This window comes from Lytechinus pictus, chromosome 15 (genome assembly GCF_037042905.1).
Source record: "Lytechinus pictus isolate F3 Inbred chromosome 15, Lp3.0, whole genome shotgun sequence".
NCBI classification, from domain to species: Eukaryota; Metazoa; Echinodermata; class Echinoidea; order Temnopleuroida; family Toxopneustidae; genus Lytechinus; species Lytechinus pictus.
In genome coordinates, this window is record NC_087259.1 from 20,595,819 (window position 1) to 20,667,907 (window position 72,089).

The window sequence follows — 72,089 nt, forward strand, 5'->3', positions numbered from 1 at the left end:
AGCTTTGAAATACAGAAGCAATCAGGATTTGACTTTATAGGACCATTTTTCAGTATCTCTTAATGAACTGGTTTCCCTTAAAGACCCTGACCGGTGTAAAAACAATCATATATCAAAATAAAGGTAATGATTCATACAATACGAATATACCAAAAATATTACATATATCTCCTTCCAATAGTTAAAAATATTAAATAAAAATCAAAGAAACTGCTCCTCCAAAGTACGCTTCGATTGAGCACCCCCACGTCGCCTGGAAATGATGACGTCACGTTGTGTCAGGAGGGTTGTGATTCCATAGGTTTGTGTACAAAAGCATTGGGTATTTTCTTCCATTTCCATGTTATGAATCCATTTTTTTTTTCGTTTTCAGATGAAAAGGGCACTCAAAATTATTCACTGTTCAAATTGTTGTAAACCTACAACTATTCACTACCTTTTTTGTGATTTCTTTGTTTGGCTCTTATTGGGCCTAAATTGCTATGTCAGGAAAAGTTGTTATACATAATCTAAATGCAGATAGAATTGAAATCTGCGCCAAATAAGCAGGAAATAAAATATGGCAAAAACTAGTTCAAAACTGCAGATTTCATAAATTCAAGCTTGTGGGTAAAAATATATGTGATATCCCTCTGTGATAGAAGTGAAGAGAATGAAATGCGTTATCTGGAAAGCAAAAAAATCACCCAGTTTTTGTCTCACCTGCATAGCAGAGTGAGACTATAGGCGCCGCTTTTCCGACGGCGGCGGCGGCGTCAACACCAAATCTTAACCTGAGGTTAAGTTTTTGAAATGACAGCATAACTTAGAAAGTATATGGACCTAGTTCATGAAACTTGGCCATAAGGTTAATCAAGTATTACTGAACATCCTGCCTGAGTTTCATGTCACATGACCAAGGTCAAAGGTCATTTAGGGTCAATGAACTTAGACCATGTTGGGGGTATCAACATCAAAATCTTAACCTAAGGTTAAGTTTTTGAAATGTCATCATATATAGTAGTTTTCAAAATCAGCACTGCTGCTATATTGAATCGCGTGATGCAGGTGAGACGGCCAGAGGCATTCCACTTGTTCTGTGTACAAACCTATGGAATCACGACGCTTCTTACACAACGTGACGTCACGGTCTCGAGGCAGGTGAAAATCACAATAAAGCCTATTTTCTAAGCGGGGTTCGAAACCCGATAATTGGAATATTCTTAAGCAAAATACTCAGCTGGGAAGCGGTGAAAATGCATAAAGCATACCTTGGTGTATTTAGTAGCTTATAAGCTTTCGATTGGTATATAATTTATCAATTTCATTTTCGGGTCCGGTCTGGATCTTTAAACTAGTTTAGAACACCAGTTTGGAAGATTGCTTTGCTAGCGTTCTCATCACCATCTCCTGAAATGGTTTTCAGAACCACTTCACATAAAGCATTCTCATTGCTACGGGAATCCTTTCAGTAGGGTCAACTATTTTGCGAGAAATTTGAAACTGCAGCTTAGGCATTCTATACACAGTGTGAGGAGTAGAGCGCCAAAAATTTGAAGAGTGCTTCCAGTAATGCGGTCTTGACAACCACATCGCTAGGTGGTTTTCCAAACTGGTTTGGAAGATCACCACCAAGACTGCTTTGAGCGTTCCCATTACATGTTAAAGTTAGACTAGTTTACACTAAACACTACCTACTACACTACACTACCAGCAAACTAGTTTTAGGACTGTATTAAATGAGAACGGGATCTAATACCATTTTAATGAAACAGTCTAACCTAGCTTTGAACCAGAAACCTTCTTGTCACTCTCCCGTTTATCTACCTCTGAGTCACTTTGCCTGCAAAAATAGGGAACAATCAGCGCTCATGTGACATGAATGTGGGATGTTCACCTAGTGACTCAGAGGGGGCAAGGAGGTGGTCTCTCTGAAATTGAAGGGGATGGGAGATAGGAGAAGAGAGTAGTAGGGAGGAGAAATGGAGAACGGGAGATTGAGGGGGGGGGGGGAGAATCACAGATAAATTTACCCAAAGTAAGAGTCTCAAGTAAAATTATGCTATTTGATAGTGCGTATCTTTATAAACATTCAGTATACATGTATATGGATCATGATAAATTCCATTCAGACACACATGACATGACATGACAGGTATTCCAATTAGATGGATAAGAGTAGCATACTAAAATTAGGATTTCCCCTCATCTTATTTGAGTAACCCGATAGGACCTTTTTCTTAACTGACCTATTTTTGCAATATCCAGGTCTGGCTGATAGTGATAGAATGTTACTGATAGAAAAAGAAGATGATGATGAGGATGAGGAGGAGGATGATGATGATGATGATTGATGATGATAATAATGATGATGATGATGATGATGGAGCTGTTGATGCTGTGGATGATGGTGATGATGAGGAGGAGGGGGCAGATAAGGAGGATGGGCATAAAGCGGTTGATAATCATAATTATGTTGATGATGAGAATGGTATGAATGGTGGTGATGATGATGATGATGGTGATGATGATGATCATCATCATGATGATAATGACGATGCTGCTGCTGTTTCTTGCTATAAGAAGCCCTATTCACTTCAGATTTTATTGCTGTTTGTTGCCTGTCTGTTGCATGTCAAGTGTTTCATCATCGCTTTTAATTTCATCTGACAGATAACTTGTGAGATCTGACAAGTTTTATTTACTGGGAAGCACGGGTGTCTGACTTTCACTATGGTAACTGTCGAATTAGCTCTATCTCCCACCCCCCACAATCATTTCATGAAAATCCCCCCCCCCCCCCCTCCCTCCTGACACCATACCCAAGTATAGAGAGACCAATTTAGTAATTAAATTAGTGTTATACCAGAATGCACAAATGATAAGATAATATGCAGACCATTATCTCTTTGATGTAGAGTTAACTCTGGATCACTTTACCTAGGTTGATAGTCCGTTGACCATTGCTCAATTGCTTGATACAGATTTTGAATGAATTTGATAGAAGATAAGTCTATAAATTCAAATTAAATTAAGTGAAGATTGTTTACAGAGTTCTAATTCAGGCACATATAGGTCTGCTAATTTAATGGATAGCCAATAGATAGACCCAATTGACCTTATTTCCGACAATTTTCCTACAAGGGAAATTGACCTCTTCTTGATATATCGCATGAAATTTTGACCAGGTCTTCGTGCTATCGCAAAATTCCACCCATGCATGATGTCTATAGATAGGGCAGTCACCTTCACTTTCATTGAAGCTGAAATTATTATGAGATTTAAAATTTAGTTGTGCCCACCTTTAAAAGGGTTTGTTTACCTCAGATTTTTAAATCTGTGATTTTAGCTGATTTCAGGATATGTGATTTGGGGTGGAAGTAACCCCCTCCCCCCAAAAAAAAACTTTAGCTTTTCAATGTTTGAAGTAAATTTTGCTGCGTGATCTATATAAGAACCAAACAAACAGATAATAGAGACTAGAGACAATTTTTTTTCTCCCAAACTTTTCATAATAAAAATTGTTTTTGATAAAAACTTAAAAAGCATACCCGAAACAAAGTGTCAGCCATGACAGTTAATACAGATGTTAATTGATTTGTTATATTAGCTGTAAAAAGGATTCATTTAAATTTTGTTATGGGAACAGACCACTGCTTTATCACATAAATTTGTTGTTATGGCAACACCGCCTCCTGAACTGTCAAACTTGCGAAAGGTAAGTCAGTAACAAGGAAGGGGGCGTGGCATCAGAGGGACATGTTTCACCCTCCTAGCCCATCCTAGTTTTGTATTTATAGTCATGTGAGTGTGTATACTACATGTATGTGGTTGAGATGTGATACATGAAGAGAATTGGGAAGGAGAAGGACATGTTAAGTAAGGGTGTGTTCAGGCTCATCTAATTTGGGCTTCCACTCTACGTCTCAAAGAATTATAATAAATTGGATTCAGATTAGAATTGTCACCAGCGGAAGTTAAGTTTGAAACTATTGACATTTTAAAGTCAATATTTAGGATTAAAGATGAATATAATAATTGGATGGTCACTAATCACAGCCTGTGTGTATTTGTTTTAAATCCTTGAATTTAGAGTGTAAAGAGGCATTTTGAAATGCTATACTACACTTCCTCATATTCCTAACATTGATTTAGAACACTGCTTTTCATTCCTCAATGATGTGTTTCGGGGGGGGGGGGTGGTGGGGGGAACATTAATGTAATATCACATGTTTATTTAATGTTTCAATCAGCAATTTCAGTATCCCACTCACAAAGTTTTTTTTTTTTGGGGGGGGGTATTACCGGTAATGGAACATCAAAAATGTTTATGTAATGAAACTTAATGGGAGATCTCTGACCTCCTGGCCTGGTAGACCAGTCTTAGGGCCTAAATTCATAAACTTAACGTTTTATCTGTATTTTAGCATGGAGTATAAATGCACCTTAAAGTAGCGCTAGATCACATCTGGATCTCCTTGTTGATGTAGGCTTGGCTCACTTTGAGGATTGCTTAGTCAGTCTCTACAAGGTTGTAACAAGTTCTTTCATCCTGATTAAGTGCCAATGTCGGAATCGACCATTTAAAAAAATTGTTTTTAGAAAATTAAAGAGATGGCATGCAAAAAGGGCAAAAGTACCTCATTCCCAATTCATTCAAGTATAGTTTATGCTTATATGATGAAATAGAAGTCATGTTCAGTATGGGCTGTTTCGAATATGACTTTCGAACAATTGTAACATCTTTAAATTGGCATAATGAAACTTGTGATTATTAGTCATGTAGCATAAAATTGCAGCTTGCGACTTTACTCTCATTTTTAATGTTTAGCCAATGTAAGGTATTTTTAGCATATTTTTGGCAACTGCAAATTTTGGCAATGAGCGTCATGAAGCTAAATTTCATGATAAGGGGAAGGAGAGTATGGGGCATAAAGGGTTGTTCAAGTTATTTTAAGTAATCGTTTATTGATCTAGTTAATCTATTAGGTTTTAATTTCCATGAAGGTGTGAAAAATTGATGTGATAAAAACAACAAACATGGCTGCTCTGATTATGCAGGGGTGAATGGAATGTGTGGTTAAGTCTATTTTTTTTATGAATATTATTTGCTTCATGTTTATTCTTCTTGCCCTCCAAGAAGTAATCAAAACATTATTACTCTTCCAACATTTCTTGTAACTTATTTTTACTCGGTACTCGTTTTTGATTAACTGTAAAAAAAAAATGTGCACGGAGTTGGATACATGCAAACTGTAGCCTACGAACAATGAAAATATGCATCAGCAGTGAATGCTTTCACAGGAAGATTGAGGCAGCGTTTGTAATTCAAATATTTTGGTGTTTTAGATTTGTTTATGATTTCATTCAGCACACTATACATATATAAGCCAGTCATTTCATGATCATGGTGTTGCTTTTGTGTACACTAATGGCTGTAAGTGTGAAGTTATTCACAGAGGTGTAATTTTTTTTATCATATACATGTGAATTGTTGAAAATGAAGCCTTGATGGATATTTTTTACTTCTGCAGTAATCTTACTCATTCATAATTCAGAAATTTGAGGGGAAGGTTCATTCACAGTAACTGCCTCCTTGATCTTGGTGCCCCTAAGTTATAACTACAGAAGAAAATTATCATCAAGCAAATCATAATAGTCACCCAGAAAAAACCTAATGAATATTTCCTGTCCTACTTTCTTCCTTTCATTGGGCCAGTACTAATGCCTCCCGGCGATCAAGATATGGCTAATCTGACCAATTTGTTGTGTTGAGAACCTTTAAAGAGTGGCATGCGATAAAGGGGTCCTTTAACTTTGGGGGGGGGGGGAGATATAAGAGAGGGTAATCACTAATCATTGCGGAGTTCTAAAAAGTATCTGATATTGTTGTGATGATATCAATTTCTACTACTTAATAATTTTTTTGTGGGGGGGGGGGGGCACTGCCGTCTGCTGCCCCTACCCTTTGAAACTATTGTGGCAATAACCTCCTGGTTCCTATTTTGAGGTATAAATTGCAAGATATTTTTATCCCCCCCCCCCCATTAAAAAAAAATACTTCTGAATTTCGAGCCCCCCTCCCCTCCACACCAGTTCAGCACATATACGTTTGTAGTTCTACATTTTATTACATTTACTTTTTATAATACAGAAAAATTTACAAATATGGATTAATAGATAGCAAGTGTTCAGTTTCTTTTAATGTTATAATGTGTGTAAGGGATTAATAGATTAAGAGTAGTATCCATTTTAATCCTGGTGCTCCAAATGTATATGATAGTAGGAAGAAGGGTTATAGCGTAGATAGGGGTGAAAGATTAGGCCAAACTGCATTCATGCTACTCATATCAAGTAGTGTCTATATCATGTTCCACTAGTTACTACTCTCATTAATTTAATTGCTCTTTACTTTGGATTTTACTTACTTTTTGCTTCACATGATTGCAGGTAATTCCTGTATCAAAAATTATCAACCATGTTCAAGGGCCCAACTAAACACCTGAATAATTAACGATACACATGTAATTACCATGGTAACATTGCTCAATAGCCTATGAAAATTCAAGGTCTCTTTGGGTTTTCCATTGTAGGTTTTACACAAGTAAAGGAACTAGGCCTGAATTCCCCACAATCTACTCTTGATGGGTAATATTTCATGAAAGGACCTGTCAGATTGACGTTTAATCTGACAAAATCTATTTTATCCAACAGTAACGATGGTAACAGTCGGACAGCTGCTTTTCAGCCAATCAAAGTCAGTGAAAGTTGTCCGATTTGACAACTTGTCAGATGACAAGTATTGATCAAACATTTGGTTTAGCAAGCTTTGATCACCATTGAGTATATTGATGTTTAACTGTATAAAACATTACAACCTTAAGGGATATAGCTAAACCATAAACAATACTGGAAAATATCTACGAGTGTACACCAATGGGCCCTTGTCTCAGGGCAAGAACCTTTATTAAGCTTAGACTATCCACTTTAATCCTTGAGCCTGGATTAGAGATCCAGTCATTGATCCATCGGACAGGGGTCAAGATAATGATTCATACTTTGAGATTATTTGTGAAGACATTTGATGATGTAGGATCATTGGCCGACTTTACGATACAGTCTCAGATTGACTTTACGATACAGTCACATTAATGAAATGACTTGAAACTGACAGATGGTATGTCATTGGGAATAGCGTTCTTGATTTGGTTGGTCTGGAATCGGTTTCGCCAATGTGACTGTGGCATAAGAGTGATCACCTAGCACTGGCCACACAGAAACGTTGTTAGTGTGCTGTCAGAGCACTGACAGTAGGCCCAGTCATGTCTTTCGTATTGTGATGTCAAACATTGATCCAAGATGAAAATAATGCATTGTTGTGACATGAGGCAATTGCTGCAACATTACCAGGGCCTCTGTTAGTGCATTGTTATGACTAACCTTTATGTGCAACTGGTACTGGTGACTAATCTTATGCACTTGGGTTATTCTAAGGTGACTCCTTGTGAGAGTGTTATGAAAGGTCTTGACTAATATTTTATGTGACAAAGTATGGTTTTTTTCTAACAATTCCTGTAGGAGCTGTGCTTCTCAGCCAATTAGAATCAAGGAAATTTGCCAGGTCTGGCAACTTGTTGGATGAAAACATGTTGATGAAATGCTCCTCTGGGGCGACTTTAGCTGAATAAGCTTATGAATGACCATCACCAGTGATATTTCTTACTGCTGTTCTACCATAGATAACCAACTCATGGAGAAACTTTGCTTGATCTGAAATTTACTTATTGTTCCTAATTAATGTTATGTAATAAAGGAACAAAAACAGCAGAGAAGCATCGTCTTCTCGTTCTCTTCACCATCATCATCATCATCACTACCATCATCATCATCATCAGCACCACTATCATCATCATCTTCTCCATCACCTCTCCATTATCACCAGCACAACCATATCATCATCTTCATCACTATCACCATGTGGGGGCGTCATGGTCTCGTGGTTATGACTCTCGTCTTTCAGTCTGAGGGACGTGGGTTGGATTCCAAGCCATGGAATGTTTTCCTTCAGCAAGAGATTTACCCACTCTGTACTGCACTCGACCCAGGTCAGGTGAATGGGCACCCGGTAGGAAGAAATTCCTTGAATGCTTGAGCGCCCGATCAAGCCGGGGTAATAATAACATTATCATGTTAAGCAGGGCCCGCTGGGAGAACAGTTTTTGGAACTGAAGTGGCAACCGTGGGTAAAATATGACATTATTCTCATTATTATTACCATCATCATCACAACCATCATAACCACCACCACCACTGTCTTATCCACCATCATCATCACTGTCATAACAAATCTCATGCATCTGCAACTTAAGTGTCATCTCAATAATAACTCATTAGACATTCTCTTGCATTCTTTTTATCATCCATGCAGAGCCACGCAATGCGAATTGTCCGGAGTATCGGTCAGGCTTTTGAGGTGTGCCATAAACTGAGTCTCCAGCATGCCCATGCAGCAGCAGATGGTCAAGCTGACGGAGAGAGCGATAAAGTTGGAGATGAAATCCTAGATACGAGAGAAGGTATGAAGATAATGATAATGCAAGTATTAGAAATCAGAGAATACGAATCAAGCAATTTTGGTTATTATTGATTATATTTGTTGTGATATTGAAATGCTTATAACTTAATTATACTTCTTGATAAACTAATACTTTTACGATAGAAATTTCAAGGATTTGAAGTAAATCCAAATCAGCTGTCGATAGTGACCTGTCGAACTATGGATTCAGATTTTAACCCTCGAGATTTGAATTTATATTGTATTAGATTTCAAAAGATGAATGTTTACGATTTAAATCTTAAATCCAGAGTTCCATTTGTTACTATCCACAGTCAATCTTGGTTTGTTTTAAATCCCTGTAAACTTGAATAGAATATAGCGATAATAGTAGGGATTGTTCTTAGTCATTATCATATCGATGGACTGAATGAATAAATTAATTGTAGAAGTGCTATTGGTAATGGCAGTGGTTGTGGAAGTGATATTTTTTGCTGTTGTAGCTATAGTTGTGACTCACATATGTTTGACACTGTATATTAGCTGTCCGTATGCACAACTTGTCCATCTACAAGTAAACGAGCAATATGAGATTATCGATTGTTAAGAAAATATTTCATCAGAAAATATATTTTTTTGTTTTTGAAATATCAGCCCCGTTTCCCTTTAACTTGCTGAACAATAAACTTTACAGACATATTTATGAAAACCCAGATTTTGCTAGCATGCGAATTGTTAAATGGACACAATTTGGCAAACACAGCTATCTAGGGATAGAAGGAAGAACAAGAAGAAACACATTACATTGTTTTTCTGAAAGATGCTGTTAGTCAGTTCATGAATATGATAACAAATAGGTTAATAGATATATAAATATGATAATATATGAAATATAGCAGATTGGAATCATAGAGATTCATTCATGAAAACAGCTGAATATTATAAATGTGTTCAGATTTTTTTTTTTCATATTTGGATATATTGACGAGTTGTACTTTTTTGGCATTTTAATACTACTTGTAAATATCTATTTCTAGCCAGCTAATGCAGAGTATTACTACTGCCAGTTGGTCCTATGTGTTTGTTACGTAGTTTAGGAAACTAATCAGATATTATTATGAGATCATTTGAATTAATCTTATGTCATTCAGGATAACTGTACTGTATCATAGAATGTGAGCTGTATTTCAGAGAGGTATTACTTTTGGATCATGAGGCAATATGTAAGGCAAAATTATGATCAAGTAACTTTTTAAATTTGTATGTTGAGAACCATTCCTCCTCCATAAACATACATCTGATGATATCCATTACTTAGATATAAAAACATTACAAAAAAATACCCCCTTATTTTCAAAATGTTTTAGCAGAATAATTTGGCTGGAATGTTCCTATAGTCATTTACCCAACTTTGTGTAAAAATATGTTTACTTTGTCAAGTCATACATAAGTGAACATGCTAATATTCAAAGCTCTCACTTTGTAATTAGGTTAATTATGTAAATCTATGTCAACAAATTGACAGATACCAATGGCAACAGTCCTTGTTCTTGATAAGACTCTAAGAATTTTATTTATAATTCTGATCATATTATTTGCTGTGAAAAAATGAACATTACTGTAACTAATTTCATAATTTTCTTGCCTGTACTACATGCTTCACTTTTCCAGGTTACTTTGATTATAGGTATTTTGTTTTCAATCCAGGTATGTTTCAAATAATTTTTGTTAGCCAAAACAATATCTGAAAGTATTAATTATTGCCATTAATGGGTGAAGTTTTTGCTGTTTTAACATTCTACGCTCTAAAAAATGCATTATTACCTAATGAAATAAGGGAGTAAGAAAATATTTTTTGTCTTTTCTTTTCTGGAGGATTTCCATCATTTTGCATACACTGAAAATTGATTTTTTTTTTAATTATCATTACTGCCAAATAATGGGTGAAGGTTTTCTTGAATTATCATTTCTCATTCCTAAGAGATTGTGGTTATTCATATACAAGACAGTAATTTATACAATTTTTTCCCTCCAGGTTTGAGGAATTTATTTTGTTCTCTATCTTTCTCCATGACTTTTTGCATCCTCATAAACAGAACGATTGATTTCAAGGTCCACTAATTATCACATACAGTACGAACCTTCTTTTTTTCTTTTTCCAAATTTGACTTAAATGCTAATGGTATCTTTGAGGGGGACAAAAGAAATATATTTTTCATTTACACGCTCCGATAAATTTCTTTTTGTGTATTGCCTGTGGGAGTTTGTCTTTGGAATGGTTTGTTTTTCTTCCTGGCTACGGGACTCTTTCTATATTAAATCAACAGACAAAGAGTTCCCTCTCTCTCTCATCATAAGAGTGAGTCATGAAGGGGGTATTCTCACTGCTAGCAATTTAAAAAATTACAAAGTTTAATATGCACAGTAATGCTAAAAACATTTGGTGTGACATGATGAGTTGTTTGCTGTTCTAACCCTATGGCTGTGGGAATCAAATGTTATTTGAATTCGCAGGGTTTCTTATTTTAATAGGTGAAATGAATTAAATATCCATGAAAATCAAGAAGTGACAATGGATTATTTAATATATGCATTGAATTATTGTTTTGGTGGAAATCATTATTTTAATTTTAATTAATTACTACGATTCGTTTTGATGGTTTTTATTCAATTAATATGTACTTATAGTAATCCCTTAAACATACTCAATGTTCAAACATTTTGACATTTACGGGAAATGTGTCTTAATTGATTTGTAAACAGTGAATTTAAAAAAGAGTGGAGTGCCAAAATTTTTAAGATGTACAGGTATACAAGCTCATAAGTATTCTTTACTCACCAAAATTCAGCATTTCCATTAAGAAGTCCCCCCCCCCTTCCACAAAACAGAGGGGGGAAAATCCTTAAATACCAAAACTGCCTTCAGTCTTCATAGATTCTGCTTATTTGACACTAAATCAGATAAGGAAATAGTAAATTTAAATCATGTATTTGAATATTCAATACATGTAATTTGGAATATTGCTCAAGGAGATTGCTATTCAGTTATCCACAGTTTCAAATTGACCCTATCCCTCTTCAATTTCTTTCCAATCTGCAGTAAGAGGCATAGACGGTGGCAACGAGATGCACTCGACAGGGTCACAGAGGATGCGGGAACGAGATGAGACTGACGGTGTCTCGGTAGAACCAACAACGTTAGAAGGGAGATCATCAAGCAAGAAAAGGTCTCACCTAAACTCATCCATCCACTCGCATAAAGTCAAGACAAACTCGTCCATCCGCTCACATGAAGTAAGATATTTTTCTTTTCTAATTTTTGTGATTGTTCATTGTTTTACCTGACAAGTAGGGAAAAGCATAATTTCTTTAATTTAGCAACCAGGTGGGTGTTTCGTAAAGCTAAGCACGGCTTTACGCATGACTGGCATATATTCTTGGGTGGTAAGTCAGCTACATAGGGATATATCATTGAGCGCAAGAAAGGGTCATCAGTCATGCGTAATCATTCGTTACTTACAAACGGATTCATGAAACACCCACTAGAGCCCCAATCCAATTTTGTCTTTGGTTTCTAGCATTTGGTGATTGATAACAAATGTCAAGTTGTTTGGGGTTCTAGGGAAAAACCCAGTAGCTTGGGAAAGTTGTTACAGAACTTGCCACACTCGGAGGTGCGCTTACCAGCCTTGAACTTTAATGAATTCAGGGCAAGGCCACTTTTCTATAGGCCACACTTCTTTTTATAGTACAAATGATAACATAAAGAGGACTCCGAAATTAATATCGAAGGCCAGCAAGGCATCCAAGGTCATGATTTTTGTGGACTTGGATAAATCTAAGCTCTGAACTTGAAAAAAATAAATAAGTAAATAAAAGCCACTTGCATATTCTTGAAGTTCTAGACACTGATGGTCTTATGTGTAAAGACATTGTGTGTTTAATCTATTGCCCCCAGCAGGGGAAAAATTGCACGGGGGCTAAAGGCCGTTTCTCTCCCGAATCACTCAAAAGAGCCCCTGAAAATAAACAAATGAAATTCCCATTCACTTCAATGTTAAACTTATCGAACGTTGCAGATTTATGCAGTAGGTTGCGAAAAATAGCCCCGGTTAATTAAAAAGTATATACATTTTTGGGGCCTGACCCTGGTATACATAATGTGTACCAAGAGGGGTTTTTTGTATTTATATTATTAGACAGCTCTCTTGCATCCCCATCCCCTCCCACACACACACACAATCACAAAGGATTTGATTACTGAGCTTCCTGAGTGGTTTTTAAAACCAATCACAAGTGCATTACTTGCCTTTTGAACTGTTCCAGACAACATTATTAGATCATGAAGAGTTATCCCAGAGAGGCCCGAACATGGAACCTAAATTGAATTCCATGAGTCAACGCCATGTGTCACTAACATGCTTCTTGCTTTGCTGAAGAGTTGTGGATCTGTCGGAAACAGCGGGCCCTATTCATGATGGCAAAATGGAGCTGGAGATTTATATAATCTTAGGACAACAGACCAAACTCTAACATACTGTTGTTACTTGCAGAGGTTAATACATCAAGACACAAGATACATGAAATATTGAACTCGTGTTTTGGAAAATATCTTTGTGTTTCACCTTCAAGGCGAGGGATATATTATGATGACAAGCCAACCAAATCATCAATTATTTAGTTGATGAAATATTTGTTGATTGAGTCATTATGGATCCTGTTCAGTACATATAGAGTCTAGTTTTACTAAAAAAAACTCTTTAACTTTCACACCTAAAATTTATGCACCTCTCACTTTTCTAAGCACACAGTATTTCTAAATAGAAGCAATACAATTCTTTGATGTTTGATTTCTTTTCATTTATTTCATTGGGCCCTTTGCATAGATCTTACTATTAGTAACTTTGTCATTTGTGGTAACTTACATGTAATTGGATTCCTTGATTTTGATTGGCTGTTGAGCATGTCTACCATGGTAATTACCATTAGAACACAACGTAACCATAATATGCAATGGGCCATGGTAAAGTTTATCTTCTTGTATTTTATTGTCCATGGAGGATAATTAAGTTTTGTCTGTTGGTAAAGGCTCAGTTTCCTGTTATAAAGAGGAAAGAGGTTGATGGTGATGAGGATTCCAGTTTCATGAATAACCCCTTGAGACATCTTAAACATTGGACTGTCAGAATCTTATGAGTCATGAGACCATGTGTCACAAGTATGTTCCTTGATGACTTGTGATCTGCTGGAAATGTGATCCATTTTCTTAAGAGGGGACGTGGTCCTCAAGGTTCTTGGATTCTGATGACTGTTTCCCTGGGGAATCAATGCCAGACACAGTGGCACCTGAACAGTTGGGACTCTGTTTGATCCACAAACCCCTGCCTCCGGTGATGCAAACACCCACTAGGGTTCTCTCAGGATTTGGCACAAAGGTATTTGCCATAGAGAAGGGCATTTGTCCTGTAAGGGAGCCTCGTTCCATCCCAGGGGTGAAATTGTTTTTAGTCACCATTCTAGATGTCTGAAGATGTTTTGCAGCATCCGGAATGTCCTAGGGGTCATCCAGTGTACCTCTTGTTATGAGGGCCTCCGTGTACATGATATGACAGTGTTGTGGACCTGTTGATGGTCTTTTCTTTGAGACCACATCTAATTTGGTCTCAATGTATCACTAAGCATGACAAAAATAGGATAAGATTGGTCAGTGTTTCAATGTGATACTGTTCTTGACATTGTGATTTGGTACATGTTGATGCCATTTTGTGAAGACCACACCTTACTGACCAGACCTTACAAAGTTTACCACTTCAATTTAAGGATCAGAACTTGTCAACATTCTGGAACCATTGTTCAAGGACTTGTTACTAGATTTCCCAAAGGTCACCCCATGGCAGATCTCACTAAACCAGACAAGTCCAAACTGGATTCCAACTTGATTGGGATGGCAAGATACTCTTGGGTGAAATCCAAGTGGCACTTAGCCGAAGCTAGAAGGAGGTATGATGTAAGTGGGCCTCTCCTAGAGAGCGTGGATGTGATCTACATGAATCAGCTCCAAGTGAAAGGAATGAAGAAGGTAACGTTTAAGAAGCTCCAGGGGCTATGCATTTGCAGAGTTAAAGTATTGTTATTGAATCACAGATGCATCTGGTAGAGACTAGATCTGTCCAGTGTAATTCTGGTGAAAGTCTGTCTATGTTCTAAATATCAAAATTGTCAAAAAATCTTCAGGATTCATTTTATTTAGATCAGGGTCCAGGTGCAATGAGAGTTGCGTTTAAAGACAAGTTGTAAATGTCTACTTCTGATTGGTTGAAAATCAATCTGTGTTTGATAGCAACTCTTTCTCCAATTGACCCAGAGTTTTGCTGCACATAGCTTAATAGAATGTACTCTTATTGATTAATTGATAGATGGATCGATTGATTGATTGATTGTACAATTTATTATCAAATTTTCCTCATTTGTATTCTGCCTTTGGGTTGCTTAAACCTTCTTTGTTTGTTGCCACTCGGCTCTTGAAGTCACACTTATTTTTTGTAAACAGCTTCAAAGTCCTTGTAACACAACTTAACATTAGATTTTATGATTGGTTGACTGCACAAGTGATTGGTTGAATGTTTCTTTGATATGTGCAACATGTTCAACTATAAGATATTACAAGCCTGAAATTTTAGGTCCAGGTCACTTTTCCATGAAGGATGCATTGAATGGAAAAAGTAGCAAAGAGTGAAAAAGTTCTCCAAGGCCAATTAATATGAGCAGAATCATTATAAGTCATCAAGGCATCCAGGAATAATTCAAGCCTTGTATTAATCAATCTTTTTGTAAATTTCCAGGGCCCAGATGTGAAAACAGTCGGATGTCAAAAAAGAACTGCAGAGCAATTTTCATTTCAATATATTTGGGGGTAAGATATAGTAAAACTACTTTTTATGTAATTCTCTTTCAGAGTGTCCAACAAAACACATCTATCCTGACTCCTGATGAGCCCAGTATGCCCTCACTCAGTCTATACCATCAAAGGCAGCTTCTTCAGCAGCAATTGCAGCAGCAGGAGGCACAGACCCAGGTGGCCCTGGCTCAGGTGCAGCTCCTCAAGGATCAGCTTGCTGCAGAAACTACAGCCAGGCTAGAAGCACAGGTGAGCATTAAACCATCGAGACACGTTAGTAACATATTTACGGTTGGCTGAAGTTTGGTAGGTTACAAAGTATGAAAGGTTAGTATCGGTGGTCTTGACTGAGTCAGCTTGCTGCAGAGGCCACAACAACCAGAGAAGACCTACAGGTAAGCTTGACAGGAAATGCTTCATGAGATACATGGGTTATTACACTCAGGCAGAGTCATATATGGGAATTAGAGACCACTATTAGAGGCTCTGACTAAGGACATCGAGGACTGCGGGTGATCCTTGGGGATTAGCCAGCAGAGTCCGCAGAAAGGCTTTGCAAGCTTAATCTGGAGATTCCCAATTAAACTTGAGGATTTGTAGAAAAGAAACCACCTTCTCCGTCAATGACCTCTTGTGCCCTTTATTCATTGTCTTTGTTAGGTAAGTTATCTATAGACACCTTTGTGGAAGTTGTGTCTATTGGCATTTTCTGAAGGTGGGGCTTCACTTGGGCTTTCTCAATTTCTGTTGTTCTGTGTAAGAGAAAAAAAAATTAGAAGGGGTAAAGAGCTGATTGGGATTCAGGCTTTATATTTCAATATTTTTAGAGAAAAGTCATTTTACAAAAGGGCCCATTTTTTAAATTATATGTATACAGTCCAACCTCTCTTATCCGGCCTCCCCTTTTTCGGATCTCTCTATTATCCGGACGCACACTTGCCGAGATGTTTTTTTTTTTTCAATTCTATCTAGTACATGAAGAAATGAGATTTCAATCTAAACTCAATCCTATACACAAACTCACTTTGATTACATATATTTTCCAATATAGTCTACATACAACAACATTATTTTTCATGAAAATATCTCACCCAAATCACCGAAAGGACAATTTTCCAGTAAATCAGGGTGCAGCGCAAACATTTCATCACGTTCTCTTTTTGTTTCCTGGGAATAACAACACATATAGCTAACGCTAGGCCTCAATACGGCCATCAATCATGTTTGAGCCTACAGTCAGTATAACGATGGCTGACATAGCAAAGCTGCGATACCTGCTGCGATGATCTAATTGTAAAACTTTGTTTCATAGAGTCATTCTCTTTCTTTTGAGGTATGCTCGATGTATACCTCAATCATCTTCGCAGGTAAATTATCCATCAGTTTTGGCCATCGATCAATTTCATTTCCATAAAAATACTGTATATAATTTGTACTGACACTGCAGTGAATACTGTCTGTACGTGCGCCGACTACAATAGATAACGTGTAGCTACCGCCGTTGGGGAGCTGAGGCAGCAGCTGCATGTATTTAATATTGGGTCTCCCAGATCCGGATAAATCCCTTATCCGGATTGGTGCTGGTCCCAACGTGTCCGGATAAGAGAGGTCGGACTGTATATATAAATATTAAAAAATATATTTGAAATATGAAATCATATGTAAAATTACATACATTGCAGGACAAAAAATGAAAATGGCTTAATAATATACAATGCCAGTCAAAGGGGCATTGTGGCCAATCAGTTGGACCATGGCCATGGATTACTTTAAGCCCTAGTGGTTCCTTCTACAGGCTTCAACCAAAGTTTTGTTAGGCAAGTCATATGTAGAATAAATGAAAATATTCATAATATTTTAATAGTATACGTTCATATATGAATAGCATAATGTTATAATAATGTGAATAAGGAGCATCATTTCATGAGTTTTTGTGTGCTTCCAAACAACATTAGATATCATTCAGCTTGAGCTCAAGAAGCTACCATATACCCAATTATTTCATTTTAAGCGAATGCAGCACAATGTGGATGAAGTTTTTGCTGAAAGGATAGATCTGAGCTGTAGTTTTGTCTTTTTTTCAGATTGAAAAAAAACCAAGCCTTGGTATTTCTTGGTTCAAAACCGATTTGTTGCAATTCTGCCCATGGGCAAATCATGGATTCTTTGATTACATAGTTCATTTAGTTGATTGTCTACATGCTCTCTGTCTCACACACACGCCACTGTGCCTCCTCGACATATGAAACTAAAATAGGAACAATATCAAAAGACCCTGGGAACCACTTCAAAAAGCAACTAGTGAGGGCGCTGTTCACTTTCTAATTCACTCTTGACCTATTGTCAATAAAAGTCATCAACAGATTGGTTTGTGAAATACCCCCCCCCCTAGATTTAGCATGTTTGCAATAGCTGTAATGTATTGATGATGAAAGCAGTTGGGTGTTTCAGAAAGCTGTTCATAAGATTAAACTAGTAATCCTTTCGTGTGGTAAATGATACACACCAGGGCCTCGTCTTACAAAGAGTTATGAATGATCTGATCAATCTCAAGTATATGGAAATCCATCAATGTCAGAATTTTTCTTTTGGAAATTTGCTCAATGTCCTTTGAAAACAAAGAGAAGCATACTGAATCGTCCAGAAAACAGTGAATGTATGAATTTACATCATTTCTAGAAAATATTTTGAACAAGCATGTATTTTAGATGTTGACTTTGCTGGCTTTTCATAGTTGCGATTGATCAGATCAATTGTAACTCTTTGTAAGACGGGCCCCAGATTCCATTGGTGTTGATTTAGTTCCTAAGAGAGGGTCACCAGTCTTTCATAAAGTCACTCATAACTTAAAAAGAGCAGAAGGAAAGACCCACCTGAGCTGGTATTGTTTCATGCCCTCTTGGAGGCCTTGAGATAAATCCTCAAGTATCAACCTACACCCCAAGGGACTGCTTTCTTGAAGATCATTTCAATTGTTCTTGATGTAGTGAATATGATGATGAAACTGAAACCAAATCAATACACCAGAGTTTATGAAAATAGAAATTCATATCTACTGCACTTGTTCTGCAAGTTTGTTAGAATTTGTTTTTCTCTTTATGAAATATCTGCAATATTGGACCAAATTCTTAATGCATTGTCATGCATATGTACATTCATGGGTGTAGAACAACTTCAGAGGCATGAAGATTAACCTGTTGACTACTGAATTCTGTAATTTCCATAGACCTTGTCCAGGGACTATTCAGTTCCAACAGGCCTTGGATTAATTCTAGGGTTTAACATTGTACAAATTTGTCAGTATGCCTTTGATACAAAGATCTGCTAAATTACTAAATATTCCTTCGTAGAGATTTACCTGAATTTCAGTTGAGACATGCCAGAATGCATGTACAGGGTGGTACATAAAATACATACATCCTCAAATATAACATGTAACTGTCTGTACAGAATGGAACTATTCAGTTACAGTCACATTCTTCCCCAAATGAACTTGTTTGATGCAAGCGTATCCTCTCATAAATATTTCTAGACCATCAGGATTATGTGCATGAACGATGCAGGAACATTTTCTGGCCGATATCCATTCTAATGATAACATTGCTTCTTTAAAATGATTATGAAGAAATAACATGGCTACGTCTTTATACCTTGATTTTGATAGAGTAGATTAAGTAATTCAACTACTTCAAACCTAACAAAACAAGTCTGAAAACATATGAAGCCTTGATATGAACGCAGGAAACCAAACAACAATATTTCCAGCTAATCAGTTGTGCACACGTAGGATCTTCATAACTAGGGAATTTTATTCAAATGCAAGGTTTATTTAACATGCCTCCTTTCTTTTTATTGAGATACCCTGTACTGGAGGATGTCTGAAGGAGATGTAGGTTCCCTTTAAGCATGTATGTAGAGAATTAGAACCAGCTGCTGTTGGACCTAGTCCAACTTATGGTCCAGGTTGACGTATATCCTGCTATAAAAGTTAGTCCCTGACCACTTCATTTTTTAGTGCTTGCTCATTTCAGTTAACCCACTGAAAACAAAATTTCTCCAGTGACCGAAATTGTTTTAACAAGAACTACCAAACTCCAGTAAAGCAAAGTTTCTACTTACAGGTGCTAATTGGAACAGATTGCTTTTTTTTTATTTACAAAAATACCAGCATTTTCTTTTTAGGACATTTTGAAAACAATTATGTCCTTACAGATAGTAGACATGATTATACTTGTTGAAATTTTGAAAATGTCAATTTCATTTTGAAAAAGCAATGATTTTCCATTTCTAATTTTCTTCCAATCTCAGTATTGCAAATCTTATTGTAGCATTTGTTTAAATATTATAAGAAATAATAAATTCCCCTCTTTAACCTGTATACCATGAATGACTTGTGGTTCCTCGAAATTATAGAGTCAGATAGAATGATTGACATGGGCCCTGTGTCTTACAAAGAGTTGCAATTGATGTAATCAGTATCTTCTATGGAAAGCCATATATGTCCTTTTTTTTTTCTTTCATTTAGTAGGTATATGAAGTGGTCCTTCTTAGACCTTAACATGTATGCAGACTGACAAAATCTATTACATTATTTCCAATGATATACAATCGGTCGGTTTTTAGATGGATTTGTTAGTGTGACTGGCTGAAGCAAAAGGAGCATGACCAAAGTAATAACATGAGTGTTAATCATATGAATTGACCACTCTGAATGAATTCATTATTGTACAGTCCATAAGGGTGTTGTTGGCTTTCCATAGTTGCCGATGATTGGATCAACACAAAGCTTTGTAGAATGGAACCCGAAGCGGTTCACTTGAATGTATTTTATTTCTCAGCATGTAAGTCTAGTAGGAGTTATTGCATAATAAAACTCTTTACCACTGGTTGATATAGAGTTCCGCTGGAAAGGATATAACCACAAAGTCACCATGATTAATTAGGATTTCCAGTGTAGAAAATAGAATTGGTTTTTCACAGCTATCGGCTCAGTGGTGACCAATGTCATAGAATATTTGGTCACAGGAATAATGCATGCTAGTTTTGACATTATGCCTTTTAGAACATAGATTAATAAAATTGATATGAAGATTGGAAAATTGTAAATTCAGTTTACAAAGAAAGCTAAATGAATTGATATAAATATAAGATACCTTCTGTACATGATGTTGATGCTCTAATGATAATAATAATGATAATAATAACATTTGTACATGTACAGCACTTTATAAAATGTTTCTCAGCGCTGCATACCATTACCCCAGCTTGACCATGGCTTCCATAATTGGATGCTCAAGTATTCAAGGAATTTCTTCCTACAGGGCACCAATTTTGTACTCCTGGGTGGATAGTGGCATATGTAGAGAAATGCCTTGCCATAACACACGAGTGTTGTGGTGGGATTTGAACCTAGGACCTTAGGATACAAAGTCCAGACACTTATCCACTGAGCCACATCACATGTTCTAGTATTTTTACTCTCTTACTCCAGGAAAGGGGATTCAAGCTTTCAATGTCATATTTTCAGCTTCATTCTTGGTGATGAATTGTTAACCTGGAGATTAAGATGTGCCTAACTTATATTTCTACAAAGAACAATACCTCTGCCTTTAAGACGCCTACAAGACATGGCTGAGTTTGTAATCATAAGAAAGTCAGGAAGGGGGTAGGAGGAAGTTAGTCAGAATTGTTAGGGGGCTGGGAAGGGGGAGACCATCTCAAGGCCTGGGCCGAGACTCCCAGTAAGCCTCACACTCCTACGATGATATGATGGCCGTGAGACACACTCACAACGGAGGCGGGGAATGTTGAATTTCTCAGAACGAGGGTATCAATATCTCGTTTCCGCTCCCTAACATTTCAATGTTCAAGTTTCGGTGAGGGGGCAGGATCCTGGGCAGGTAATAAGGACGGCTCGTTCAAGAGATTTCCTTGATTCCGTCAGAACTTAAGTAGGATTTGGGTTTTTAATTAAGTGCATTTTATGATTGATTTAGTGCATTTCAAGTGCCTGGAGATTATCGTAACCTCTTTTGACATTTGCAAGAGATTATGAAAGTGCATACTCATGTACAATTTTTTCAACATTGGATATAGCGTACAGGAATTCATGATATCTCATCGAAGTCGGCAGTTACTTTTAAAACACTTTTATATTATGTTAGAGACAAATTAAGAAATGGAAAGTTCAGAATGAAGTTTCTTGTTTTACCTTCTTTAGTTGAATATTAAATTATTGAGTGTCAATTTTTGTTCATTGAACAGGAGACATAAATTCTTGATATAACATCACTCAGTCTGCATTTGTACAATTGTTTATCTAGATTCTTGCTTACTTGAGAGCGTAGGAGTAGGGCCAGGATCCAGGGTCCTTGGTATACATATAGGTCAAAAAATATGTTACATAATATCCTTATGCATGTACATGTATGTACTGATTACTTTAATTAATTTTTCAGATAATACAATTCTCCAACAATTAAATAATAGCAGCACAAGTAGATTTAAGGCAAACAATTTGAGACCAAATCAACAAGTTTTTTTCCCCCTATCTAAATATCACTGTAACAACAAATATAATTATTCTGATAATATTTTGAAATAGATCCAAATGCCAGTTTGAAAAGGAAGTTATGATTCAATCTTGTAATAAAAAGTTTAACTAGACAAGATTTCCATGGTAATTATCATAATCATAGGTTTTTTTCTCGCCTGCATAGCAGAGCGAGACTATAGGCGCCGCTTTTCCGACGGCGGCGGCGGCGTCAACATCAAATCTTAACCTAAGGTTAAGTTTTTGAAATGACATCATAACTTAGAAAGAATATGGACCTAGTTCATGAAACTTGGACATAAGGTTAATCAAGTATTACTGAACATCCTGCCTGAGTTTCAGGTCACATGACTAAGGTCAAAGGTCATTTAGGGTCAATGAACTTAGACCATGTTGGGAGAATTATTTTCAAAATCTTAACCAAAGGTTAAGTTTTTGAAATGACATCATAACTTAGAAAGTATATGGACCTAGTTCATGAAACTTGGGCATAAGGTTAATAAAGTATTAGTGAACATCCTGCTCGAGTTTCAGGTCACATGACCAAGGTCAAAGGTCATTTAGGGTCAATGAACTTTGGTCAAGTTGGGGGTATTTGTTGAATTACTATCATAACTTTGAAAATTTATGGATCTAGTTCATGAAACTTGGACATAAGGTTAATCAAGTATTAGTGAACATCCTTCCTGAGTTTCAGGTCACATGACCAAGGTCAATGGTCATTTAGGGTCAATGAACTTTGGCCAAGTTGGGGGTATTTGTTGAATTACCTTCATAACTTTGAAAATTTATGGATCTAGTTCATGAAACCTGGACATTAGGTTAATCAAGTACCACTGGATATCCTGTGCGAGTTTCAGGTCACATGACCATGGTCAATGGTCATTTAAGGTCAATGAACTTTGGCCGTGTTGGGGGTCTTTGTTAAATTACCATCCTAACTCTGAAGGTTTATGGATCTAGTTCATCAAACTTGGGATATAAGAGTAATCAAGTATTACTGAACATCCCCTGTGAGTTTCAGGTCACAAAACCAAGGTCAAAGGTCAGTTAAGGTCAATAAACTTAGGCCATGTTGGGGTAATTGTTGAATTGCCATCATAACTTTGAAAGTTTATGGATAGAGTGAATGAAATGTGGACATGGGTGTAGTTGACAAGTCTTAAGTCACCGTTCAAATGTCATCTATGGTCAATGAACGTGGTATTACGTCATTATATGAATGGTGTTTTTGTGAATGATTATCTTACAGTAGTTTTGAAAGTTAGCACTGCTGCTATATTAAATCGCGTAATGCAGGCGAGACTGCCAGAGGCGTTCCACTTGTTATAAAATGGGCTTAAGGGATGAGAGTTGAACCAAGTATTAAAGTTATAAAAAATATAATGAAACACTGAGAGCATTATTTCTATTAAATCCACATCCAGATGACACATTTAGATATCTTCATATTCACCTTAAAAAAATGCCAGAAACCAACAGAAAATTGACTTTAACAGGTTGGATACGTTGCAAACAGATATTTTTTATTATATTCCCATTGGGAGAGACATTTTAAAATGGCCTTTAAAAGAATTCAATTCAGTTCAATTCATTTTCATTTCGATCAGTGAAAAATCAATTGTTTATAAATGTATTTGATATAAGGAATAAAATATTTAGAAGGGCGCAACTGCTCTGAAATTGCAGAATGACATTCATGACATCAATCAAAGCATTAGCAATGACTGTGGCTCCTTGAGCTTCATGTGAAGGTCTTCTCGTTGAACTTGTCATCACGAAGGCTTGCTAGAAGGTGCGTGTTGATCTCCTCCATTGTTCTTGCCCATGAAGATCTTCATGTTCAGGATTTGCTTTAGTTTGTCATCAGATCTTTTGATCAACCCCAAAATCAGTGTGGAAAATATGGATTTTATAAGTTAGTTGTCCTCTTTTGGCAATGATATAGTTAGCTTGTCGCATATGATTTTGTCATTTAAAGCCTGTCTATAGTGTGAACAATATAAATTATTCGTGTGACTTATATCTAGCAAACCATTTTTATAAAAATTAGCACTGGAGCCAATTAATCTCTGTATGAAGAATAACAGAGTCCAATAAACTGGTTAGTAACCTCATACATTACTAAATGAGTGGCTGTTGGGGAACTGTAGATAAATTGGAATTACATAAATCATGTTGATTAGTAAATAAGAAAAAAAAATATTCTAGAAAATTATAGTACCTACACTGTATTGGATCTCTTTGCCCTATTTGTTTTAATCCAGCCTTGATGAAGGCACAAAATAAAGTAATTTATACAGTTCATGATAGCATGTATGTACATTTATTAGATATTGAATAACCTGATGACAACATATAGTGAGAGTAAATTTTATGGTTACGAAGAGACTTGTGATGAATAAGCAAATACAAGAAGAATGAAGTGATGCTTGTAATAAAATTACAGAAAATATGTATTATTTTACAAATATATATTCTTGAAACCCTTTTAGCAGATGATATACAAAAAGATGAACCATTTATTGTGATAATCATTAAATTGCAGTAATAAGCATTGCATCCCGGAGAAATCCAATAAATCATCAAAATGTATGGATTCTTAATGCTTGGTGTTCCTCCAAGAATTGTCTTTCCGTTGTGACCTTGTCTAATGCCATTGCATCAAGGGGATGAGCTTCCTGTCTTCTAAGAGATTTACAGGGGCACCTTCTGTCTTGCCTTCCTGGATTATCCTGGGGGTTACCTAAACCAAACAATACCCTGACGCAGTAGCTTGTAACAATGTGCCTAGATTCCGGAGCTTATTACAAGGCCTGTCAGTGACGGTAGCTTGTAACAAGGCTCCAACCACTCATGATATTAAAGGTGATAATCAAGCTGTGATTAAGTAATTTCCTTTCAGAAGAAATTGACTTTCATTGTTATGTATTTCTGTCGACTGACTATATCAAGTGAAATCAGAATAGCCTGTAAATCTTTATAAAAAAAAACTCATTAGAACCATACATTGGATTCAATGCAAAGTATAGACATCATCAGGGATGCCACTCTTTAGACTTAAGACTAAATTCAGACATTTTAAACCTATTTTCAGCCATAGAAAACAGATCTTGTGTGTACAAGATGGCTCATTCAAATTTATTTTCAATTTTAAGTGACATCCCTGCATCATACGCAACTGTACTTGAAATGACCCTAACCCATCTCCTTGCACGGAATCCATCCGAGAAAACAAGAAGTGATGACATGACACCCCCACTGGATTGTGTCTGTGTCTGGGGGGGAATGATGATGGGGTTGGGATCGGAGGGGTTAAGGAGTGCCTTGAGTCACCGAGGAAGGGGGAAGGATGTGGTGAATCAGACAAGTCAAAATAGAAGACGTCATGTCCTGCCGTCGGATGAAGATGGTACTCCTCATAACACACAGATACCGTGTTAAGATCCATTTATCGCAAAATATTAAGGGAAACACGGCGAAATTTATGTATAGATTTTTCACTTTCAACTGTCGGATATCATCAGCATATCTAGGGAAGCCAAGATGATCTCTCCCCCCCCCCCCCTGTTAGCAGTGATTTATATTATTTTTAAGTAGTTATGATAGTCATCTAGTCTTGACTCGCTGTGGAATAAAACCTGGATTCACCTGGGAATTACCTATCATCTTGAATTGTCAAAATCTGTAAAGTGTGTGTTGTCTCTTGTAGACTTTCCTTTTTATTCATGAGCAATATGAAGGAAAAATTAATGTCTTGATTTGAAAGGTAGTACCAACTAATTGAAAGAGAAATAGTATAAAAATAGAATATATCAGTGAGAGCATTCGTAAGAATTATACGCACAAGGTACCTTTGGCCAGTTCCAGCATGCCCGATGGCATTTGAACTGCTCCTTTAATAGGTAAAGTTCATATCTCACTGCGGCATTATGAAGGGGTTGAAATCTCTGTAGTAAGGTACATGCCCGCAAATTTGGTGATTTCCTAAGGCGGATGATACCTTATGATGCTGAAAATTGGCAAATATGTCATGCTTTGTTCTCTACTTCTTGTGTGAAATATTTTTACAAATAATTTCTGTATAAAATTTAGAAAGGCTCTGTTCAAACACCTCTTTTTTTTCCTTCTCTCTCATTCTGCAGACGAGGGTCCATCAGCTTCTCTTGTACAACCGAGATCTTCTGAACCATCAGCAGGAGTTGGTGGCACACATACAGGACATGGAGTCCAAGTTCCATGGCTCGATGTCCCACAGTCCTGGAAACCCTTTCACCATCCCTCCACCCCTGCCATTGGGGGCTGACTATGGTCTCTCACCGCACGGTCTTGTCCTACCAGAGTTCCCAGCCATGGAAGATACGCTCTTTAACGGGGGCATGGACCACAGCCAGGCCGTCTATGAGAACGCAAACTTTGGGCGTGGCATGGGGGTCGGGATGGCACCCATGAATATCTCCACAGAGGCGATGCCAACCATGCAAGGGGCACAGAGCGTCAGCAGCATGAGCGATAGCAACAATGAGCTCAACAACGACGGACAGGAGAACCACCAGGAAGACTTCACTGCGTCCATCGATGAAGAGGGTACAGTCATGAACCTCAAGAAGTTGAACATTTCGGAAGATAATGCAGGCAGTAGAATGTCGCAGGGTGCAAACCTTGATACGTCAAGTTCAAGTATCCCCTATGCCGGGTACGTGGATTCAAGACAGTGTGAAACAAATGGTAATGGGGATATACGCATCATCGTCCCTGCTCCTATGCAGGATGCGACGGCCAATCCTCTTGCCCTTGGGCACAACCAGGCAGAAGTAAAAGCCACCAATAACCAGCATAATTCATCCAGGAAAAGGTCCGCACCATCGCATCGGGGCTCGCTCCCCGTCGAGATGAGTGCCACGCCCCCATCCTACGAAATGGCGGTGGAGCTCACATCTAATTCCGCCCCACCAACCCCTCAACCCCAGCTGGACGATAGCCTCTCCAACGCCGTCGAACCCATCGACAAGCCGTTCAAGCGGAAGTCGACGTCATCGCGGGACTCGAGAGAGAGCTACCAAGCGCGGGGCAGCGTCCACAGCATTGAGGCGATGAAGGAGGCTAAGCGATCGGGTAGCATCGAAGAAGAGGACATGTCCACCACACCTGATTCCAGTCTCCAATCACCCCAGACTCCCCAATCCCCTCAGTCAGACCTAGCCATCCCGGACACCAAGCTACACATTAGCTTCAGTGATGATGAGAATACAGAGAACTCTGAAGACTCTGGGGTTCCTAGACCTCCAAGGGCTTTAGAATCAATGACCTTTGAAGAAATCGAATCCCTATAGAAATTTTTAATCAAGTTTTGATGATTGGCACTTGCCAATGTCAACCCTTTTTTATAGGCCCATGTAGTAGCTTGTGTATAAATGCTATTAAATTGTAAATCCTGTATCTAAAGACCAAATTAAATGTCTGTATACATGTATTTTGTATGAAAGATGAAATGATTCATACATAGCTTGTCATAAGATGTATTATGTATAAATTGAGACTTGATGCTGACATGGTAAATGCTATGTTCTCTTTCACATTTTTATGTTACAGGTAGTTTTAGAACTCCGTTTTCAGAATTTCCATAAAAAGATAGCTAGTTCCAAATTGTTCCATGGGTATTCTGTTCATCTCCATCATGAATGTTGTGATTTTTAAAAGGCAATAGGAAAAAAATAATCATGAAATATATTAACTGTTTGAACATGATGAATGATTTTATGTCATTAAGTTTAGTACATTATTATTTCTGGTGCTTAGATTTATTTTGCATATTTATTTGGGGTGTATTGCCTGACATATTAACTTATTGGATCTGTTTGTACTCCAACTCAGTTACAATATTTGTTGACTCAGGCCAACAAGTCATGTACAAAGATCCTAACATTGTGTATGACATTGCACATATAAATAGCAGATAAAGGTAATTGATTTTTATGAAATATTTTATTTATTTTCAATGATAGTAGATCAGCATGCATTCACATAGACCATGCATCGTTCTTTTTTATATAGAAATACTTATGTTCATCATACCAGACAATAAATATAGGCTGAAATACTTCACATAGTCACTAAAATAGTCACAGATTTTTCTCTTTTTTTTGCTAATTGAGAGGTTGTCATTATTCTGTTGTTGTGTGTAACATGATTTTGACACTGGCTAGAGGCGGAAGAGGAAACTCGTAATTTACACTAAAGGTCATCTCTCAATGATTGATCATTAAATTGGCAATTCTAATGAATTTAGATGCATATTTCATAACTTGACCTTTCTAACGATCAAACCTCCAGCAATGCTTGATCATGTTTCATTGGTTATAGTTGCTATGTTATTTCTGTATTTTCTATGGTAACCTCAATGATATTTTTCCTTTTTTTTACAATCAGGATTGCATGGGTAATATGTTCATATAGAGAGCTATATTGCACTTGTATTATATTGTATATATGGACACGCATCCTAACATTGTTTTAATAAACTGTATTTGACAAAGGAAATTAATTGTGTAAATTGATGTGATACCTAGAAAGGTTGTACAGAAGAAAATCTCTTTATGTGTGCACTGCTTCCAGTATGAAATTCATAAAAATTATGTGAATATTATGAACATGGCAGATTTATACATTAGCACTTTGTTTTCAGCCTAAAAATGTCAGCTTGTATCCTGTGTCTGCCAATGCCAGTGATATGCTAGATCTATATATATATTTGTGATGAAAGAGCATTCTAATTAATTATAACAGGCGTATATGTATGTACATTGTATTCAAATTTATTTTTGCAGGCATATTATTATATTAGAAGATATTGAGGAGCATTTTCGAGATATATATAATTTCTTTGGATTGTATTCATATTGGTGTGTATCATTCCACTATTGTTTCTGCATAAGAAATGAGGACATACAGGGGAAGTTGAGTCATTCCTTATCTTTTACAGGGCGTGTAAAAACAGAAAACCCAATTTATATGTACTTTTGTTTAGGAAAATATTAAATCGATAAGAATGACAATTACATCTCTCATACAACTTAGTACCATTTGAATGATAACTTGATTAGGTTTCTACGGCCATATTGTACATCATTGTTGTAAGAAAGGAGTTCAGACTAATGGCTGTATCATTCCCACATGACAATCAAATAGGCAGAATTGTTTGCTTTAAATAATAAACATGGAGAAATTCCATTTTACCACATGACAATAAAAATGTTGAAAAACTTCATCAATATCACTTCTCAAGGATGTTTTATGTGTTTAAAATGAAATTTTTCATTTTATTTAAAGCAAACAAAATTTTGGTAACAACAGAGAAACAAATTACAACCCAAGACAACTGCTAAGATTTTTAATTTTTTTCTTTTTTTTAAATCTTGTATCATCATTTTTTTCCCATTTCATAGTATGCAAATGAACCAATGACAATTTCTCATGATTATTTCAAAAGATGTATATTGTAGAAACCCATCTAGGTCTCATTCAAATGGTAATTAGAAATATATTTTAAAGCAATTTCTTTTTATTTATTGAAACTGATTATTTTTTTCTAATAAAAATGTATTAAATGTTAGTTTTCATTTACACATATTTTGATGAACCCTGTAGTATTCATCATTTTAGTGTTTCTGATGCATGGGCTAGAATATGAAACAATCATTTTTATGAGTGATTCTTTGCATCATGTATAAAATGTATCCTGTGCTTGATATGTTTCAATTTCTTTTACATTCCTTGGGGGAATATTGATGATTTTCAAACACAATCAATTTTATCTGCAATGTACCTTCTACCATATATTAGGTTAAGATTATTTAAAGTTTACATTAATTTTGTTTGAAACAAAGTAAGAATTTGCCAAATCATAAACCTTATAATTACATAGTGAAAAGATAACCCATATATTGAATTTAAAGGAAGATATCATTGAGTGTTTGTAGCATGTAGATATATCACATGTAGAATAATAATTTCCCCTGACTTAATCAAACAACAGTACAGGTGTAACATACCCTTTTAATGATAATAATAATAATGATAAAAGTAAATAGTAGTAAGATCTCACATTTATGAATTCCTTCCTACAGCATGCTTATATTGTAGCTTCATGATTCAATCTTCATTTCAAAAGTAAGATAAAAACTTCATACAAAGTAACATTGAAGTGTGAGTTGATACAAAAGTAATAACAAATTGTAAAAAAAAAATATATATATTGTAAGCAAAATGCTTTAAGGAGTGTCCCTATGCCTATTGACTATCTTCTGAAAATTACATTTGATGATCAAGCCTAGCATGAGTTGAGTACACATTAAAGGCACAAATTTTTTACTTTTCAAAAGTCACCACGTTCATCTTTGGCTAATCTATTAGAAAATATGTGTGAGGTTTTTTTTTCTTTTGCCTATAGTATGGTATGAACTAATTCTCTTGTGATTTTTGCTAAGTAACAATATTATGTCTTTAAAACCAAAACATGCCTGCTCTTACCATGGACCTAGGTCCATGCTCTTACAGATCACCATTACAATTCCATCCCACTCTCATTTGGTATTCAGTTCATGAATTTGGCTATTTTATCTTTAATTTGAGACATCTCTTGAGGATACAGATTTTTAAGTCTTATTTGGCAGGTATATTTTTATTATGCAAACATTCCTGGCCATGCAGGAGTAAAATGGTCCAATTTAGTGCAAAATCAATTGCACACTATTTTACAAGCAGTGAGAAGTCACATTGCTCCTTTATTCAAGTGTTGGTTTTATTGTAGTTCGGTGAATTAAAATGCCATGTTTTATGTTATTTTGATGTTGTTTCATTTCTTAGCCAAGCAAAATGTTTAGTAAAGTTTTACTTGTCTAAACATTCAATTGAATACCACTCCATGGTATTATGAAACTCTAGCTTGGAGATAGATTACACTGCCATTCAAATTAGCATTCGCAAAACAAGGAAATGTGAATTTAGTCATGAACATTCAAATTTCACCTCAGAAAAAAAGTTTGTATTTCATAAGAGTATGATTGTATTCAAAGTCGAAGAATCTAAGAGGCTAGTTCAATTCATTAATGTAAAACAAGTTTTTCAATTTTAACAATTTTTATTTATTCATCAAGTCATTTTGTAATCAAGACAAAATTTAAATCTTGTTACATTATCATGGTTACTGTCAACTTTTAGTGAAACAGACGCAGTCTTTTGGTGCATACTACACTGGCATTTTTGAAAAGAAATACATTTTTTAATGATATTTGTAATATTTTTATTATATTATCTTAAGTGAAAATATTCTCCTTTTTTAATTATCATGCACTGCCAAATTCATCCAAAATTTATTTGACAATCTGTGATCTATAAGGATTCCATTGGGTAAATTTGATACCTGAGTTTTTAAACAACAGTAAGATAACATTATAATTTATGTATTTATTATACAGTAATCATATTTATTTCATGTTGTCACAGAAGATTAAGTGCCCCTTCCCCCCCAAAAAAGTGATGAACAAGTCAACACTAATCGTGATACAAGGAGAATATTGAATGGTGTTGACAATTGGGCAAACAGTAAAAGAAAGTCAACAGACAATGATATGACAGCAATAATGGTATATATTGACAAACCTGGCAAGAAATTTATAAAGCTGGTGGAATTGTAGTCGGGTTCCTTTTCATGCGTGATACTATTAGAAACCGGTGGATGTTTCATAAAGCTGTACGTAAGTTATGAGTGACTTTACAAACAACTGGTGACCCTTTCTTAGGGACTACATCAACACCAATTAAAAAATATGATGGGTATCATTTACCACAAGAAAGGATCACCAGGTCATAAAGTACATGTAGCTCATGACTTACGAACAGTTATACGAAACACCCACCTGGATGCAAAGAACATGCAAGCTTTATAAGCAGTTCAGCCCATTATAGTCAGGCTTTGGTAAAGCAGTTTGATATGTATACCCTAGTATTAACACTACGAGATTCAAGTGTGCTTTGGATTATCAGCTAATGCCATGTGTACATGTATTTATGTCATTGGAATTATGTTTCTTTACCCATTTGTACATCTTTATTTTTCTCAATTTTGGCAAACAATTTCTTTATACAATCATTGACCTAATCTATCTACACTCATTGTTCTCTCCAATTTTTTTCAGTTCACTTGCTAGGAGAGTTGACTTACACACACTCTGCATATATCAGGGATTCTATATCAGGCAATCATCTCATAATTTTTGTTTTAAAGTAGTAGTATATATCTTTTTGTTTAAGAAGAAAGTATGTAATTACTTAATTTGCTACTTTTCCCAGTTGCCCTGGGCCACCATCATTACTTCATTATATGAAGCAAAGGCAAAATAGAGGGTCTCTGTTATATAGCGATGCAACAAGAAAAAGTACCACTAATACGTCATTAAGATGGGGGCCAAGTTGTTATCTTTCAATTTATATCCCTCTTGAGTTATTATTTCTGAACTATTATTCACTCCCCTAATTTGCATACAAACTTAACATTAACATTATGCGGTAGAATTATATGTTCTCACTTTACATTGAAATGTATTCTTAATAATGTTTTAGATGTTTGTATTGTATTTATCATGTGGCAATCCTTAAATGGTGATAATCATTGATGTTTCGATTATATGTCGCTTATTAATTCACCATGGTGATAATGTTCTGCCAAAAAATTATTCGTAGCTCTCTGTAATATGTCCCCTGTTTGACTATGAAATCACACTGCATTTTGAATGAATTTGTTATCTGTATGTGTGAGCATGCCAGCTGTGCTGTATTTTGAAAATAAGTATCTAGAAATTGAATAAACATTTGCCATTCTACTTTAATGATATTGTTTCCTTTGATTGTATATTTTGGTGATTGAAATATCAGAAGATAAAAATTAATGTGGATACAATGGAGGAGAAAAACTGCTAATAAAGAGAGAGAGAGACAAGTGGAGGGGTAGAGAAAAGAAGAGAGTTAAATGGAGAGAGAGGGAGAGAGAAGAGAAATAAAGTTAGGTAGGAGATTTGAGATGGGGACAAGAATAAAGAAAGATGGTGTCTGTGAGGAAGTGGGTGTGTGTGTGTGTGTGAGAGAGAGAGAGATAGAGGGGGGGAGAGAGAGGGGCTTAAATGAAGGTATGAGAGAGGGTGATTGATAGAGAGGAGTTGTGAGTTGGAGAGAATAAAAGATGTCTGGGAGCAAAATTTAGCTTTTTTTGTTTCTCCAAATCAAACTGCAAAGGAGGAAATTAAAAAAAGAACGCAAATGACTTCCTGTGACTGGTAATATAATAGTCTGAAATTTACCACCCCCTTTCCCCTTTTTGGAGAGACTGAAAGTGATTATTCCGTTACGAATATTTATAAAGCACACCCCCCCAAAAAAATGATAATAAAGTTAGTAAATAAATGAATAAAAATATTATTAATTAATAAATAAATGAATGAATTAATAAATGAATATATAAATAAATTCATAATGAATAATTTATCAATCAGTCAATCAAAATAAATTGAAAAATGATAAGAAAGCGAGAAATTTCGACTTCTAACGTCGGACCTCAGATAAGTGAGATAATAGTGTTACCTATTTGACATTTTTATGTCAGTGTTTATTTACTTTTTTGTTTTTTTCTTTGAAGACACGCATGGGACTACGCCCTCCCCCCCCCCCCCCCCCCCCGTATCAACTTCCAGAAATAGTTGATTTGGGGCATTCTGTTCCGTATCTTACTGCATCACAACCTCGTCAAAAAAAGAGGAAAAGGAAAGGGGAAGTGAACCCTGGACCTCGTGTATGACAGCCAAATACATTACCGCTGAGCTACACGACCCCAACACATAAAATATCTTCATTTTAAGGCACCCAGCCAAGTTAGGTTTAAGAACTATCTGGGCCTGCTGCGCACAGGAGGGCCCAGATAGCAACTGACGTTAGTGCAAAGTTTCTGACCGCAAAAGTACCGGGTTCGAGTCCTCATGTGTTTTTTTGTTCTTCTCTCATAGCAAACAGCTTAGAAAACGACAAGCGGCACATGTGCAGGATAGAGTGATATTTGAAATGATCATCGGCGATGCAAAAAAAAATTGCTTGAAGCAAGAGTCGAACAATCAATTCATATCTGTTCCTTTCATCTAAAAAGAAGTTTAATTCCCTTTCCCCTCTTTTTCTTTCTTTCAAACAAACTACTGTATGAAGTCTGGACTTGTTCATTAAGGTCGGATTGCTCTCGTTCAGCTCTGCAAATCAAATGGTCAAAGATGAAAAAATGAAGGACTATGCTGATGCATTTTTTCCCCTTTCTTTTTTTTTTAGGGCGGCTGACACTTGCAGCAGATTGAAGTATGACGACCAGCTAGACCAACTTTTTACCGTCCAGAGTTAAAGGCTCGTAATCAGATAGCTTACACTGTTATGCCATTTTTTATCTTGTTTTTCTTTTCTTTCACTTTTAAAGTCACGTATAGAACAGCTACGCCCCCCCCCCCCACCTGGGTATGCCTTTTCAGATATATCTGATTTCCAGTAGGCCCCAATCAGTTCCAAATCTTTGTATAACATCACAACCCCAACCCATCCCCACCCCCCCCCCCACAACAAACAAAAAAAGAAAAAAGAAAGAAAGGAAAGGAAGCGGGGATTGAACCCCGGACCTCGTGTATGACAGCCAAATACCTTACCGCTGAGCTACACGACCCCAACACATAAAATATCTTCATTTTAAGGCACCCAGCCAAGTTAGGTTTAAGAGCTATCTGGGCCTGCTGCGCACAGGAGGGCCCAGATAGCAATTGACGTTAGTGCAAAGTTTCTGACCACAAAGGTACCGGGTTCGAATCCTCATGTAAGTTTTTTTTTCATAGCAAAGAGCTCAGAAAACGACAAGCGGTACATGCAGGAAAGTGACATTTGAAATGATCACTGGCGACGCAAATATTGATATTGCTTTGAAGCCCGAGTCCAACAACGGATTCGTCTTTGTTCATGCCCTAAAAAATGCAGTTTAATCACCCCCCTCCCTTTTTTCTTTCATACAAGCAGTCATTAAGGACTTTATTAGTACGACGGCCAGCTAGACCGACTTTTTACCCAGAATTGAAGCCTCGTCACGTCGTCGGATATCTGACACTTTTATGCCACTTTTTATCTATTTTTTCCCTTTAAAGTCACGCCCCACCCCTGGCCCCGCCCCGGTAGCACTCATATCTGATTTCGAGGAGGCCTCAATTAGTTCCGAATCTTTGTATAGCATCACAACCTCAACCCATCCCCACCCCCCCCCCACAACAAACAAAAAAAGAAAAAAAAAGAAAGGAAAGGAAGCGGGGATTGAACCCCGGACCTCGTGTATGACAGCCAAATACCTTACCGCTGAGCTACACGACCCCTACACATAAAATATCTTCATTTTAAGGCACCCAGCCAAGTTAGGTTTAAGAACTATCTGGGCCCTGACGTTAGTGCAAAGTTTCTGACCACAAAAGTACCGGGTTCGATTCCTCTTGTGTGTGTTTTTTTTTCTTTTCTCAGAGCAAACAGCTTAGAAAACGACAAGCGGCACATGTGCAGGATAGAGTGATATTTGAAATGATCATCGGCGATGCAAAAAAATTGCTTGAAGCAAGAGTCCAACAATCAATTCATCTCTGTTCCTTTCATCTTAAAAGAAGTTTAATTCCTTTCCCCCTCTTTTTCTTTCTTTCAAACAAACTACTGTATGAAGTCTGGACTTGTTCATGAAGCTCGGATTGCTCTCGTTCAGCTCTGCAAATCAAATGGTCAAGATGAAAAAATGAAGGACTATGCTGATGCATTTTTTTCCTTTTTTTTTATTATTTAGGGCGGCTGACACTTGCAGCAGATTGAATTATGACGGCCAGCTAGACCATCTTTTTACCGTCCAGAGTTAAAGTCTCTTAATCAGATAGCTTACACTGTTATGCCACTTTTTATCTTGTTTTTCTTTTCTTTCACTTTTAAAGTCACATATAGAAGTACGTCCCTTCCCTCCCCCCCCCCGGTATGCATTTTCAGATATATCTGATTTCCAGTAGGCCCCAATCAGTTCCAAATCTTTGTATAACATCACAACCCCAACCCATCCCCACCCCCCCCCCACAACAAACAAAAAGAGAAGAAAAAAAAGAAAGGAAAGGAAGCGGGGATTGAACCCCGGACCTCGTGTATGACAGCCAAATACCTTACCGCTGAGCTACACGACCCCAACACATAAAATATCTTCATTTTAAGGCACCCAGCCAAGTTAGGTTTAAGAACTATCTGGGCCTGCTGCGCACAGGAGGGCCCAGATAGCAACTGACGTTAGTGCAAAGTTTCTGACCACAAAGGTACCGGGTTCGAATCCTCATGTAAGTTTTTTTTTCATAGCAAAGAGCTCAGAAAACGACAAGCGGTACATGCAGGAAAGTGACATTTGAAATGATCACTGGCGACGCAAATATTGATATTGCTTTGAAGCCCGAGTCCAACAACGGATTCGTCTTTGTTCATGCCCTAAAAAATGCAGTTTAATCATCCCCCTCCCTTTTTTCTTTCATACAAGCAGTCATTAAGGACTTTATTAGTACGACGGCCAGCTAGACCGACTTTTTACCCAGAATTGAAGCCTCGTCACGTCGTCGGATATCTGACACTTTTATGCCACTTTTTATCTATTTTTTCCCTTTAAAGTCACGCCCCACCCCTGGCCCCGCCCCGGTAGCACTCATATCTGATTTCGAGGAGGCCTCAATTAGTTCCGAATCTTTGTATAGCATCACAACCTCAACCCATCCCCACCCCCCCCCCCACAACAAACAAAAAAAGAAAAAAAAAGAAAGGAAAGGAAGCGGGGATTGAACCCCGGACCTCGTGTATGACAGCCAAATACCTTACCGCTGAGCTACACGACCCCTACACATAAAATATCTTCATTTTAAGGCACCCAGCCAAGTTAGGTTTAAGAACTATCTGGGCCTGCTGTGTACAGGAGGGCCCAGATAGCAACTGACGTTAGTGCAAAGTTTTTGACCACAAAAGTACCGGGTTCGATTCCTCTTGTGTGTGTTTTTTTTTCTTTTCTCAGAGCAAACAGCTTAGAAAACGACAAGCGGCACATGTGCAGGATAGAGTGATATTTGAAATGATCATCGGCGATGCAAAAAAATTGCTTGAAGCAAGAGTCCAACAATCAATTCATCTCTGTTCCTTTCATCTTAAAAGAAGTTTAATTCCTTTCCCCCTCTTTTTCTTTCTTTCAAACAAACTACTGTATGAAGTCTGGACTTGTTCATGAAGCTCGGATTGCTCTCGTTCAGCTCTGCAAATCAAATAGTCAAGATGAAAAAATGAAGGACTATGCTGATGCATTTTTTTCCTTTTTTTTTATTATTTAGGGCGGCTGACACTTGCAGCAGATTGAATTATGACGGCCAGCTAGACCAACTTTTTACCGTCCAGAGAAGTCTCTTAATCAGATAGCTTACACTGTAATGCCACTTTTTATCTTGTTTTTATTTTCTTTCACTTTTAAAGTCACATATAGAAGTACGTCCCTTCCCTCCCCCCCCCCCGGAATGCATTTTCAGATATATCTGATTTCCAGTAGGCCCCAATCAGTTCCAAATCTTTGTATAACATCACAACCCCAACCCATCCCCACCCCCCCCCCCCCCCACAACAAACAAAAAAAGAAAAAAAAAGAAAGGAAAGGAAGCGGGGATTGAACCCCGGACCTCGTGTATCACAGTCAAATACCTTACCGCTGAGCTACACGATCCCAACACATAAAATATCTTCATTTTAAGGCACCCAGCCAAGTTAGGTTTAGAGCTATCTGGGCCTGCTGCGTACAGGAGGGCCCAGATAGCAACTGCTGTTAGTGCAAAGTTTCTGACCATAAAAGTACCGGGTTCGATTCCTCTTGTGTGTGTTTTTTTTTTCTTTTCTCAGAGCAAACAGCTTAGAAAACGACAAGCGGCACATGTGCAGGATAGAGTGATATTTGAAATGATCATCGGCGATGCAAAAAAATTGCTTGAAGCAAGAGTCCAACAATCAATTAATCTCTGTTCCTTTCATCTAAAAAGAAGTTTAATTCCTTTTCCCCTCTTTTTCTTTCTTTCAAACAAACTACTGTATGAAGTCTGGACTTGTTCATGAAGCATGAATTGCTCTCGTTCAGCTCTCCAAATCAATTGGTCAAAGATGAAAAAATGAAGGACTATGCTGATGCATTTTTTTCCCTTTCTTTTTTTAGGGCGGCTGACACTTGCAGCACATTGAAGTATGACGGCCAGCTAGACCAACTTTTTACCGTCCAGAATTAAAGTCTCGTAATCAGATAGCTTACACTGTTATGCCACTTTTTATCTTGTTTTTCTTTTCTTTCACTTTTAAAGTCACGTATAGAACTACGTCCCCCCCCCCTCCCACCTGGGTATGCATTTTCAGATATATCTGATTTCGAGTAGGCCCCAATCAGATCCAAATCTTTGTATAACATCACAACCCCAACCCATCCCCACCCCCCCCCCCCCAACAAAAAAAAAGAAAAAAAGAGAAAAGGAAAGGAGGCGGGGATTGAACCCCGGACCTCGTATATGACAGCTAAATACCTTACCACTGAGCTGCACGACCCCAACACATAAAATATCTTCATTTTAAGGCACCCAGCCAAGTTAGGTTTAAGATCTATCTGGGCCTGCTGCGTCAGGAGGGCCCAGATAACAACTGATGTTAGTGCAAAGTTTCTGACCACAAAAGTACCGGGTTCGATTCCTCTTGTGTGTTTTTTTTCTTTTCTCAGAGCAAACAGCTTAGAAAACGACAAGCGGCACATGTGCAGGATAGAGTGATATTTGAAATGATCATCGGCGATGCAAAAAAATTGCTTGAAGCAAGAGTCCAACAATCAATTCATCTCTGTTCCTTTCATCTAAAAAGAAGTTTAATTCATTTTCCCCTCTTTTTCTTTCTTTCAAACAAACTACTGTATGAAGTCTGGACTTGTTCATGAAGCATGAATTGCTCTCGTTCAGATCTCCAAATCAAATAGTCAAAGATGAAAAAATGAAGGACTATGCTGATGCATTTTTTCCCCTTTTTTTATTTATTAGGGCGGCTGACACTTGCAGCAGATTGAAGTATGACGGCCAGCTAGACCAACTTTTTACCGTCCAGAGTTAAAGTCTCGTAATCAGATAGCTTACACTGTTATGCCACTTTTTATCTTGTTTTTCTTTTCTTTCACTTTTAAAGTCACGTATAGAAGTACGTCCCTTCCCCCCCCCCCCCCCGGTATGCATTTTCAGATATATCTGATTTCCAGTAGGCCCCAATCAGTTCCAAATCTTTGTATAACATCACAACCCCAACCCATCCCCACCCCCCCCCCCCACAACAACAAAAAAGAAAAAAAAATAAGAAAGGAAAGGAAGCGGGGATTGAACCCCGGACCTCGTGTATGACAGCTAAATACCTTACCGCTGAGCTACACGACCCCAACACATAAAATATCTTCGTTTTAAGACATCCAGCCAAGTTAGGTTTAAGAGCTATCTGGGCCTGCTGCGCACAGGAGGGCCCAGATAGCAACTGACGTTAGTGCAAAGTTTCTGACTACAAAACTACCGGGTTCGAGTCCTTAAGTGTGGTTTTTCTTTTCTCATAGCAAACAGCATAGAAAACGACAATTGTACTGCGGCAAAAGTATGACATTTTGAATTAATATTATGTTTTGTTTTTTTGTGTGTGTTTTAGCTGCAGTTTTAAAAACGTCATTTCGCTGAATTCAAATCCTCATTTTAATGATTATGATTTTGTTTTGTCGATTAAGCTGAAATGAACTTTGAGCGGATGTTAGACGGATGTCTCAATCAGGTGCTTGATGTTTCATAAAGATCCTCTTTTTTGGCTAAGGGGGCATCTAACATGGGTTATTGGATGGCTATTTGAGTCATGTGATTTTATAATGAGTTCAGAAATATCTTTCGAATTAAGGCGGACTTGGATATTTATTTTTTTGCTATAATAAAAAAACAAATAGCAAATACATCAGCAATAAGTAAGTGGGAAAGGATAATCAAGCCTGGTAAACTTTTAAAATGACTTCTTTTTTATTATCATTCATTTTGAAGCATATATGAATATAGGCGTATGTAATAATATTGTTATATTTGATTTGGGACATTAATCATGCTTGCCAATGGTCACCAATAGAGTAATTTTGAAAGGTTTAAAAGAAAAAGAAAAAAACCGAGAACCGCGCCCCTTATCTCTCTCTCTGTATTTCTCCCCCTCTCCCTTCTTAATCATGCTCTCCTCTCCTTATTATCATTTGACTTTCTCTATCTCCTCTCTCTCTCCCTCTCGATCTCACCAGTGGCGTACGCAGGGGTTCAAACCCCCCTTAAATATTTGTCATACCCAAACCTCCCGTAAGAATTCATAACGGGGTTCAAACCCCCCTAAAAAAATTTCGAAGACCTTTTTTTTGAGCGACAAAACGGCCCAAAATTCGTGGTAAAGACTCTTTTTATTTGCTCGTCAAGTTTTTGGGGTAGAAAATGACCTAAAATTTTGGGTTGTCAACATTTCATTCAGCTTGAACCCCCCCTTCAAAATCCTGCGTACGCTACTGGATCTCACTATTCTATTTTCATCGTTCTCCCCCTCCCCATTCTTCATCTTCCACTAATAATTTATATTTTCCATCTTTATATCCTGTCATGTAATAATATTTGTATACCTTTGACATTAAATATGATTTAACTGTTAAAGTTCCCTGTTAAAGCCATCTCTAAACAAAATATCCCTTTAATCCTGATTAATACTGTTAACCGACCACTGTATCATCCCTTCTCCAGTGCTTCTGTTCCCCCTTTATTTAAATATGACTGATTTTTTTAATGTATTTCAGTAAAGTTTTCAGTTATTTATTTATTTATTTACTTATTTATCTAAATATAGTTATCTATAGTTATTTATTTATAGTTATTTATTTATTTATTCATTCATTCATTTGGGGGTTTGTTTTTGTTTATGTTTTGCTTTCATTTGAAATGTATTTTGTATAGTAAGCCTATAGTAGGCTAGGGATACCTGGATTATTCAGTTATCTTATTTTTTTATTTCCAAAAATAGAGAGGAAATGGAGACACAGGAAGCGATGCGCTAATCTAACAACCAACGCACACTTCTAAAAATATTCATATTATGCTTGTGGGGATGTAGCGACTGACGTTGAGCAGTTGGTTATGATGATTGAATTTGGGGTATTTTATTAGAAGGACATGACATTTCTCATCTCCTTTTCCCTATAAGAAATAACATGATTATAGAGACGTATTGTCTAGGAATGAAACTTAAAGATTTTGTGCTGCTACCATGGGCAGAAATCCCAGGAAGGTAGCGTTCCCCTACCCAAAATAGTAGGAGGGGGGGGGGGGACACAATATCATATGTCCCGCTATTTTTTTATGATGGAAAGAAATAAATCATTCAAAATCGAAATAAAACATGTATTTTGGACGATATGACCTTGCTTTTTGGGTGATAACCTTCTTTTTTTTTGCTAGTCAAATTTTCCAGCCACTGGTCCCCCCCTACATTTGGGGAGAGATTTTGGTCCTTGGATGCTTCTACTATGGGAGCTGGAGGAGATGCAGATCAATGGGAGGTATGAGGGGTTCTGGGCTGTGTAATAAAGACAGAGTAAATCAATTTGATCTCCATGAAATTAAGCTAAGTCCTACAATCAAGCCTATATTTATATGATTAAGCACAACTCTGTAATGATATTGGCCAAATATATATTGCAACATACACTATATCTTCATGTTACAGAAAGATTGTATCTCAAATGGAGATACGATTTGTTTTGGTAAATTGCCACTTGGTCTACTCCAAATGAGTGCACTTCCCATTTGGTCTCATCTCACTTGGTCTAATCCCAGTTCGCCTACTAAAAGCCACTTGGTCTAATTACCATGCATGTGGCCCATTTACCAATTTGACTAATTTCCAGTTAGGCTATAGGCCTTCCCAATTTGTGTCTCATATCCACTTCTTGGTCCAACACCACTAAGACTATTATGATTAGATGATCTGAGAATTAGACCATCTGTTAGTAGACTAAGTGGCCCATATTCTGAAATATGGTTTAACTTAGACCATGGTTTAACTCTGTGCTAAAATTATGGGAAGCCAAAAGTGTATTTTTTTAAATTAAGTTGTATGTTTCTTATGTTTACTGTGCTCTTTCCTGATTCATCGATGGGGAAGACAATCATCTATTTACACTTCCTAGACAATTATGAATGATTTGAGAGCCAAGTGAGCTAAAATATGATATCTCTACTGTTAGTGATTTATGTAACAATTGGCTATCCATACTTAAACCACAACTTTAAACCTGAGTTCAAGTAAAACCTGACTTCAGAATACGGGCCAGTGGGTTCAGCCATGATGTTTTTAGTCATTTAGAGAATTAGACCATCTGCTAGTAGACCAAGTGAGTTTTGCGTTGATGGTTGGACCAAAATGATAAAATGTTAATTAGACCAACTGGGTATTAGACTAAATTACAGATATACCAAGGAAGCATTAGACCAAGTGTGATAGCTGGACAGAAAGGTCATTAAGACCATATTGATTGTACACCAAGTGGAATTAATTGTGACAGTGTCAGACGCTCTGAGAATTAGACTATCTGCTAGTAGACCAACTTGATACAAACATCTCATTTTAATTTTCATTGTGTTAAGGGGGGACAATGTGGTTGTAATTCATAAATAGTATTGCACTATAGACAGGTGGGCGTTTAGACAGGTTTGACTGTATAAAAAATTATTGAAACAATTGAAGAAATAACACAAAAACATATCTAAATATCAATATGACATCGTAAAAGGATATAAATTGAAAAATGATTTTATTTCATTTACACATCTTTACATACTTGTAAATTTACATGTAAAATGGCATAGCAAGGTACATTGAAAATAGTTTGTAACTTCCTGGATAAAGAAAGAAATTATAGTGGTATTATTGTGAAACAGGGAATCACTGTTCACTTCATACAGCAGCGCTTTATTCAGTCACATACATCAGTTACCTATTTCCACCTCCATTCACTTGTACACAAGTCCGCACTTACAAATTGATGAGCAGTTCCCTAAACCATGATTTGGCCGAATTATTTTATATCAAATTTTCGATGAAACTATCAGTTTATTTTCTCTCTCGTGTATTTCCTCTTTCATTTGTTTTTATTTGTATATCATTGATATCATATTGGGATATCTTTTTTCTTTTCATGTACAGAAGACCCTTCCTAATTTCAACTTCTTTGCTAATAGTGCTCCTACTTTGTGGAATGCACTCTCTTCAACGATATGCAATGCCAAGTCTATAGAGTCATTCAAAGCCAACCTCAGACATATCTATTCTCATCATATTTCAAATAACAATCTCCCCCCCCCCCTTCTGCGTAATAATTCCCTCTGCGCCTCTGAATAGGAAACTAGATAGAAGGCATACTCTAAATGTATTATCATTATTACAACAGGAATGTGGACTGACTTGGAAGATATTGATAACACATTTTTTGCATATTCTGAGGCCCATTTCATGTAATAATAACAAATTTGCAATAACAGTTAAAAGCTACTGAAATTCTTCAATCTCATTGGCTGATAGTAAACTTGTTATAGAAATTGTTCATTTGTTATAATAACAAGTCTTTGAGAAACTGGACCCTGGTATAAAATAATGCTAAGAATTAGACGATAACTCGAATTAGGGAAGGTTGACTTATGGGCCCAAATTCACAAAGGTGGTTTTTAAAACCATCGGTTGAACCCATGCTTTATGCAGATTTCCAGTATAAATTACGCTATTTACCATTTATATAAAAAAATGTCCAATGCTAATCCGTGCTTTTGTCACAGTGCGCCAAATTGATGCCTGTTGCCGTGGTTATCCCCTATTTTATTTATGAGTCCACTCTCCAAACATTGGACTAATGAATAAAATAGCGTACTTAACCATGGCAACAGGCGTCAATTTGGCGCTCTGACAAAAGCGCGCATCAGCATTGGACATTTTTTTATATGCGATAAATAGGCGTAATTTAAACAGGAAATCTGCATAAACCATGGGTTCAACCGATGGTTTTCAAAACCACCTTTGTGATTTCGGGCTATGATGAGTGTACTGTACCTGTACTGGATCTAAAAATCTCAAGTCACAATGGTTTGGTTAAGATAATGATTTATCTACCACTAAACTGTGCCTTTCCTGAATATGTTTCAACAGGGAAATAAAAGAGGGCCAATAAGACACCCCTGGCGGTCTCTATTTTGAAAGGCCTGAAGCAAACACTATTCACACACTGGTAATGAGTGTAGTGACCTAAATGTCCTCTGCACAGCTTACGACTGGTCCACGATCCCATTTAGGAATAAATAATATTTTGCTTATTTCTGAAAATGTGAATGTAAAGTATCTATTTGAAGTTCAAATTAAATGTAACTTGAATACTACAATGTTAGATGATAGCAAGCCTTTATTCTAGAGTAAAGGCCAAAATACATGTAGTTTCAAATCATTGCCATTCATATAATAATGATGTCATTCTGACTAGATGTTCAATTCGCTATTATTCTAATAAGGATGGTTGTATAATCACAGATTTGAACATACGTATTTGTACGATGATTTAGAATTTTCAACAGTAAGATGGTCCATGTCTCAATATTTGCATCAAATTCTACAATGTTTTATTCCAAAATCGGCTCGCACACCAATCTTAAGGTGTGATGTGGCCAAAAAAAGCTTATAAACACTAGCAAGTTCTTCATCAAATGTTTCCACTTTGAAGGAAATTTCCAGCATTCCAGGAAATCTAGATTTTTGTTCAGTTTCTCTCCAGGATTATGAAAATATAAACCAATTGTGGGAAATCCAAATATATACAATATTTCAATGGACCAAGTTTCCATATTCTTGATATTTACAGATTTGCTGTATGTTGTAATTTGTTCTCTTTTTATTGATTTTTTCCCCTATTCAAGGGACAAGAAAAAATTATAAATTCCTTAACTTCAGTCACAATGTCTACATTGGGCATGCTGTATCATAGTCCAAAGTTTGTATAAAACTACATATTTTAATTCTAGGAAATGCCACTGAATTTGTGGAAATTTGGGATTCAGTTTTGGAAATCCTTTTTTTCCAAGCTGTACAAACACTGTACTCATTATGCTCAACATAAAATTCCTAATCCTACAAAAAACTCAGCCAATAGGGGGTTGTTATAAGAAACTCACAATCGCAAGTATAATAAAGGTCTAAAGATTGAAAACTCACCTTGCAATTAATAACAACTTTGCAAGTGAGTTGCTATAAATGAGAAATTGAGAATTAGCCATAGAATTTGGAATTAATTAATCAAGATAAATAAGATGCAAGGCCCTACATTACATAACTGAAATACATGTATTCCAACTGTTTACTGTCCAACCATATGAAATTGATGGAATATAATTTGCTATATAATTGTGGCATAATATCAGGGGAGCGTTTCATGAAAGGACTTGTCAGACTTTTATCCGACAGTTACCATAGTAACAGTGTTTCTGAGCCAATGAAAAGAAAGGGAAGTTGTCAGATCTGACAACTTGTCGGACAAAAATATTGATGAAACGCTACCCAGAAGTCCAGAAAACAAAGAACATTAAAGGTCAGACATAATAGTCACATTATATTTAAAGCTACCCATACAAAAAGAACGGGGCTGTTTCATAAAACTTGTTAAAATAAGAAATTTGCTACAATAGTTTGAAGCTACTGAAATAAATCAATTTGATTGGCTGACAATATATTTGTGATAGAAATTGTGCATTTGTTATTATTATAACAAGTCTTTCTGAAACTAGACCCATCTTTAAATCACAGGATAAACCAGTTGGTCAACAGAAAAATGGAGAATGGACAACAGGGCCCTGTCTTACAAAGAGTTACGATTGATCCAATCAATCATAACTCTATGGAAATCCATCAGTGTCATAATTTTTTCTACAGGAAATTTGCAAAATGTCCTTTGTAAACAAAGGAGAACACCCCAAATTGTCAAGAAATCAATGAATTTATGGATGTGCATTCATAACTAGAAATTTTTTGAACAAACATGCATTTCATATGTTGACTTTGCTGGCTTTCCATAGTTGCGATTGATTGGATCAATTGCAACTCTTTGTAAGATGGGAACCAGAAGTGTCTTGTTTCTGGAATAAGTCTACCCATTCTTTGTTTAAATTAGTCTCATCTCATCATACAAAGGGGTAATTCCATACAATAATCAAACCTTTTTGTACGTCCAACGCCCATTTTTCTCCTAATTCACTTCATAAACTGACCATGTCATAGTCATTTGATAACTTTAGGGGAAAGTGGGGTAAGTTGAGCCATTTCTTGCTTTTTTTTCATGTTAGAACTTACATGATTCATAATCTTGTAGAAGTAAGTTCCTTGCCTTAGAATTTAATTCTTGGGAAACATTTTTTACCTATATATAACATTCTACCCCCACACTGAAAGTCACTGTCACCTTTGAAAAAAATGTCAATTGGCTCAACTTGCCCCATCCATGGGGTAAGTTGAGCCACAAAAACTATGTACAAAAGATATGAGACAAGAACCAGCATGACAATTTTCAATTAAAAAACTTTTCTTTTGCTAATTCTCTATAAATACTAACATCCTCTAAAAGTAAAAAACTGTCTTGTGAATTTGGTCCTTTCTGCCAATGGCTTTCAACCTTTTTAAAATATATATATATATACATTACCATGATGGCTGGCTCAACTTTCCCCAGTCCGAACTTAATGTGATATTTTCACTTCCACACATTTCTTATACATCCATCATGTAAAAGACTATGACAAGAATGAGGATCCATACCTGGAACTAACAATATTTTTCTCATGTCTGTATTATATTTAAAAATGCATGTGGGTAAAAAGCGCTTATCTATTTCATACCTTTTTTTACTTTTTAAAACTGAAATTTGTATTTTTCCCTCTGAAAAATTACTTTTTGTTTAAACGTTGAAAACAATGTGGTGGAGTTAGGGTTTATGCAATGGGTCATCAATGTATATGGCACCACCACAATGTCTGACTCATGTATTATCAGCCTGGGGTGGTGGCTCAACTTACCCCTATGCTCAACTAATCCCGCCTTCCCCTACAGACTGTTGTAAAGAACAAGAAATAAGAGACAGATAATCTAATGAAGGTTCCACGTATAGGGGGTCGGATGTACATATTTTATGGAATTGCCCAAAGGGTAGCATTTCATAAAACATATTTTTAGAAAAATCTTAATTTAAATTGAGTGTAAACCTATCAAATACAAGAATTTCAGTACAGTTGACTGAAAAGGTCACTGATTAATTGGTTTATTGAAAACCTTTCTTAATGACAACAAACTCTGAATAAACAAAAAGTTTGACACCTGCCGGCTGCCGTGGTCGAGTGGTCTGGCCACAGTACTTATGCCTGTAAGCAAGGCATGTACTCAAATAAATGGAAATGCTTTATGCATTATTAGTAACTAGGTGTGTACTTGTTAAAAAAAAGATCATCATCACTGTTCACCTCAACAGTGCCTTAGAGCTGTTTACAACTGCATGATCAGTTCTGTAAGCATGCTCTCCACTCCAGGGGGTAGTCAGATGAGGCATAATCCTATTGCTCATACTGCTGAATAACTTTGGATGTAAGTTTAAGTTTGTAGTCTTGTGCACCACTTACGCACATTCTTCACTCCCTATGCATCACTCGACCTGATACCGTTATCAAAATCACCTTTCTGGGCAAATTATGTATTTCGACATCGTCTGGCTTGGAGTCTTGTTTTTGATGAACGCCTTTCTCCACTCCCTGAGGAAAAATCCAGCTGGCCACTCCATGAGGATCAATGAAGTTGCCCCACTTAAATGGTTGCTGCATCACTGCTCATTGCTGATCACCGTTGATTGCAGTTTGTACACAAAGTATGAACATACTCCACTCCCTGAGGAGCATTAAAGCATTTATTTTTAATGCCCCTGGACATAACAAAGCTGGGCAGACTACAGCAGCGTGCTTATCGTATCGCATGATCTCTTGTCACACTGATCAGCTTCCGGCCGATTTGCCGACACCCTTCGGCATCTTCTTGCTTGATCCATCCTCTAACTCCTTGGCCTTGTAGTAGTGAGGAGCTGCCTCAAGAAGCCAACCATTCTCTATCTCGATTACCTACATCATAGAATACACAAATAAGATTTAAAAGATAAATGCCAGTTGTGATTTAGCCATTTCAAAATGAATTCAAGCAGAATCAAATCAATTATCACCCAAGTGTTTGTATGTGTGAATAAAATTATGTGTCAGTGGATTCCGGAACTCATTGAATAAATTGCTGAGAAATAAGCAAAATAAGCATGGTACTATTCTTGCCAGATGTTTAGTCTTTTTTTTCCAATCAATAATAATACATTGTCCCACATGCACTTATCTGTGTTGGCTGTCATTGGTGTGATCATTTTTAAATTTAGATTTCACAAAGTTCAGTTGATGTAAATATACCAAATCTACATGTAGATCAACAAATGCACTTATCTGTGTTGGCTGTCATTGGTGTGATCATCTTTAAATTTAGATTTCACAAAGTTCAGTTGATGTAAATACATGTATACCAAATCTACATGTAGATCAACAAAGGTAAAGTGACAATTTACTTTGGTTTTGCAACTTTCTCATGAAACCAGTGTTTACTGCAATTACATTCATTGCTGTTAAAATACTATGAAACTGAAACTGTATCAGTTGCTCTAGAAGGTTTAACTGTATCACATGCTGACTCTCAACTTTCACTTTCATTGCATGTATATCCAGGTATATATGGATTATTACATTTCTAGTCATTACAAAGATGCTAGTGCAATCGTATTTAAGTCATACATGTACCTTGTAAAATTATACAAAGCAAATATCTATCATGGGTATATTTACTCTTGGTACTTTTGTTAAAATAGAAGTGAAACTTTTACAATCTTGGCACCCTTGTACATACCTATTGTCATATTTGGGTACACTCTCTAACGTACAGATCTCACATTGTTGAAAAGACTATGGACAGAACTTAACAGCATTTTAGATATGCTTTTGTCTTTAATAGTACTGTCCATCTGAGAATAATTGCTGAGATTGCTTTGGAAGACCTATCTAGTTTGGAATTGAGTAAAATATTACACATACTTTTTATTTTAAGAAAAATAAAAGGTGAGGAGAGTTATTTTCATACGATATACCTGTCTCATGAACTCCTTGGTTGTGAAGACGAGCTCGTGATAAATCAGCCATCTTGGTTGCTCTTCAAACAAACTACTATTAGGATGAACCATGACTGTCTGTTGGTGCTTGACTGTCTTGTAATTACCTCCCTTACTGAAGCGTGCAGTATGATAGAAGAAACCAGCAGTGATAGCCTGAAATATTCAATGATAGGGTAATAGTAAATATCATTGCACTCAATCAGAATACTAATATTTCCAATCAAACTGTTATTAGATGGAATATGACTGTTTGTTGGTGCTTGACTGTCTTGTAATTAACTCCCTTACTAAAGCGTGTAGTATGATAGAAGAAACCGGCAGTGATAGCCTGAAATATTCAATGATAGGGTAATTATATTATATCGGATGGCTCTGAATGGAATACCAGAAATATTCCAAGAGTTTGGGCAAATATTCCACGAATCGCAGATGAGTGGAATATTGGCCCTAACGAGTGGAATATTTCTGGTATTCCATGAAATAAAGCCATCCAATATAATTATTATCATCTATCCCACCCCTAGCAATAAAAAAGAGAGAGAAATTTGATTGAACAAGTCATATCCACTTATCACATGGCATCAACACTTCAGTAGATCAAATTTGGTCGTTGACATGCGACTTGCGTGTAGTTCATTATGACGTAATTGAGTGTCGTTCTGCTCTTATGCTGCGCATCGCATTGCTGTCATTGTTGTACGCGTTGTATATTTCACGCATTCGCGCATGTGCACAATACTGTTGAATATACTCTCATATTCCATAGCAAATTTTGTACAGGAGCCTACGGGATAATCTTTGGATTTCGGTTATTCTAGGGATACGCTCTCATACTGCACAGTCAATTAATGCAGACCAAAATATGCGTTTTTAATGTATGGCTTTAACACTCTATATAGATGATAATAGTAAATATCATTGCACTCAATCAGAACACTAATATTTCCTATCAAACTGCTATTGGAATGAGTCATAAATATCTGCTGGTGCTTGAGAGGTTAATAATTAACTATTCCTATATAAGATGAACCGTGGTAGTCTACTGGTGCTGGACCCATCTTGTAGTTAAATCCCTTAGTGAAGAATACAATACAATATAAGAAACCTGGGGGTGTTTCAGAGATTGAAATGTGACTTTATGTTGCTCTTAAATTTCAGCGCGTGCGGTAGGCTATATAACGCATCACCGCATTGGTCAGATCATGCACACGGGATGCACACTATCGTATAACCATCAATCAGATTATGTGTCAAACAAAATGTGCATGTTGGAAATCAAGCACGATTCTGAGTAGCTCTTAAATCTTTGTGAAACACCCCCCTAGCCTGAATATCTAATGAAAGGCAACTAGATGTCAACTCAGAGCTAAATGTATGGGAAAAGTAGTCAAATTTTTACCTTTCTGATGACAACACTGTCCATTCCACAACTGACAATCTCCATCTCGACTCTCTCCATGAGCCCCTGGAGTTGATCACGAACATCACGTGCCCTTCTCATCGATCGATGCTGGATGAAGTTCTCAAAGCACCATTGAGTCGAGAAGCCAGTCTCCACCCACTGCACAGGGAGGAAAGACATAAAATTCATTTACAAAGACTAATGCAATGATGATGATTATAATTATTATGATGGTGGTGATCATGGTAAAATTGATGATAATGATAGGGATAATAGGGATGATAATGATGATGGTGGTGATGTTGATAAAGATGATGATGATGGTGGTGGTGATTATGATAATGATGTTGATGATGATGATGATAATGATGATGATGACAGTAATAGTTATTATTGATGATGATGTTATTGATGATGATGATAATGATGGTGGTGATGATAATGATGATGATGATAATGATGCTGATGATTTTGGTGATGATGATGATGATGATAATGATGATGAGAGTGATAGTGATTATGATTACGATGATGATGATGATGATGATGATAATGATGCTGATGATTTTGGTGATGATGATGATGATAATGATGATGAGAGTGATAGTGATTATGATTACAATGATGATGATGATGATGATGATAATGATGCTGATGATTTTGGTGATGATGATGATGATGATGATGAGAGTGATAGTGATTATGATGATGATGATGGTGATGATGGTGATGATGATGATGGTGATGATGGAAATGATAATGACCTTTATGTGCCAATTATTGGAGAAGTCAAGCAGAAACATGCATGTAACAAAGTTTTTTAACTGAATGTTGCAAAAAATTATATGCACTTTAGTCACTCTACGTGAAACATGCAACATGCATGTAGAGGAACATGGACATGAAATGTAGGTACTCATACATTCATCAACAAATTATGTCAAGGCTTTTCAGAAGTTTGGAGCCCAACAAATGTTTTATAAGTTAACTTTCAAATAAACCACGGTGGTTCACGAACCACAAGTTACTCCTGATTTTGTGATCAATAAAATATGAAATATAATCTTGTGACCCCGAGATCAGCTTTGACCCTATCACCATAATGCACACATGTGGATCATCTGTACCAAGTGTAAACACAATTGATGCAGAAATAAAGAAATGATTCAAGCAAGTTGAACAAAAGCTTTTTAAAAAGGTTGGAAATTACCTCATTATTGTTTGACCTTATGACCCCTAAATGACCTTTGACCCAATCATCCTCATGGACATACATCTGGTATTACCCACAGAATTAAAACATAAGGGGAAGGCTTATACCCATCCACAATGCATGCGCCGGATTGTCGCCAATTCAATGGCCCAGCTATTCACTTGATTGCACCGCCGCCATCTTGCTATTCCCTAAGAGTGTCAGATCGTACGGTGTGTGCAGAATTAGGAAACAGTCCCGAGCGAAGTTTTTCTTATTTCATATATATTTTTATATAGTTGAAATATTGATTAATCTCTGCAAACTTGGAAATAATATTCCTGACTCTGCTTGATTTAAACTTACTTAACGAGTAACAAATAAATTGTATATAACATCACGAAAACATCATTTTTTCGTAAATTGAGGTTTTTTACCATTATCTTTCTATAGTCTTTGTGCAATGTAAATATGTTCATTACTAAACAGAGTATGTTCATAATTCTATTGATTTATTTGTTGATAATGTTGTAATATTTTTCAATAAATATTTAATTAAAAAAAACAGTCCCGAGCACTGACAATACAAGATATTGCCCATGTTAGTATTTCTATCTCTGCCATACTACTCCTGAAAGAAGGTAATTCCTGCAGCATTTTTTTTTGCAGTTCTTTTCAAATTAAGTCTGATTTACAGCCAATCAGTGTACATTCCAGAACAATTGAAAATTGTTTATTTATTCATTTTACTTGGGTTGGTATAATGTGCACATGTTCTAATATTTTGGCAATAAGGGGCATCAATCCATGTTTCGGATTGGGGGGCAAGACAAACAATTTTTTCTAAAGTCCAAAATTTTTGGAGCACGCACAAACTGTTTCATGTGAAGTGTGCCAAACAACTGAGAGTTTTGTATGTTTACACAGTACATGTACTTTCCACTTCTTTTTTTAAACATATATTTGCATAGCATAGCATATAGGCCAATCATGAATTTTCAAAAGATCACAATTTTTTTTTTGATGGGGGAATCAATGTTTGCCCCCCCATTCATGTTTTCTTACTATTTTCTTGCTTATCAAAATTAATATAGGCCTATTTATTTTGTGAGTGAAAAACAAACTGAAACTGAAACACAAACACTCAACATTACAACACTTCCTTCAGTATGAGGGACTACACTTTTTTTAGTTTTCTCTGAATTTCATTATTCTTTTCTTTCTATCTGTTTACAGAAAAGGTGAATACAAATACATGTAAAAAGTCTTTCCTCATCCTTTCTGTGGTATATTGGTGCCCCTAAAGGACAAGTCCACCCCAACAAAAAGTTGATTCGAATAAAAAGAGAAAAATCCATGCAGCATGATACTGAAAATTTCATCAAAATCGGATACAAAATAAGAAAGTTATGACATTTTAAAGTTTCGCTTAATTTCACAAAACCATTATATTCACATCAGTATCGGTATTGTCAGTATGCAAATGAGGAGACTGATGACATTACTCACTCACTATTTTTTGTATTTTATTATGTGAAATATTAAATATTCAATTTTTTCCCAGTTGTCAAGTGAAACAACGATTAATTCCTCCCTGAACATGTGCAATTAGCAATGTTTAATACTATATGGTTCAATCAAGTTGGTCCTTATTGTCAAATTTGTAAAAAATGAAATTTTGTATAATTCAAACAATAAAAAACAAAGAAATAGTGAGTGAGGGACATCATCGACTGTCTCATTTGCATGTCATTGAGTTGTGCATATCACTGTTTTGTGAAAAATAAGCGAAACTTTAAAATATTATAACTTTTTTATTTTACATCCGATTTCGATGAAATTTTCAGCACAATGCTTGTTTGATTTTTCTCTATTTGTTCAAATAACATTTTTCTGGGGTGGACTTGAACTTTAAATGCTGAAATCATAGACATATTTCCATCCCCTGCAGTTATTCTATGTAGCAAATGACACTGAAATCGCACTTGCCCACATCACAGATGAATGTTTAAAAAGGAATAGGAACATGGCGGCAATCACACGACTACGAAATGTCACAGGCAACACTGGTTCAAGCTTGACAAGCTTTCCCCTTTCTTATACATGTATTTCCGTGGTATTACCCAAGGATCATGTAAGTGTGAATATAATTGATGCAGAAATAAAGAAATGAGAGCAAGTTGAACAGAAACTTTTTGTAACAGGACTAAAAGACCAACAGGAAAAGTGATCACTAGGTCTCTGCCGAACTTTGTTCAGGCGAGACAACAATAAGAAATAAAATTAAAACAAGTTAAACATCAGTTTGAGCCTAAACACTCACACCATATATACACAACCATCAACTTTAATATTCACTTTTCAGGGAGAATCTATTGAGGAACTAGGGAGATCTTTCTCAATTACATATAATCAAATGGACAAAATCAATGTATGGATCAGGGATATAATGAAAATCTGCAGTTTTCACTCTAAAATCAGTGAATTTTAGGGGAGTCTCCCAGGCAATGAGTGAGACTTGGCACCAAGAAACAATTTACTACTGTGCAGAGCTAGTCACAGAAATAAGATCATGAGCATTTTATTTCCTGGAGATAATTTGGTTTCCAATTTTAATAGCTTGGGGCCTGTTTCTGTTTCAAAAAGAGTTGAAACTACTGCCTTTATGACAACTGTCAATCACAATCAAGGTTCCCACGCTATGAGAATTACAACATTTACAAAGTTTCTGTCTCCACGGAATGAGCCACAAGACTAGAATCTCTGATTGAGTGCATAGTTAATAGTAACATGTTATGAGCCATTACCTTGTGGTATGTCTATCTCTTTTCATATGCTAGATGATTATAAAGACTAGAATGACAGTAGAGAGTTTCAGAGATGCACTCAGACTCAAACAAAAGCAGCACGCTGGTGATTTGCAGTCTACTACCCTGCCGGTGCAAACTCCAGAATGTTCAGAAGGAATTCATAGATTATATTTCGTACGGACACCCTTTTTAAGAGCTTGTATTAAAGACTGATAAACTTTGGAGATATCAAGAGAGTTAGGTACACATTGATGGAGGTTTTGTAATAATCATGAAGTGGAAAAAGCAAAACACGAACAGTTAAAGAAGAAGCAAGGTCATACTGCAGTAGGAAAAGACTTTCTCAATCTTCAAGAATAGTCCTTTTCCAAGTCATCTGACAATAAATTCTCAAGTCTTGACATATTGCTTGTAAGGGATAACCTGAGTCTTTATCAAGTAACATATTGATGGAGCCATGTGATGAAGAAGGGATCTTCCAATTCTCTTGGTACAGGCACTTTTGGACAGGAATGTTCAAACAGTTTTGATCTTTTTGATGTGATCTTGTGCAAATCACCAATTCACAAAGCAAACTAGTCCACTAATGGTATTAACTGACAGGAAATTTCGATTGTTGCACATAAAGCAAGGAAGATATTGCACTCACACCAATTGTAAAACTTCAAGAGAATTTCCTTGATCACCTGAACCAATCCTCAACATCTGAATCCATGATGGCTAGTACACCCCTCTGTTTGTGGATTAACTGTGTGCTATTCTTTCTATCTGGAGGATTTTCCACGAAGGATGATATATCAGGAAGAAATGGATCTCTAAACTGGAGCTCGGTCTCTACTAGTGGGTGCCAACTTACATACATGTATACCAGCCGTGGTGTCAACGCTAGCTGTAAAAATCTTAGTCTTCATTCTGTTCCTAAAGGTCTTCCACACAACACAATAGTGCTTGATCTCTTTATAAACAAAATTGAAACCCTACACAACAAATCTTTCACCTATCTCCCAGACATCATGAAACTTGACCTGTCCTTCAATAAGATCAAATTGATAGAAGATGGTACCTTTCAGCCCCTGGGTAATCTCACAGAATTAGACCTGGGGAGTAACCACATCGAGTCTCTAACAGCAGGTTTACTTCATTCAAATAAACTTCTCTCCGTTTTCATACTTAATCTTAACTATTTGAGTTCAGTCCCCAAAGATGCTCTTCCATGGTCTAAAAATATGAAATCACTTGATCTGTTTAATAATCGCCATATATCCTCCATATCGTCTCTTGACTTTGCACCTCTTCAGAATTGTTCACTCATAAAACTTGACATAAGTAATTGTGGCTTGTACAAACTTTCAACAAATACTTTTGCAGCTTTAAAGAGCGTTCATCATTTACTACTTGATAACAATTATATGCAGGAAATTCACATCTCTTCCTATTTAGGAATCAAAGAAATACATGAACTACACTTAACATCCGGCGATATAAAGAATATAATTCCACTAAACCGATCTGTTCACCATCCTCATCGTTCTCCAAAAATACATTTGATAAGTCTCTTTTGGAATGAGCTGATCTCCTTTCCAGATTTTGTGTTTTGGGGATTAAATCAAACGAGTGTCCTCAGACTGGACAATAATCAGATCTCTACTTTATCTAACTATACATTTTGTGGACTAGACCAGTTGATTGAATTAGATTTATCACATAATAATTTAATATATTTACCTGAAGGCATGTTTTTTTGTAATAAATTGTTACAAAAATTGAGACTTAATCAAAATTTCATAGAAAGCTGGTCTAGCAGTATAGTATCTAATCTATGCTCTTTGAATCACTTAAACCTATCTGGTAACAAAATACAAAATATTGATAATGTTACCCAAACACTTCCCACATTGGAATATCTAGGTCTTTCTTTCAACACAATTTCGTATGTATTTACTTTTTCAATACAATTTTATACTAATCTCAAAATATTAAACATATCTGACAATACTTTGTTTTGGATTTCTGACCTCTTAGGTGTAACCAACCTAAAAGAGCTCTACCTCAGCAATGAACATTTGGATACAAGATTATCAAAACCTTTCCAATACATGCGAAATCTTTGCATATTGGACTTAACATCTGCAATATGGTCCATGAAATCTGATGCCACGCTGTTTACAAATTTAACATCTCTTAAGAGACTGTTTTTATGTAAAAACAACTTACAGAGCAGACATTTATTTGATATTTTGACTTCTCGATCCCTATTTACAAGTCTTGAAACTTTGTTGACACTGGACTTGAGAGAGAATGACCTGGATATGTTAGCACCAGGAACTTTTAACCCCCTTAAAAAACTTGAAATATTGCTCCTTTCTCAGTCATCTATTGAAGTGTTGTTTCCTGGTGTTTTCGAAGGCCTGACTTCTCTTAAAACACTGGATCTCAGTGACAATTATATCTCATCACTTTCTGGCAATATATTTCCAATACAATCTCAGATTAGTATTTTGAACATAAGAAATAAAGATATTGGTATTACTTCCAAAACCCTATTCAATATAAACCCACATTTGCAAAGTCTTTACATTCAACAAAACAAAATAACTACAATAAAACGAGGGACAATATTTCCTAAGAATTTCACAATAGATGCATCAAGAAACCCTTTTGACTGCACATGTGACTTGCGTTGGTTTGTGAGGTGGCTCAGCAACGTTGAAGTCATCCATCCAAATGATACAGTTTGCTCACAATCTTCCATCAAAGACATGGTAGATTCACCACTCCTGTCATTCAATCCAGATAAATACTGTGGCATCAATATCTTTCTTATCACAAATGTGTCTTTGACAGCTATTCTGGTTGTAGCACTTTCCTTGTTCGCATACTGGAAGCGATGGTGGTTCAACTATAAGGCATTCCTTCTTAGACTTGCCATCTGCGGCTACAAGGAGATGGTCCAGGACATTGAGGACCAGGACTATGAGTTTCAGCTCAATCTGATGTTCCAAGAGGAAGACCAGGAATGGGTTGATGATGTCATGAAGCCAGTTCTACAGGAAAGGTTTCCTCATCTTGAGAGAGTGGTCTTTGGTGATAACGACCTCCACCTTGGGATGTTTTACATCAATGCTCTCCATTATGCAGTTGAGAACAGCTTCAAGATGGTTCTCTTGCTAAGCAATAATTCTGTGCGTGAAGCCTGGTTTATTACCAAGGTACGTATAGCCCTAGAGGAACTCAATGACAGTAGACTGGACAAGGTCATATTGTTTTTCCTTGAGGATATTGACGATGATGATCTCCCATACCTGGTCAGGTTGTTCCTGAGTAAGAACAAACCTTACATGCTGTGGACGGATGATGAGGATGGTCAAGAACTATTCTGGGCACAGTTTGAGAAGAGCATGAGGTACAATAAGGAACTCAATAGTGTTATCCCTGTTTAATTGTATTGCCTGTTATCTCCAAAATGTTGACCTCCTTATTCCCTGATGTTGCTAAATCACTGGTGTTACCACATATGGGTCAAATGTAACACAAATCTAACATATTAGTACAAGGTTTGTTAAAAAAGTATTAGGACTTACATCGCCTCGAAAAAAAAGTCATTCCTGTTCAAAGACAGCAACTTAACTATCTATCCTAGAGGAAATTTTATAGGGCTATTTACTTTCCTTATTCTTTTAATGAAATGTATGACCCTTAACCTTGCAAATCAAAATGAGATCACTTTCAGCACCATTTGCATACATGTTCATGAGACAAGTTTGAATCTGATACATCCATCATTCTTTAGATATCACATCTTCACGCATACAGTGACGTTTATGACATCGCCCTTTTGCCAATTAACCTAAAATTTTATGTTGATCCATTAAACCACATGCAGTGGGGGGGGGGTGGCTGCACTGACACAACTTTGATTTCCACTCGGCCCTGATCGAAGCATATCTAAAGTCAACTGGGTCATTATTGGGGACCCATTTAGAGGTTGAAAGAGCCACAAATTGTGCCAAAACATCTGGTCTTAAAAAGCTAAGAAAACTCCTTCTACCAATGCATTGAAATGTGACTGCGATAAATGAAAAGTGTATTTCACTTGAAGGGGATAAATTATAATGGAAAACAATGAATTTTGTTGTTTCAGCCTAAACCATATTTTGTTACTTATTATCAGGTAATCCTGGTTGTGAATATCAAGCAGTAAAACATGGCTGAAAATAATACATGTATGATTCACTTTGAAGAGTTGTATGTAATTGTTCTTTTGCACCAGTTCAATAATGAACTATTTTACTCATTTGCTGTGCAAGAATTGCAGGAAATGCAAGTTTTTTTCATGTACAGAGTACTAATGAGTAATTCAAATTGTAAATATGCTAGGAGCAGTGTTTATGATTCTCACTATAATAAATCAACATTGGGGTTGTAGCATGGTAGTATTAACACCACTGCATACAGGTACCTCTGCAGTTTTTCTTGGCATCCGTTCACAACATGGTTATTTGTGCTGTTATCACTTTATGTATATATTCACTGCAGATAATCTATTATTTTATTGATATTTATCATCATTGTATGTTACTATTAAAGTAGACTTAATCCAACGGCTTACCCAATGGGTGGGGCGAGCCATCTAAATTGTCATGCTACGTTGCACATGATTTTTACTAGAGACAAGTTATAACACCAATACACTATTCTAGTATGAACGTAAATCAATATCTAAGAAGAGCTGTGTTCATACCCGGGCCCTGTTGCATAAAACTTACTATTATGGTAACTACCATGGTTACGATGCTCAACAGCCAATCAGAATCAAGGATTCCATGAAAGATACCGTTGGATGGCAAAGTTACTATAATAGTAAGTTTTATGCAATGGGGCCCTCATGTGAACACAATTCATCATAGTTATTGATAACATGTATAATTGTAAAAAAGTATATTTATGTTATCTATATTTAAATGCTGTATATAGCTGTATCTGTATTAATGATAACCATACAAATATATGTTCATGAAAATCAAGATTTGTGACCTTTGACCTTTTTGCTCTAAATTTCTTCACCTTTCCTTGAGATATGTACACACTTGGTTGTGAATATTAATAAAGATCTTGGTGAAGCGTGCAAAAAATATTTGAAGACCTATAATGATCTGTGCATATTCTTTGATTGATTATTGATAAATAAATGTTTATCTACATGTATATCACAGTTGCTGACACTTTTTTTCTTTTTTATACTAATCTTTGAGGTTGAAATAAACTAATTCTTTACCTATAACCTTATAGGATTCATAATCATCATATCGGCCATGTTCAGCGCACTGCAAGGAGAGGGCCTCCTCAAGTTGGTGCCAAAGGTGCTTGTCTTGTGCTGATGCAATCCAATTTATGCCAATTAATTTTATGAGCTCGTCACTCCATCTCAATTTTTTCCTACCCAGATTTCATGACCCTAGCCATGGTCTCCATTCTGTGATGCGTTTGGTCCATCTATTGTCATGTAATCTTGCAAGGTGGCCAGCCCATCTCCATTTCATTGATTTAATTGCTTTGATTATGTCTATATTACTCTATTCTGGCTCCTAATCCATAATATGATTTTCTTGTCACGTTTTGATATCCGTAGCATCATACGTTCCATACTGTGTTGAGTGGTTTTTAATTCTGTTCTATTTTCTTTGTTACAGACCAGGTTTCAGAACCATAGGTCATTGCCGGTATAACACATTGCTTAAAGACTTTTCTCTTAAGGCAAATTGGCATATTGCTCTTCATAATGTCATTAAAATTCCCCAAAACCGATCCATCCAGCTCTTGTCCTCCTTTAAACTTCTTCCAGTCGTTCATGATCCATTCTGAAGTGTTGCCCAAGGTAGATATAATGATCTACTCTCTCAATTTCAGAATTATCCATTATGATTCTTTGCTCCGTAGCAAATTTGTTGAACATTACTTTTGTCTTTTTCATGTTGATCTTCAGGCCTACTTGTTACTTTCAGTGTATTTTTTAGCTTGTGACCATCATCAGTGATTAGAATGATATTATCGGCAAATCTCAGGTGGTGGAGACACTCACCTTCAATGTTTTGCCCCATACTTTTGTTCCATTGTAATTTATGAATCATTTCCTCCAGGGCAGCGTTGAATGACCTTCCCGGGGGGCCACTTACATTGACGAGTGGATACCATGCGCGACCAAAAAAACACATAAAAAGGATGTCTTTTTCAAGATAGGGCACTTTACATATGTAACGTGATGAAGGTGTAAAAAACACTAAAATAATGAAAAAAGGGTATCTAATTTTGCTATGAAAGCTACGTGTTTAGGGTCAAATTTGCGGGGGTGTAGAAAATTAAGACTAAAATGTTTTATAAAAGATGTACTTTTGCCCGAAGAGTCAAAACTACGTGTTTAGAATATGATTTGCGCGAGATGTGAGAGGTGGGGCTGTACTAAACCCACTGATGTAGGTGAAGGTAAAAGCGATGACCGACGTCCGTGGCAATAAAAATATCGCTGTACTTGTTTAGGGAGTCAATTCGGGGAACTCGCCAAGAGTATCGTTTTGTTTCCAAAACTTGTTAAGGGTAGGGTTTCACACGCCAATACTTGTTTAGGGGTGCATTTTCAGAAAATGGAAAATACGCGTTTAGGGTGCTTTTCGAGACCCCATGGTCGCGCATGGTATCCACTCGTCAATGGAACTTTTCAACTCTATCCATTTTCCTGAAACAATATGTACTGAACATATATTGATCAAATTTTTTGTAGGTGATTGTAAACAAACCATCACAAACATGCACTATTGCTTGCTCGCCTTGGCTGAGAGTGTAGATCTATGCACGTGTTGCGCAGCTCTCAATCAGCAAGGAATACCAGTATATGTCTTTGAGATGGTTTGTTTGCAATGACAAACAAGCATGCATACAAGCTACGCATGTTGGGAATGATCTTTTACATCTCATTTTAATTCACCTCAACGTTTTCCTTCAAAAAAGGTTTTATCGTAATTAAAAAAATAATACGAGATGTTACTATATTTTTATATAGATAAATAATTCCCCGAGTTTTGTAATTTTGTCAAATTAATGAGATAAAAATTACATCTAACAGAACGAGTGACAATCTATCCCAGCCACATGAAGTTTATCGTCGGTGCATATCGTCTGCTGCTATTCGTTGAGTTGATTTGCCTTCAGGTTCGGATTATATTCACTTGATTGTAAGTACAGTTATATCATTATTTTCCTTCTTCATAGTCACAGAGGTAAGAGACTCTGTCTGGACAGTGTGGTAATTCATTTTCATGAATTCAATTTGGCCCGCGTGGTGTAGCTAGCACTTGTAGCAGCTACATGAGTTGGTAGCGAATCGGCATGTGATCGTGTTGCAAGTTGAATTGTCCGACTCATCATCATCGGCGTAATTGAATTCCCCCAATTTACCTCCAACTATGTCACTTTGTTGTTCATTTCATCATCATTCTCTTTATCTTCAAAATCATCAATTTGAAAATCCAAATCTAGATAAAATTTTGGGTTTTCTTTCATTTCGTGATCGAAGTATTCAGTGACAGTGTGGAGAAAACGTACCCTCGCAACAGGTTTTGCATGCAAGTGGAGCTTCACGTGGGAGAGCCAATCACGCCTCTCGTACAGACAGTGACGTCATCAAATTCGAGTCAATTCAGAGACCGATGCGAGGCATATTTCGGAGAGGCATTTTAGCGTTTTTTAATCGGCGATTTTCACCTTATGTATTATTTTCGTTATTTTTTAATGACCCACTCATAATCCCCACATCATTACCTTTCCATTGATATATAATAAGACCACATTCATAATCAATATATTTCTCCTTTAAGTTATATGCACATCCTGGTCGGTATGCAAATGAGGAGACTGATGACGTCATCCACTCACTATTTATTTTGTATTTTATTGTACGAAATATTTTAATTTTCTCCTCATTGCCAAGTGAAACAATGATCAATTCCCCCTGAACATGAGGAATTATTATTGTTTAATACTATATGGTTCAGTCAAGTTGGTCCTTTTTTTGTCAAATCTGTAAAAAAATGAAATATTGTATAATTCAAGCAATAGAAAACAAAAGAAATTATGAGTGAGGGACATCATCGACTATCTCATTTGCATGTCACTCAGTTGTGCATATCACTGTTTTGTGAAAAATAATTGAAATTTTGAAATGTCATAACTTTCTTATTTTACATCCAATTTTGATGAAATTTTCAGTTCTGTGCTAGTTTAATTTTTCTCTATTTATTCAAATCAACATTACTCTGGGTGGACTTGACCTTTAAAAACCAAATAGAACAAGGAAGTTCAGGTATCATTTCATACACTGTATCTTATGAAAATCAACCTTTCTTTAAAAAAAAAAGAACTTCCTGCTACCAAGACACATACTACTGTAGAAGCCAGCCACAGAGGTCCTGGGCATTTTATTTCCTGCGGAAGTTTGGATTTCCAACCAAGCTTGAGGTCTGTTTCATAAAGAGTTAAAATTATTGCCATTATAGCAACTGCCATGGTAACAGGGCTCAGCAGCCAATCACAATCAAGGTTTCTGTGAGAGTTACAACAATTACAACATTCCTATCATGATGAAGTGAACCCCAAGAGTACATATAATCTCAGATTGAGTTCATAGCTCATAGTAATATATACCCAACTATCTTTTGTCAGATACTAGATGACCATCAGTCTGGAATATGGGCATTTATCTCATATGATTCCAAACTGTTTTTACAGTGCAATCTTAATGTTTAAGATCCAAAGTAAATTGTTGTTATAAAACAAAAGGAATACATGAACTTAATTTTGGCAAGAAACACAAGGAATAGTCATGGTACACACATAGAAGTACCTAATGCAGGGACTAAAACTTGGAGAAATACACTCTTATCAAGAACAATCATCTTTCCAAGATCAGAGGTAGGACTTAATTGGATCCCTATATAAAGAATATAATGAGTAGAGAGTTTCAGAGCAACACTCTGACCCACACAAAAGCAGCACGCTGGTGATTTGCAGTTTACTACCCTGCCGGTGCAAACTTCAGAATGTTCAGAAGGGATTGGATGATGTTTCGTATGGACACACTTTCTTAAGAGCTGGTGAGACTGATAACCTTTGGAGATATCATCATGGAGTTTTGAAAACATTGATGGGGTTTGTGATAATCATGGGGTGGAAAGAACAAAACATGAATACATTTAGTTAAAGAAAAAGCAAAGTCATAATGCAGTAGGAAAAGACTTTCTCAATCTTCAAGAATAGTCCTTCTCCAAGTCATCTGACTATAAATTCTCAAGACTAAAATCCTGACATCACTTGTAAGGGATAGCCTGGCTCTTTATCAAGTGACAGATCGACGGAGCCATGTGATGAAGGAGGGATCTTCTAATTCTCTTGGTACAGGAACTTTTAGGCAGGAATTTTCTAGCAGTTATGATCTTTTTCATGTGATATTGAGCAAGTCACTTATTCACAGAGTAAACTAGTCCACGAATTGTAACAACTGACAGGAAATTCTGATTGCTGCAAATAAAGCAAAGAAGATATTGTACTCACATCAATTGGAAGACTCAAAGAGTCTTCCTTGATTTTCCTTGATTAACCTTAACTGATCACAATATTTGAATCCACGATGGCTAGTACACCCCTGTATACCCTTCTCTGTTTGTGGATTAACTGTGTGCTATTCTTTTTATCTGGAGGATTGTCCATGAAGTGTGATATGTCAGGAAGAAATGGATCTCTAAACTGGAGCTCAATGTCTACAAGTAGGTGCCAACTGACCTATACCAGCTGTGGTGTCAAAGCTAACTGTAAAAATCTTAGCCTTCATTCCGTTCCTAAAGGTCTTCCACACAACACAATAGTGCTTGATCTATCTAGAAACATAATTGAAACCCTACACAACAAATCTTTTACTTATCTTCCAGACATCATCAAACTTGACCTGTCCTTAAATCGCATCACTTTGATAGGAGATGGTACCTTTAAGCCTCTGGGTAATCTCACAGAATTAGACCTGTGGTATAATAACATAAAGTTTCTACCAGCAGGTTTGCTTCATTCAAATAAACTTCTCTCGGTTTTCGACATTTCTTTAAACCAATTAAGATCATTCCCTAAAGATGCTCTTCCATGGACTAACCATATGAAATCACTTGATCTGTATAGTAATCGTGAAATATCTTCCATATCGCCTCTAGACTTTGCACCTCTTCAGAATTGCTCACTCATAAAACTTCAAATGAGTCTTTGTGGCTTAAAAAATCTTCCAACAAATTCCTTTGCAGCTTTTAAGAGAATTCAACATTTAAGACTTGATGGCAATCTCATGGATAGGCAGGAAATTCACATGTCTTCCTTTTCAGGAATCAATGAAATAAATGAACTAAGCTTATCATCCTGCAAAATAAATAGTATAATTCCACTAAACCGATCTTTTCATCATCTTCATGATTCTCCAAAAATACATCTGATAAGTCTCATTTGGAATAAACTGAATTCCTTCCCAGATTTTGTGTTTTGGGGATTAAATGAAACAAATATCCTCAGACTGGACAATAATCAGATTTCTTCTTTATCTAACTATACATTTTGTGGACTAGACCAGTTGATTGAATTAGATTTATCATGTAATGAATTAATATATTTACCACACGGCATGTTCTTCTGTAATAAACTGTTACAAGAATTGAGACTTACATGTAATCACAATAAGATAGTAAGCTGGTCTGGAAGTACAGTTTCTAATCTATGCTCTTTGAATCACTTATACCTATCTGATAACAGAATACAAAATATTGATAAGGGTACCCAAACACTTCCCTCATTGGAATATCTAGATCTTTCTTTCAACGCCTTTCATAATGTACATATATATCCTAAATTTCTACAATGTTATACAAATCTCAAAAGGCTAGACATGTCTTACAATGAATTGCAGTGGATTTCTCCTCATGCCTTCTCAAGTCTAACCAACCTAGAAGAGCTCTACCTTAACAACGAATTTTTTTATTTAAAAGAGTTTCCAAATGCTTTCCAAAACATCAGAAATCTTCATATATTGGATTTATCATCTGCAATAAGTTACATATATCCATGCAATGTCTCTCAGTTTACAAATTTAACATCTCTTATGAGACTGGTTTTACGTAAAAACAACTTACAGAGCAGACATTTATTTAATAATTTCACTTCTCGATCCCTGTTTACAGGTCTTGAAACTTTGTTGACACTGGACTTGAGAGAGAATGACCTAGCTATGTTAGCACCAGAAACCTTCAACCCCCTTAAAAAACTTGAAATATTGCTCCTTTCTCAGTCATCTATTAAAGTGTTGTTTTCTGGTGTTTTTGAAAGTTTGACTTCTCTTAAAACACTGGATCTCAGTGATAATCATATCTCATCACTTTCTGGCAACATATTTCCAATACAATCTCAGCTTAGTATTTTGATCATGAGCAATAACAACATTCGTAATATTTCTACAACACTATTCAATATAAACCCACATTTGCAAAGTCTTAACATTCAACAAAACAAAATAACTACAATAAAAGGAGGGAGAATATCTCTGAAAAATTTTACAATAGATGCATCAGGAAACCCTTTTGACTGCACATGTGACTTGCGCTGGTTTGTGAGATGGCTACGCTCCACCAACGTTGAAGTCATCCATCCAAATGATACAAATTGCTCACGATATTCCATTGAAGACATGGTAGAATCACCAATCCTGTCATTCAATCCAGACAAATACTGTGGCATCAACATCCTTCTTATCACAAGTGTGTCTTTGACAGCTATTTTGGTTGTAGCACTTTCCTTGTTGGCATACTGGAAACGATGGTGGTTCAACTATAAGGCATTCCTTCTTAGACTTGCCATCTGCGGCTACAAGGAAATGGTCCAGGACATTGAAGACCACGACTATGAGTACCAGCTCAATCTAATGTTCCAAGAGGAAGACCAGGAATGGGTGGATTACATCATGAAGCCAGTTCTTCAGGAAAGGTTTCCTCATCTTGAGAGAGTGGTCTTTGGTGACAACGACCTCCACCTCGGAATGTTTTACATAAACGCTCTCCATTATGCCGTTGAGAACAGCTTCAAGACTGTTCTCTTGCTAAGCAACAATTCTGTACGTGAAGCCTGGTTCATTACCAAGGTACGTATAGCCCTAGAGGAACTCAATGACAGCAGACTGGACAAGGTCATATTGTTTTTCCTTGAGGATATTGATGATGACGATCTCCCATACCTGGTTAGGTTGTTCCTGAGTAAGAACAAACCTTACATGCTGTGGACGGATGATGAGGATGGTCAAGAACTATTCTGGGCACAGTTTGAGAAGAGCATGAGGTACAATAAGGAACTCAATAGTGTTATCCCTGTTTAATTCTATGGCCTGTTTTCTCCAAAATGTTGACCTCCTTATTCCCTGATGTTGCTAAATCACTGGTGTTACCACATATGGGTCAAATGTAACACAATTCTAACATATTAGTACAAGGTATGTTAAAAAAGTATTAGGACTTACGTCGCCCCGAAAAAAAGTAATTCCTGTTCAAAGACAGCAACTTAACTATTTATCCTAGAGGAAATTTTATAGGGCTATTTACTTTCATTATTCTTTTAATGAAATGTATGACCCTTAACCTTGCAACCCCAAATCAAAATCAGATCACTTTCGGCACCATTTGCATACATGTTCATGAGACAAGTTTGAATCTGATACATCCATCGTTCTTTAGATATCACATCTTCACGCATACAGTGATGTTTATGACATCGCCCTTTTGCCAATTAACCTAAAATTTTATGTTGATCCATTAAACCACATGCAGTGGGGGGGGGGGGGGGGGGGTGGCCGCACTGACACAACTTTGATTTCCACTCAGCCCTGATCGAAGCGTATCTAAAGTCAACTGGGTCATTATTGGGGACCCATTTAGAGGTTGAAAGAGCCACAAATTGTGCCAAAACATCTGGTCTTAAAAAGCTAAGAAAACTCCTTCTACCAATGCATTGAAATGTGACTGCGATAAATGAAAAGTGTATTTCACTTGAAGGGGATAAATTATAATGGAAAACTATGAATTTTGTTGTTTCAGCCTAAACCATATTTTGTTACTTATTATCAGGTAATCCTGGTTGTGGATATCAAGCAGTAAATGATGGCTGAAAATAGATGATTCACTTTGAAGAGTTGTATATAATTGTTCTTTTGCACAAGTTCAATAATTAACAATTGTACTCATTTGCTGTGCAAGACTACAGGAAATGCAAAATATGCAAAGAGTACTAAGGAGTAGTTCAAATTGTAAATATGCAAGCAGCAGTGTTATTTATTTACTGCAGATAATGTATTATTGTATTGATATTTATCATCATTGTATGTTACTATTATAAGTAGATTTAATCCACTGGCTAACCCAATTGGGTCTCGGGCCTGGTTCTCATTTTATGTACATGATTTTTAATAAAGACAAGATATAACACCAATTTACTGTACCAGTATGAATGTTATCAATATCTATGAAGAGTTAAGTTAACACCATGGCCCCGTTGCAGAAAAGTTACTTTTATGGTACCATGGTTACGATGCTCAACAGCCAATATCTACTTTAAATGTTGAATTATGTAAAGTATCTACTTGGTTCAAATGCAACAAATTGTCCTTAAATATAAACAAAACACATTTTATGCACTTTAAGCATTACAATATACATGCTGTTAACAATACAATAACGATAAATATTGATAACGTATCTCTACAGCAAAAACAACATTCAAAGTTTCTAGGGGTAAATATTGATGAAAATTTATCCTGGATTAATCATTTAAGCCAAGTCACAACTTCCGTGTCCAAAGGGGTTGGAATAATTTCCAAATTAGAATACATATTACCTGGAAAAACTCTCTTTTTACTTTATAATGTTTTGGTGCTTCCTCACATATCATATTGTAATATAGTTTGGGGATAATTGTGGTAAAACAAAACTTCATCCGATTTTCTTATTACAAAAAAGAGCAGTCCGTTTTTGCACAGGATCACAATATCTTGCTAGATCTAATCCTTTATTTTTTAAATTAAAAACATTAAAAATTTCAGATATAAATACATTTCATGCTGCTATATTCATGTTCAAATACAAAAAGGGATTACTTCCCCCTTCCTTTCAAAATATGTTCACCCTAAACAACACCATCCATTCTTATCCAACACGAAACTCCACAAACTTTCATTTAACAAATCCAAAACTAATAATAACACACAAATCAATTAGACATTACGGTGCGGATTTGTGGAATAATTTATCACATGACATTAAGCTATGCACATCACTTTATTCATTCAAAGCTGTTCTGAAAAAAAAAAAGCTTTCAAGCTATAATTTCTAAAATCTTTCTGTGTACCCAAACAACTGATAATCCCATCCCCCCTTGCACATGCACACTCGCACACCTGCACTTGCACTTTCACTTTTATCAACGTTATTAATCTTCTCTCAATCAAATTTCTCTTCCCTATCCACTTTTGATATATTCCTATTATTTTGTGCAATAAAAGATAAGTCTCTTTTATTGCACTATACAGTCTGGTTTTCTATCCCCTTTCCTTTCGAGGCCTCCATCACTTTCAAGCTCCAAGCTTAAGATGGAGGTCTCCCACATTTCTATATATATATATGTTCAGTAATTAAAGAAAATGTATATATAGATATAATTTTCACAGTACAGTTGATATTTTATAATGATTTATGTGCATTATTCATTATGTTTAAAAAAATATTTGCCTATTATGTAATATTGAAGAAAAAAAATATTATACTTGTATATTCTTTGTTTTTGTTTTGAAATGTGGAAATAAAATAAATCAAATCAAATCAAATCAAATAATGAAAAAATTATGATTTTAGGTAATAACATAAAGAAAACGGAAAGTGGAGATGTGACATCATCAGCCCACCTAATGAATATTCATGACGACTGTTTTCACAAAATATTGTTAAACTTTCATACCTTTATTATTTGTTATCCGATTTTGATGAAATTTTCGGCATTTTGCTCAGTGAATTCTACTCTATGTATTAAGAAAAGATATAAATATTTTCAGCCCGGGCCATCCCTTTAAAGTATTGATTACTGTGGCAATCTTACTTGAAGACTCAACCTCCTAAAGGGTTTTGCCGGGATGTGGCGGGTGCAATATAACATCAGTGTCCTTTCTGATAAACAGAATGCAGTTTTCCCACTGCATTCACACCTTCACTGAATACAGATGTGAGGCACGCTGACACAAAACACTACAGCATCAGATTTTTGTTAGATGGGACTCAAACCCCACACGATCAGATCATACGTTCTTATCCGAAAAGGGCTACATTGCTTCCTGGCTATGCTGTCTCATTTGCAAATAGAGCTCGGATATCACTACGAACAGGAGAGTGATTCATCTGCATTTGTCATTTGACAAGTCAGATTTAATAACTTTTCATTGTATCTTTTGGCTAAGAAGCACATGTATCCAACTGTTACTATGGTAACTATCAGACAAACAGTCTTCGTCAGACAACCCATTTCACAATCCTTTCAGAAAACACTCCCAAGGTTGATGAATTTTCAACCTTTTTCTTGGATTATTTTCATGATCTTCCTTTCGCTTCTTGTAGTTTTTCTTTTTGCCTAAAAAAATGCATTTTGTGTAAAATTTTGTATTTTCTCCATTCTTCCCCAAGTCTTAAAAAATTTTCTTCCTGTATATTGGAAAAATTGAGAATTTTTCTCACACCTCATCCCGAACTTCCTAAACTTTGTGAATTCTAGCCAGAAAAAAATATTTAGATGAGGAACAAAAATAAAATCTTACCTGATTGTAAACGTTGAGAAGCGTGAGATGGTCACCGCCAGGAGTGAAGAAGTTGACCCTTGCGTTGTCGGCGTGGACTATCTTATCTTTGGGTCGGTAGAAGATAGCATTATTGACAGACAGCATGGCAGTAATGCTGAGGATCTCCTCTGAACACTTATACCTGCGATGATAGATGATGATAAACAATGATTAAAAATTGGCTGAAAAATATTATATAACCAATATTACACTATTGTTGAGAGCGTTGTTGGCTCAGTCGGTAACGTGTATGCCCATCAAACCGAAGATCGTGGGTTCGAGTCCACCCCAGGCAGATGCCTGAAGCCAGTGCATTGTGTGTAAACGTGTCTCTCATATGTTTCATAGATGCAGGCTATGTTGCAATGGAAAACACTCCGTCCCTCGGATAGGACGTTAACTGGAGGCCCCGTGTTAGAGGAGAGTCACCACCTTTGCACGTTAAGAACCCACTGCACTATTCGTATAAGAGTAAGGGGAAACACCGGTGTAGTGGTCCACCTGCACTCCCCTCAATCAGTTATATCAGGAGAGACCTGCAGGTCATAGTGATTCAGTTCGCTTTTCGCCTCCCAGGCACAGGTGATGCCAAACAAGTAATAATAATAATAAAAAATAACCATTCATTTACTTTAGCTAACATGACAATTTGCTAATGACCGGTACTTCTTTCAACCGGTGATGAGGATAGTTTGTCAAGCAACAAGGATTCACACCACTCTCTTGTGAAACATGTAATTCACATTATTCGTCAGGCAATAGAATATAAACTTACACTTGCTACCTTTGAAACGGTCCAAACGCCCTTGGCTATGACTCAGACATGTAAGGATTATTCAAAGGTACCTCAAGAATATTAACTCTTACAAATGTGTAATAGTTACCATTGGGGAAGGGCATGGGACAAACAATCACTTCACGGTCCAGTCTTACAACTGGTTAATCTGGGTCCCATTTCATACAGACTTATTATAATAACAAAAAAATAAACAGTTTCTATAACAAATTTACTATCAGCCAATCAGATTGAAGGATTTCAGTAGCTTTTAACTTTTCTTGCAAATTTGTTATTATAACAGGTGTTATGACATGCGCCCCTGATGAATCACAACTATGGAAAGCCAGCAACGTCAAGATCTAGAATCTAATCATCTGTTCGAAATCTTTGTTGATATAATACAATCACGACCATGCAAAATGGTTTTCATGAATGTTAACTTAATATTGGCCTACCCAAGTGTTAATGATGAAGCAGCAGCTCGGGGATATATTAGTAGTGTTTATATTAGCAGTATATCCGCTGGCATAAATCCAAAATTGTTGTTGTTTTT

General features: G+C 36.4%; 5 protein-coding genes across 5 annotated transcripts in view; 3 read left to right on the forward strand and 2 right to left on the reverse strand.

Moving 5' to 3' along the window:
* The first annotated feature begins 8,400 nt into the window (after window positions 1-8,400).
* On the forward strand, window positions 8,401-32,870 carry LOC135156765 (uncharacterized). The gene is made up of 5 exons (XM_064110029.1): window positions 8,401-8,555; window positions 10,205-10,240; window positions 11,634-11,827; window positions 15,489-15,680; window positions 26,130-32,870. The coding sequence occupies exons 1-5, from the start codon at window positions 8,402-8,404 to the stop codon at window positions 27,315-27,317; spliced, it is 1,764 nt and encodes a 587-aa protein (XP_063966099.1). The 5' UTR covers window position 8,401; the 3' UTR covers window positions 27,318-32,870.
* Window positions 32,871-42,947: 10,077 nt separating this feature from the next.
* Window positions 42,948-51,037, reverse strand: LOC135156835 (pre-mRNA-splicing factor ATP-dependent RNA helicase DHX16-like). Its single transcript, XM_064110500.1, has 3 exons — window positions 50,817-51,037; window positions 49,394-49,570; window positions 42,948-48,338 (listed from the first exon to the last, which is right to left on the reverse strand). Exons 1-3 carry the CDS (start codon window positions 51,006-51,008, stop codon window positions 48,216-48,218), a joined length of 492 nt encoding a protein of 163 aa, XP_063966570.1. The 5' UTR covers window positions 51,009-51,037; the 3' UTR covers window positions 42,948-48,215.
* A 661-nt stretch (window positions 51,038-51,698) lies between these two features.
* Window positions 51,699-58,261, forward strand: LOC135156766 (toll-like receptor 2). The gene is made up of 2 exons (XM_064110030.1): window positions 51,699-51,727; window positions 57,391-58,261. Exons 1-2 carry the CDS (start codon window positions 51,699-51,701, stop codon window positions 58,259-58,261), a joined length of 900 nt encoding a protein of 299 aa, XP_063966100.1.
* Window positions 58,262-62,608: 4,347 nt separating this feature from the next.
* On the forward strand, window positions 62,609-67,263 carry LOC135156836 (CD180 antigen-like). Its single transcript, XM_064110501.1, has one exon. The coding sequence runs from the start codon at window positions 64,498-64,500 to the stop codon at window positions 67,261-67,263; it is 2,766 nt and encodes a 921-aa protein (XP_063966571.1). The 5' UTR covers window positions 62,609-64,497.
* Window positions 67,264-69,723: 2,460 nt separating this feature from the next.
* Window positions 69,724-72,089, reverse strand: part of LOC129277423 (pre-mRNA-splicing factor ATP-dependent RNA helicase DHX16-like) — a 30,426-nt gene continuing 28,060 nt past the window's right edge. Inside the window, exon 18 of the mRNA XM_064110208.1 lies at window positions 69,724-70,900. Within this exon, the coding sequence (XP_063966278.1) occupies window positions 70,675-70,900 (226 nt within the window). The 3' untranslated portion in view covers window positions 69,724-70,674. The remainder of the gene's footprint in view (window positions 70,901-72,089) is intronic.

What these genes read in the sequence shown, in the direction of transcription:
- LOC135156765 (XM_064110029.1), top strand. Translation starts at nt 8,402, where the DNA reads ATGCAGAGCCACGCAATGCGAATTGTCCGGAGTATCGGTCAGGCTTTT. An exon ending in AATCCTAGATACGAGAGAAG is followed by an intron (nt 8,556 to 10,204) that starts GTATGAAGATAA and finishes TCACTTTTCCAG; the next exon opens with GTTACTTTGATTATAGGTAT. An exon ending in GTATTTTGTTTTCAATCCAG is followed by an intron (nt 10,241 to 11,633) that starts GTATGTTTCAAA and finishes TCCAATCTGCAG; the next exon opens with TAAGAGGCATAGACGGTGGC.
- LOC135156835 (XM_064110500.1), bottom strand. Translation starts at nt 51,008, where the DNA reads ATGAATTTTATGTCTTTCCTCCCTGTGCAGTGGGTGGAGACTGGCTTC. An exon ending in ACAGTGTTGTCATCAGAAAG is followed by an intron (nt 49,571 to 50,816) that starts GTAAAAATTTGA and finishes TGAATATTTCAG; the next exon opens with GCTATCACTGCTGGTTTCTT. An exon ending in CCAAGGAGTTCATGAGACAG is followed by an intron (nt 48,339 to 49,393) that starts GTATATCGTATG and finishes TCTATGATGTAG; the next exon opens with GTAATCGAGATAGAGAATGG.
- LOC135156766 (XM_064110030.1), top strand. Translation starts at nt 51,699, where the DNA reads ATGCATGTAGAGGAACATGGACATGAAAT. An exon ending in GAGGAACATGGACATGAAAT is followed by an intron (nt 51,728 to 57,390) that starts GTAGGTACTCAT and finishes ACATTTGCAAAG; the next exon opens with TCTTTACATTCAACAAAACA.
- LOC135156836 (XM_064110501.1), top strand. Translation starts at nt 64,498, where the DNA reads ATGGCTAGTACACCCCTGTATACCCTTCTCTGTTTGTGGATTAACTGT.